The 68,559-nt window shown below is 33.2% G+C and overlaps 1 protein-coding gene across 4 annotated transcripts; it reads left to right on the top strand.

Annotated features, from left to right (window-relative positions):
• Positions 1 to 4,291: 4,291 nt before the first annotated feature.
• Positions 4,292 to 47,956, top strand: LOC124368534 (zinc finger protein 114-like). Of its 4 annotated transcripts, XR_006922962.1 has the most exons (11): positions 4,292 to 4,615; positions 9,621 to 9,794; positions 14,618 to 14,836; positions 15,329 to 15,499; positions 18,962 to 19,024; positions 19,505 to 19,677; positions 28,800 to 29,062; positions 29,703 to 30,008; positions 32,975 to 33,153; positions 39,930 to 40,133; positions 46,156 to 47,956. XR_006922962.1 is itself a non-coding variant. In XM_046825778.1 (10 exons), exons 1-10 carry the CDS (start codon positions 4,475 to 4,477, stop codon positions 40,071 to 40,073), a joined length of 1,833 nt encoding a protein of 610 aa, XP_046681734.1. In that variant the 5' UTR covers positions 4,292 to 4,474; the 3' UTR covers positions 40,074 to 40,175. The 4 variants fall into 4 exon arrangements, 3 of the variants coding, with proteins under 3 accessions (XP_046681734.1, XP_046681743.1, XP_046681749.1); XM_046825778.1 differs by lacking the exon at positions 46,156 to 47,956 and having other exon boundaries at positions 39,930 to 40,175; XM_046825787.1 differs by lacking the exon at positions 46,156 to 47,956 and having other exon boundaries at positions 9,621 to 9,782; positions 39,930 to 40,175.
• Positions 47,957 to 68,559: the final 20,603 nt, after the last annotated feature.

The following is a 68,559-nucleotide window of genomic DNA, read 5'->3' on the forward strand; positions in this document are numbered from 1 at the left end:
CGATTTGCAAAACTGGTTTTTCTTTTAAATTAGGAGGATGCTCCTACACATAAAGACAACCTGCACCATATTCTTGAAACAATATAAGTGAGCAAACTATTATCTCCTACTAATGTGAGGCAAATGACACTGATAGTCTACTTACAATCCCAGCTTCTCTAGAAGAAATAAGTAATGCAAGAAGCAATAAAAAGTTTTACATATGTCATAAAGTGTTAGAATCATCTCGTTTCTAAACTCAGAAACTGTAATACTTCTAGTCCCGATGCTACACACAGCCACAAACCACAAATGTGAAGCAACAATGTGTACGGATTAACGTGTGCTTAAAGCAACAGATTATTAACTTCAAAGTGCTATGCAACCTGACTCTTCACTGCTAATTCGAAGTTAAGAATGAGAGTCACGAAACTTTAAATTTACATTGAAGTACATCATTTATATAACGTGAGAATAGAAGAGTTCCAAGAACAGTCCCGTGGGACCCCCGAGTAACAGGTTTCCGTTCAGACATTTTAAATGGCATAAATTTTGAGATTCTGAGTGTATAGGCAAAAAATTAGATCATTCTTTGAATGTCCAAGGGTAGAAAGTTGTTCCCGATGTTGCGCATGGGGAGAGTAAGAGACAGTCGTGATACCTAGCCAAATGTTGGTTATTGCAGTATGGTGGGTAATTTGAAGTGGAAATAAAGTACGATTCCAAGATTGTAAAATTTTATTCAAGTGGGTAAGTTTGGTCTTAAGTAGCAGATCCAATCAAGTCCAAGTTCATGTCTCCCACTATAAAGGCATAGCTGTAATTAGCCACAAGATTGGTAAGTATATGCTAAAAGCATAGTAGCATTTGCCATCGCTGTATGGTGCAAAATAGTTCAATTACCAATATAACGATGACATTCTAAAATCCTACTACTATTTCAAATCATTCAACGTCAACAACACTCCGTAAACCAAGTATATGGTCAAATTCTACAAGGTACGCGATATTTTGGGGTGTATTGAAAAAGGACACCTTAGATTTACAGTTTGTGTAACTTTCTATGAAGTCTGTACAGACTGTAGACTTTGAACTTGCCGCAATTTTGCACGAATTTTAAAATTGCAAATTTTTCTTTTTTGAAAGTCCATAGTCTATTTTCTGGGGGTAAAACTCGTTTTATTACAATTAATACTTTATTCATTGGTTGAGAGTCGACCACCTATTGCGACTCGATATAAAGTGTATCGAAACTGTAGCTATACACGATTTAAAAGCCAAATGGGGGAGCGTTTGGGACATATTTAATTATTTTATAAATATGTCAGGCATTTAAAATTAAAGCAATATTCAATAACTGAATAAAAATGAGTAAGTAGTAAGTTACGGATTTTGAACCGACAATAATAATGAGTGGCAACAAGATCAACCTGAACGTACACTCAATGATTACTTTAATAGATTACACGTACGGTTTGGTGACTTACTTTAATTTTTGTATACCATCTCATCGTTTAAATCACCTTCTATCGATATAACTGCATGTTGAAATGAAAAGATTGGAAATAATCAACGTTCTGAGATTAAGATTTGCTCACGTCAATATAAATAAAACCTATTCACTATAGCACAATATTTCACTCCATTATGTCTGAGATATACTTTAGGTCATAGTGAGACTATTGAACATATCTTTTTACGTGCTCTGTATATGACCATGATTGAAGCCGAGGTTTTAAAATAATTAAGAATAAGTATGGGATGAATTTTCAATACTTAGCTAATATTTTCCAGTCAAATAATTTAGTGATTTTTAAACAATTACATTTTATTGTGTGAAAATAAAACAATTGATTTAATGCAAAGTTACATTCAGCATAAAATATAACCTGGTTAAGGTGTTTCATCCAAGGTCTTCCTTGTAGATTAGGAATGCCTGATGAACCCCTGGCGAGAAGTTATCCTTAACCCCTATCAGATTCCGAATAAAGATTCAAATAATACGTTGATGTGGCATGGGATTTCCCGAAACCTATTAGCCTACAGCTAACAATTAGAGAAGAAAAACTGTATGAAATTAAAAGTACGGCATAGTTAAAAATTAAATTGAAAACAGAAACAACAGTAACAATTATCTTAACTTGTAACTCGGCATTTTACTATTGAAGTATCTTGTAAACAAAACATATTTAATTTCAGTCGTGTAGATTTTTTACTTCTACACGAAGCTTGGTATGTTTATACATAAAAAAAGAATATCATTGCTATGAACATATCTTACTAATCCATTGATAGAAAAAGTCCATTTAATTGCTAGGTGAGTTTTATTGATCTTCGTAGGAGGTTCTTTACGTCTCCGTTGTTACCTTTAACTCATGGCAGTCTTATCATGTCATCACCTATGGGACTAGTTACTCAGTTTGATACGGGCTCTTCGAAGCAACTCACATAATTCAGTTGTGCTTGTCTTGACCTAAATTTGAATTCTTACTTCATAAGTATTATCTTGAAGATTTTTCCGTTCCTGTCCAGCAGTAAAGTACGGATGTAGTTTTCAATAATTGCTGAAACATTCATAATCAGATTCTCATTGAATTTTGATACGTTTCCTGACAGTACTATCTCGAGTAATGTTCTTTTCTTGTCTAGTTAATTATTGCTTATTGTAATTAATTATTGAAAGTGTAATGTTCTTCGTTTATTTGAATGTTAATTTCTCATATATGTAGATGATTAAAACAAAACAGTAAAAAGTGCGTTCTTGGGAAAAAACTGCCCTTAATTCCATAGTTCCGACGGTCAGCGTCCCTGGCCAACTCTTTTTATGTTCTACCTATTACGAACTTATTTTCATTTTATTCTAGATAGGTACGTGTCTGAATATTTCTGAGCAGATTATAGAGCTCTAGACTGATTCTTGGTTCCTTCTACTTTCAGAGTATTGTTCCAACCAATCTTTAACGTATCTGTGGTGGTGATAATCCAGTATGAACTCTCTTTAAAGTGTCCTAGAAAGATAGCATTTAAAATAGAAGTGGTACAGATAGTCCGTAAAATACATTTTTATCAAAAACGTAATACATTCTTTAAATCTGAACGGCATGCGATATTGACGGTTTTACGTGAACTCTTTTCCTTGGTTCATTTATTCTTCCTACGGAATTACACTAGTAGTACAATTACATAAGTTCAAAGAGTATTAAAGTGTATCGTCTAAACACTAATACTATTTACCTATATAGTTAAATAACAAACAGTGTTAAAAAATAAGTAATCAACATATCAATGAATAAGTAGGAAATGCAAATTACGGTACTTTGGGATTATACCGACCACACCAGTATGAAGAACACAAAAATATAAATTTATAGAAACAAACATGATAGAACGAAAAAACAACTCTTCAATTACAAAATTACAAACTTACAAGCATTTCCAGGTATTGTGATCGGTATTGTTGTCGCTGTTATCTTATCTTTCTCGAGAATCCTGATTACGGCAGGCCGCGCGGCATCACGTGATTTGCACGGTACATAATTGCCTTTCCATTTCAATTCAATTTATATTTCTGATTAGCCCCTCTAGAATTTGATATTTTACTGATAGGTACTATCTCGAGGGATGTTTTTCTTTCGTCGACATCAGCGCGGGGCAGCACCGAAGGTGCTGTCGAAGCCCGCGCTGATGGCCGGAGGCACTCGCATTTTGGGTGGCGGAATGTGATCAAGAATAAAAACAAGTTTTGAGTGTTTTTTTAATAAAGAGTTTAGTTTGGTAAATGTTTGTTTTTGTTAAATTTTTGTGTTTGGAGAAATGTAGAGGTAAAACACGAAAGTACAACAAAGCGATGCACCAGCTGAACGGGCGGCGAGGCTCTGCAATCACGTTATCTACTAGACGCTCGACTTTGACCTCTGTCTGAGGATGGGGAGGGGTTTGCGATAAGACAATTCCTGTTTTATACTGACGAAATAGTCTTCTACGCTAATCTAGTAATCAAGAAGCAAAATGTTAAATAACGATTCATGTCTGGGTGTGGTCGGTATAATCCCAAAGTACCCAAATTACTTTACAAACAGCAACATAGTAGATAATAGTCAAAGACTATAATAAATAATTAAATATTAAAATGAGTAACAATAAAACAATTTTGATGTGTAATAAGAAACAAATAGAAACAAAGTGATAATGTAACTAGCAAGATATGTAAGTAAATGTAACAACCATAAGAAAAAAATAGCCTCATTTGGTTGGATCGGAATCGTTTTATTCTCAACGCCTTTGTGGATTTGGATTTGATTTGGTGGAATTTGGAGTTTGGAAAAATGGAAGCGTTGGGATTGTCTTAAGTTGTGCTGTGGTGTTGTTTACTATTTTGTTGTAGGATGGTAAAAATGGACGTGTAAACACAATCATTGTGAATACACGTGAAATTATAACAATTTAGAAACATTATGTTGCTTGCGGAACTTTGAATAAATATAATTACTGTAATATGTCAGGATACAGGAGAGTTAATTACTATGAACTTTGCCGCCTATGTACAGCTAGTGAAGGTACAAAAATGCATATTTTTAGGGAAGAAGGAAGAAGGAGGCAACTTCCATCAAAAATCCAACTGTGCCTACCTCTTCAGGTTCGTTTTAGCTACCCTTGCTAACTTATCAATTTCTGCTACTCTTGCTAAGTTAAAACATAAATTTTACTTAATGCCTACTATTGGATACCCTACAGTTTGATAGGTAGAATTTAGCTACTTATCATGGAGTTACTTGGAATAGTTCCAAGTTGACAAACTATAGCTTGTATTTTTATACATAGACAACACAATTTACAACTAAACTGGATATGTTCATTTAAAATTTAGCTTAGTTGTTATTAGTTATGATTTACCTTTGTAGCCTAGGTCTTTAACACTGGTAGTGACAATGCTTAATTTGTGAATTTTTGATCTGTTTTTAATAAATTTTTATAACAAATATAAACTTTGCTTGTTGATTATTTGAATGACACACATGCTTTATGAGTGACAAGGAGTGTAGTTTACAATAATCGGTTTTATATCGAAGAATATAATCATCGATACCTAATTTCACATCTCGAATCCTAGACTATCAATTGATATAAAAGTAGCCTATCTATAGTCCTAAGGTTAAAGGCCAACTTGGCAAATCATGAATTTGACGTACTATCAACATATTCTGCTCATCCTCCTGATCAAAAAATATGGTTTTAGGGGATGCAAATGACAAATAACATGGTTTTAGGAGGTATATACATAAATAGTTCAGTTCTTAATGTTTTAATGTTCTGTTTAAGTGTGCTGTGTCTGGATATCTAAATATTATCTGCGGCTGGGACTGTTAGTGTAGGAATATCTGTTATCTGAATGCTCCAGGGCAGAAGTCAGTGCTTCACTAGATATCGTGTACTGTAGTTTGGATTGAGTGAGTGTGTGACGATCATGGATCAACCATCCACTAGTTCGACCCATCGTAATGAATTGGTGTGTTGGAGTGATTTGTCGGGCATGTTTAGAGTTTACGTTTCGATCGTAACGAGATTATTTACTTTTTAATAGAACATGGAATTATTATGAGTGTATTTGTTCGTCGTGCGGTTGCGTATTGTTTTTAAACCGGGAGACTTTGATGTTTCGTTGCGACAGACAAATTTGTAAAAATAGTCAAAAAAGTTCAAAATGTTGTAATTGTTTAAAATCAACTGAAGCCCACGTGCAACATCTGCACATTCATCGCCATTGTTGTCGTTTTCACTAGCCTTCTCCCACACAAACGAAATAACAACAACTGTTAATGTCGTATTCGATAGTATCGATATTAAAAAATGATAATCGTTTATATTGCTTATACCGATTGTTTATACCGATTATATTGTAGCCCAATATTTTTGACAACTTTCACTAAACATCATAATCAAAAATTTTGATGATAAAAATTAATGTTTTTAAACTCATTTTGCAGATGCTAACTTAATACTGATCAAATCGAATTATAACCTATAACGTTCAAAAGCCCATGAGTTCTTCTTTAGTTAGTGTTTTTCGATTTCCCGTACTCTGTACTAAACATTAATAAATTACATAATTTTCATCAGCTGTTGTTTCCAGCGAAAAATTGCATTGTTTGTTGTTACTCAGATACAAATGTGTGAATGTCGCTGTTTACAGTCTATTTTGTCCTTGTTTTCTTTTCAATTATGATATGTATATTATTATGTAGTTACTAATTGTTAGAAATGATATTATTGCATGCAAATATTGTTTATGTTTGGGTCATTCCATATAAGATCACACAATATTTTAATGAAATATCACCCACCATTTCCATGAAACTTTGTACATTTGCTTATACGTATGCTCTAAGAAGACATTTTTCCCAGGTTAAGTGTTTGAGAGGGCTTCTTAGCCCTAACTTCGCTTGGTAAAATAAGACATTCTTTACTTTTTACATTTTAAGTGTAATTGGGTACTTTGGGATTATACCGACCACACCAGTATGAAGAACACAAAAATATAAATTTATAGAAACAAACATGATAGAACGAAAAAACAACTCTTCAATTACAAAATTACAAACTTACAAGCATTTCCAGGTATTGTGATCGGTATTGTTGTCGCTGTTATCTTATCTTTCTCGAGAATCCTGATTACGGCAGGCCGCGCGGCATCACGTGATTTGCACGGTACATAATTACCTTTCCATTACAATTCAATTTATATTTCTGATTAGCCCCTCTAGAATTTGATATTTTACTGATAGGTACTATCTCGAGGGATGTTTTTCTTTCGTCGACATCAGCGCGGGGCAGCACCGAAGGTGCTGCCGAAGCCCGCGCTGATGGCCGGAGGCACTCGCATTTTGGGTGGCGGAATGTGATCAAGAATAAAAACAAGTTTTGAGTGTTTTTTTAAATAAAGAGTTTAGTTTGGTAAATGTTTGTTTTTGTTGAATTTTTGTGTTTGGAGAAATGTAGAGGTAAAACACGGAAGTACAACAAAGCGATGCACCAGCTGAACGGGCGGCGAGACTCTGCAATCACGTTATCTACTAGACGCTCGACTTTAACCTCTGTCTGAGGATGGGGAGGGGTTTGCGATAAGACAATTCCTGTTTTATATTGACGAAATATTGTTCTACGCTAATCTAGTAATCAGTAGAAACGAAATGTGAAATAACGATTCATGTCTGGGTGTGGTCGGTATAATCCCAAAGTACCTGTAATTGTTGTGTTGTCATTCCTTTTTTTAATAGAATTTTTTTTTCAATATATTACGGTATTTTGCTTCCAAAGAATTGCTTGGAGGAAATGAGTAATATATACAAAAGTTATCATATTTCAAGTATTAATAAAGAGTTTGGTTTGAAACTTTCCCCCCAGTTTAATGGAAGCATACAGTTTATAAAACTGCATTCATTTAAGTATCCAAGGATTAAAACGAATTATAAAAATCGTATTACATGACATTATTAGTAGATTTCGTCTATCCAAACCTAACCAGTTTTGATGAGAATAGTATATACTAACAATTTAGACACAATTTCGAACGTTCCTTAACTATAAAACTTGGGCCTAGATGATCTATACTGCTACCCGTCCTACTCTACACGATAGCCACACAACGACTCCAACACAACATCCGCCCTGGCAGCTTGTCTATTGTTGGCAGGAATATGCCTACCAGAACCTGTTCTGAAGTATTCCATATAGTAGGAGGCTCCCATTGTTAAAGTTATAACTAATTAGTCGGTCCAGCTAGCTATCTTGTTTATGGCTATTGATAAATTATGTGCCAAATTCAAATCTATGTCACTCATTGCAAATGTAAAATCTGTTTGGAATCAATGTATAATCTGCTTAAAGATTAAAAATAATGATTGTGCTACAATTAACTTTGTAGAATAAAGATTTTCATGAATTTACAACGGATTTATCATTTGATTTCATTTATTAAACTTTGTAGAAACATACAGCTTTGGACTAGAGATTTTCTGTTTTAATCTTTAGATTGATATATGGCACATTAGATACAATTTTGCACAAGAGATTTACTTTTCTTTTAGATTGATTTATTGTACATTAGACAGAAATACAAATGGAATAACTGTTAACCCCTAAAGTGCGCTAGAATCCCCATATTCATATCTACTTAAACATAGATTCATAAACATTCTTCGCTTTATTTTGATAAAGAATTTGTTATGTTTAACTCACAAGAATCAAGAAAAAATGTTTAAATGTACTTTTGCATTATATTGCAATTTTTTCCGTAGTATTTTATAGACATTTAACTGACTCAAGTTTTGAATTTAGTACAATAAAAGTAAATAACATTGATATTGTTTGTTTTAGCTTTTTCTCCCTTTTAATTTATACTCGTTGCTAAAATACAATAACACACTTTTTCCAATAATTTAATAAAAATCCTGTAAAATGGCTAAGACAGCATGCATAATCATTATTAAGAGCCTGGTTTATATGTGGAGGTAAGTAAGTAACATGATGACTATCCACAAGGCACTAGAAATGGTGCTGTAGTTGAAGCTGTATTGACCACAGAATGCTGGGCTCAGGGTGCTGATAACAGTACACATGTAACTTATAGGTCATTTAGTTTAATAGTATTATTTTGTTAGTGTGTTATCAATTTAGAACATATGTTAAATTATTCTATCCTTTAGAACCTACTCATCTCTGAAACATGAGTGAGGTGAAATAGCATCTCTGAAACGTTTTTCTGATAATATAGATTTTCTCTTATTTTTTTCTAAATATTATATTTTGTTTCTATTTTCTTGAGTGTAATTGAAGTTCATTTCCCGCACAAATTTTAAACAAGTGCAATTTTTATTCATATTACCTAGTAAGTCAGCAAGATAAAATAGACAAGCAACAACAAAGTAAGATCTCTCATTACATTATAGGTACATCGCTTACAAAAAGACACTGGGCGAGTTTAGTTCACACAGGGTGGGGTAAATACCCCTCCGCCGCTGTGACGCCGCACTCTCCAACTATTCCCACCACTGCTCGGCACTCGCCTGCTTGCTCTACCCCTGAACTGGCCACTGCTACAGGCTAACTTCGCACCAAAACGCAAGCTCTCTGGATACATCTATGGCTACATTAGTCTGTTCAATTAATATTTTACTCTTGAACACACAAAAATACAATATACTTATAGAATAGGTAAGTAGCTACATCGTAAACAAAATGGTTCAAGCGAGACACGACTCACACTGCTGATAAAACAGAGGAGATGCTTGTCCCTGCGTGTGGCTGCTCAGATTTTTGGTTCTACGCAGGTTTTTTTGCAAACGGTTGATCTGTAGGATCCCATTGGTTAGCACTAGATCCTGTGGTTCATTGCATGCACCTGATTTACTTGAATGTTTCAGAGGGTGCTTCACCAAGTGGAGCTTCTTAGTTATTATTTTATCTGTTAAAATAACATCACCGTTAATGTTTTAAGTTTAAGTTGTTTTTGAATTTCACTTTAGATTATTAATTACTTATTATATGTAGATTGAAATATTTCATGTGAATTATAGCTTTTTTCTGAAAAGACGAATGTATGAGTGGTAAATAACTTTTGAATTTTATGTATGTTGCATTTTTAGGTTTGTGAAGACGATTCACTTCCAAAAATAATTTGTAACCAGTGTGTTGATAAGCTGGAAAGTTTCTGTGACTTCCGTGCCTCATGTGTTAATGCAGAGGCAATGCTAGAAAGTTATTTTACGTCCTTACGATATTCCGAAGACTTCATCCGGGAGGGAAAGGTTCGTTCCTTTGTAAGTTAATAAAGTATACAATTTAATCATATTCATCCAATGTAGCATTGTATACATTGTGTTTTTAGAGTGTTCTAAAATTAGATGTATACTGATTGAAACAGATGAATAGTATTCAACTTGAGTTAAGTTAAATGTTGCTGGATTTCATGAGTTCATTATGTTAAAATATGTCATATCTCTGTAGTAGCCTTTTAAGCAATGCTAAACCCAGTCAGTTACTGTCAAGCCATTGTAGTAATTGGCATTGTGTAATACTATCTGTTTTGGTGATAAAAAGGACTCTCTATTAGTGATTTTCATACATCTTTGGAATATACATTACTGATACTATTTTTGTCTTTGAAACAGATAGAGTTAACTGTAGTTTTTTTTTTTAATAAAATAATAAAACATTTTTGAAAACATTTTACCTAATTTATTTACACTTCTAAAATAAATATACTTTCCCAATAACTACTTAATTTTTCTGAATCCTAATTTTTATCTTCTCACTATCAATATTCTATCTTTAGTATGGTATACAATATACATATCATTAGATAAAAAAATCATAAGTCTTGTACCTGTGTAACCAGAATTCCGAAAAATTAAAATGAGTTCTTTCAATAACTAAATAAAACTCTAAAACCCAAATCATTCAAAACGTTTAAACTAAAAATATGCCTTATTTCAAGTAAACAAAATTCAGTAATATCAAGTATAGCAGTAGTAACCAATCAATAAAACTGGTCCACATCAATGTCTCACTCTTATTGATAATAATAATAATAATAATAATAATAATAATTTTATTTGTCATGAAAATGTATTACATCATTGACAAAGTCATAGTATATTGCTTATTGTTAACCAAGTCAATACAATAGTCAATAAAGTCTTACAAGTAAATTAAATAAAATAAATAAAAAATCACAAAAAATGACAGTACAAATTGTCAGTAACAGTAACAAACACATTAAAAATCAATACTTTTGGTGTTGAAGAATTCATCTAGACTGTAAAACGGATTCTCCAACAACCAGGAATATAACTTATTCTTAAAGATATCAAAGGGATATGAGCAATATTTTTTCTCCAGAAAGTTATAAATTTTCAAAGATACTACAACATGACTGGTGAGGGTTTTGCTTAATCGAAAATGTCCAATTTCAGCATTGTTTCGATTACGCGTGTTGTGGTCATGAATTTTATGTTTAAAATTTAACAAATTTGGATTTTTATGGATGTAAACCACCGAGTCATATATATACAAATTTAGAACCGTCTGAAAACGAAAATTTATGAAATGGGGTTTGCAATGCTCTCTGGTATCACACTTTTTTAGAGCCCTAATTGCCTTTTTTTGTAATACTAGTATTTCGGAAATTCTGGTTGCAATTACCATATAGGACTAATCCATATCTAAAAAACAGATTGGAAAAAGGCAAAGTAATGCGGCTCTTATAGAATTTAGTGGTACAATATCATTCAGTCTACTCAGAAGATAAATGACTCGTGAGAGTCTTTTATTTAGATAATCAATATGTGTTGCCCATGTCAAATTTCTATCAAGGTTGATACCCAAGAATTTAACTGAGTCTGAATAGCTTTCGTCCAATGACCCAGCAATATGCCTAAGAGTAAACAAACATTTTTGTTGTTTTGTCTTTATTTAGCAAAAACCCATTAGCATGAAACCAGTTTGATGCATTTTTTTAATGTATCATTTGCCAACAGCTCCAGATCATGTACACTTTGACTGACATTAAAAAGTGTAGTTATCATCTGCATATAATATGGTTTTCGAGTTAAGAGATAATGGTAAATCATTTATATAGATTAAAAAGAGTGGGGGGGACCTAGGACGGAGCCCTGTGGAACTCCCCACTCCCACGAGGGCTTCTTTAGACCCACTTACCATTATTTAAAGACCAGTTTGCTTGCGATTGTTAATATATGATTCAAAAAAAATTTAGATTAGGCCCAGAAAATCCGTAATGTTTTAGTTTAGATATAAGAATTTTACTATCAACACAATCAAAGGCCCTGCTCAAGTCACAAAAAGTAGCCCGAGCAAAGCCCTTGCTCTCGAAAGCTGAGTGAATTTGTCTAAACTAATTGATCTAGAGCATTAAAAGTTGATTTTTTCCTTTCTAAAACCCAAATTGTGAAGGTTCCAGAAGGTTATTACTTTCCCAGAAAGTAGTAATTTGCTTACAAAACCAATGATTCAATTAGCTTACCCAATACAGGAATTACAGAAATTGGGCGGTAGCTTTGAGGTTGGTCCTTAGGACCCCTTTTAAAAATTGGATCATACTCGTGAAATCTTGAGTTGCTCAGGGAAAAATACCGTCATGAAGCAGATGATTAATAGACACTGCCAGAGGTTCAGCCACACTACCAATAATACTTTTTAACAAATTGTTAGGACATACTATATATGTCTTGACTATCAGAATTGCTCATTCCCCTGACAGCATCCCAAAACATCATTTGAAGTAACAATTTTCCATTTAAAATGTACTAAGCTATCATTAGAGATTGATTCCATAAGTTCAACAAATGTAAAAACTGGAATTAACAAACCTTATTTTTTAATTTCTTTTACAGATTCGAGAAAAAAATCATTAAACACATCAGGCTCAATATTACAAATATTTTGTTTGCTGTTTGCTGTATTATATTTAATTACATCCCAGGCAGCTTTACATTTATTTTTACTATTTTGAATGTACTCAACATTTTTAGCATGTTTTGCCTCATTTATAGAACACCTGTATTTACACTTCAACTCATAAAACCCCATATTTAGATGTATATTATCCCTGTTACATTTTCTTAATCTGTCCAAGAACAGTAGCCTTTCCTTCATGATAGCTAATTCAGTTGTATACCAATCCTGTTTGTATTTGTTTTTATGCTCTGTTCTTTTTCTATTTACCCTTTTAACAACTTTGTAATGATTAATACTATTCAGTATAACATCAAAAATTTTTAGTAAATAGTGTTGCAGAACTTTGCTTAGTATATTCACTTAACAAGGACGGCCAATCATAAGACTCCAGAAGTAAAGAGAGAGGTTTAATATTCTTTTTAGGTAGTACCATGCTTTGAATACTATTTATATGTTGAGAGGTACCCCTTGAGTCAACAAATCCGTCTTTTTGACATGCATTAAACAAGTATCCCATCATGATCTGAGTAAGGAACTTGAACTGAGTAAGGAACTGACAAATAGTAGAAACTTGTTAAGTTGGATTAAATGAGATTGTAGCTGATCTGTCATAAAAAATTCAGGATTTACATGACATTGTTAAAGAAACCGAAGAAAGAAAAAACTTAAAATGAATTTATTATCGAAAAATAGCATTTTCCACAATATTATCATCATAATTTTTGGCATCTTCTTTTGCCTTTTGTCATTGTCATAAACAAAACATAAAATGTTATATATAATTTTATTTAGAGTAAAATACAGTACAATATACAAGAAATAAAAATTGTGTTTACCTTTACGTTCATGGAGTGGTTCTCTGAAGTTGAAACTTTTATTTTTTCTAAACAGTTTTATGTTCTACAGATAGAAATCACTAAACCCTTCAATTTAAAAACTCAAAATATAAAAATATCTGGGTTTTGATGCTGATTAGGAAAATGTCTACCTACTTATAATGAACAATGAAAACAATGTAAAACTAAACAGAACAGAATGGAGCTGACTCAAATAGCAACAGTTTGTACAACACGATTGTATAGTAGCCAGTGACAACATTAAGAAACATTATATTTATAAAAGTGGGTACATAAAAAGAAAACGTGAAGTTTGCTGATTAAAGTGATATAACTTTTACTACCATATGAACAAAGATTACTTGAAAGATGACATAATTAGCAGATATTTAATGAATCACAAATTACAATTCTGCCAGTTCACAATGGTATAAAATGCATAACAAAGTTCTGCTTTATTTTAACCCCTTAAGAGCAGGGTTTTTAAGCACTTGTATTACCACCACGGCAGGGTGGTTTTGCTGTTCGGAGATATTTTAACATGTTATTTGAAAACTACTAACCAAACGTTAAATATTATTAATATATAACTTATTACTATACTGCCTATTAGAGTAGGAACGTAAGCATTTTTTGAGATATTTGTGAATTTGGAAAAATGGGTCTGCATCAAAGTCGCCAACCAGGTCATCAATAGAGCTGTCTTCTGTGAATAAAGTATTTTTATCACCTGATACTTACGTGGGCTTGTCTAAATACTGTCTTATTTTACTATTATCTGTGCCAGTTTTCGCCGTGAATAGTTACAACAAAACAAACAGATAAAACATGAAAAAGAAACAGCACAATGTGCAGTTCAAGTAACTAGCAACTGCTTATAAAAATGACACATGTAATGTTGTCATAGTTGTTTGAAAATCTGCTAGGTAGCAGCACACACTGGTCGTCTCCTCCATCATTATATTCACACAGTACGTACATTTCCACCTAGAGTGTGCTTGACAGACCAATATAGACAACAAAAAACAGATTGAGATAAAGAACATCTAAATACATGAGTACCTGGGAGTACTCTGCTGGATACGTGTTCACTCAATTACAACCGTTAAGGGGTTAAGACTTAGTAATAGTAGTATAATCCTAGTTTTCAATGTATGTAGGAAATCAAACATTGTAGTCTTGTAGTCAAACATCTAATTCTAAAAAATTACACCTCAGATTCTTTGTTTTATACTCTTAAACAGTTTCTAAGTAAATATAAGGTTTAGCAGAAAAATGTCACAAAAGTATGTTAAGTTATGTTTTTGAAAGTGTGATTTCGTTGTTAGGTCTATGTTAAAGATGACAGCCCACCAAAAAAGAAGACCTCTCCGGAACTAGAGAAACCAAGTATTAAAGTGCCACATGTCCAAGCAGTGCCAGTAGCTTCTATACCGGTTAGTGTAGATGGGCTTAACAACCTGGTACAGGCAACCTCAATCCAGATAGTGAGCCAACCTGAGCAAGAAGAGATCAGCAGGCTGCCTCATTATAGAGGACCTCTTGAGGTGGGTCTCTGAATCTAAACTTCTCTTACCATTAGGCAGTGAGTTGATTATGGAACTGAAAATGCATATTAGGGGAAGAAGTACCCCTTCAGTCTCTTTATTGCAAAAAAATACAAATTTAAAGGCAAAATTTTGTGTACAACACTATAAATAGCAATACTAAAGTTACTACGGTATTATATGTTATATTATATATTATTTATGAGATACCATTTTCAGGTTCCAACCTAAAAGGCAATTATAATAACATTAAAAGCATGAAGCTACAGAAACAGGAATAATCATAATATGACAGATGTGGTTTGAACCCCCTATTGCTTTATAAAATAGATAAATCTAGTTAATTTTACTTGAGCTATTAATACTTTACAACATATGCTTTTGAAAAAATATTGTACAGGAATTGAGGTGGCTGCAATACAAATTGTTTGTCAGTTTCATTTTGTAAATTGTTTGGAGATCATTATTATTAGTTAAAATGCAATGTTGTAGATGCAGCCAACAACCGTGGCTCAGGCTGTGGTGGATACTCCGGCTGTGAGATACTCCTACCAGACTTGCACCAGTATGGCAGCCACTAACACCACAACAAACATAACCCTCCTCAAGACTGAAGACAGCACTCAAACTGACTATCAGAAGGATTTACACAAACCCGAAGTTGTGAGTTGTTACCTGCAGTGATCAGAAGGCTGGAGTGTGTTAATAAATATAGTACAAAAATAGTTACATTTATAAATCTAAACTCTAGAATGTTTGTTATTTACTGAATCCTAGAAATAACTTTATTCAGAAAATAGGAAAAATGTGTTCTCAGTGGCTATAGGTTAATACAGACAATCTGTATTCCTGCACTAGTCTTACTGAAAAAGAAAGCAGGCTTACATAGTCTGCTTACTGTGTTAATGTTTCAATGACTCATATGTTATCAAAGGTCATAATGTTTTTTACCAGCTTATATTTTGCGATTTTTCTACAAAATATTTTATTTAGCAGTAAATGCAGTCGCTTATTGCGATACTTTGACTAAATTCGACGTGCAATACAGAATAAGTGCTGTGGCCTATTTTGACATCTGGAATTCTCTTATCACATGACAACACCAGATCTCACTCCTGTACTTGGCACTGAGCGACTTGCACTTGTTTTGCTATCCAAAGGAATTTCTCGGCAGTAAGCACTTGAACACTAATGACGACGTGAAAGTAGCAGTTAAAGATTGATTATCCCCAAAGGCGGCAGACTTCTATAACTTCAGCATTCAAAAGCTCATAGAAAGTTAAGACGAATGTTTAAACAAAAATAACACTATTTTGAAAATTAAAGAAAGATGTTAAAAATAAAATAAAACAAGGGACTTACTTTTCGTATGACCCCCATACATTTTTATATTAATAACCTAATGAAACAAGTGATTCATGATTTATTGATAATACAAAAATAAAATGATCAGCTTTAAAGTAAAAGTTGTTTCTAGATTCCAAGATGATCTCCAATATACAGGGTGTATATTATGTCTGGAAACACCCAAATATATCCTTTAATAATTTAAATATAAATTTGAAACCTCTTACAATCGTGATAGAGATTGGGCATCTACTTTTTGGAACAATGTTTTGTTATGTCACACCAACGGGGGACGTCCTGCCGAGGGTATCGTGAATATTCTTAATGGAAGCCTATACCTTGTGATACATAATTTTAAAGGTAATAGCTTACTGAATTGAATGCCACAAACCGCATCTCAAAGGAATTATTCTATCAGAAAATAGAGCATTTTTAGTATTGAAAATTTACTGATGTTCAACAATGTAATTTTAACATGGTTCTTGCCACAAAATGTGTTACACTAATTTTTTAGCATTTTTTTAAATGTTCAATTAAATAAAACAAAAATTTCATTTTAAGCTGGTTCTATTAGCACAAATTTGCCAGTTTTTATTACAGTACAATTATGGAAATACTTATGTTATTGATTTCTTATTACAAATAAAAAATAATGTATGCTGTTAGAAAAGTCTTACAACAAACGTTTTACCTGCATTTGGTGTCAAAGCAATTGTTCGAACTGTGTTCCTTCTACGGTTTGACAATGAGCCAATCTTGTGTAAAATGATTCGACAGAGTTGCCTAACATTTCTTCAGTTATCAAAGCAATCTCCTCTATAATCCTGTTTCTTAGGTCTTCCAAATTATGAGGCTTTCTTCTATAAACATTGGATTTTAAATGACCCCATAGGAAATAATCGATTGGTGACAAATCCGGAGATCTTGGAGGCCATTCGATTTCTCCTCTTCGGCCAATCCATTTATGAGGAAACCTTAAATCCAAATACTCTCTTACCTGTCTCCCATAATGGGGTGGAGCACCATCCTGCTGAAACCATACATTATCAAAGTATTCTCCTGATGCAATTTGAATAGCTGGGATTATTTCATTTTGGAGCATATTGTAGTAAAGTTCGGCATTTAAATTTCCATTGATGAAAAAGGGTCCAACAATTTTGTTACCTAAAATTCCACACCATACGTTCAGTTTTTGTGGTTGCTGTGAATGGGACTCAGTAATCCAATGTGGGTTTTCACTAGCCCAGTAACGGCAATTGTGCCTGTTAACATTGCCATTTAGGAAAAAAGTTGCCTCATCAGAAAATAGTATGTTGGTCAGAAAATCTCTATTGTCATCACATTTGCGCATCACAAGTTCACAAAACTCAACTCTTCTGTCGTAATCATCCTCACTTAACTGTTGGACTAAATGAACTTTAAATGGTTTGTATTTATTAATTTTCAAAATCTTACTCACAGACATAGGGTGCATATCATGTTGCTGTGTAGCTTTTCTGAGCGATGTATGTGGGTCTTCAATAAATGTTTGCAAAACATCTAGTGCATGTTCTTCATCTGTTGCAGATTGTATCCTACCCGACTTTGGCCGATTACGTACACTCCCTGTCATTTCAAAACGCTCAATAGTTTTTGATATTGTTGAAACACTTATGGGATTCCTTTCTGGGAAAGTGTCATTAAACAAATTACAAACTTCCCGATAAGATCTTTGACGATCGCCATATCCTCGCATCATCAACAGAGTAATTCGTTCTCTTTCAGACAATTCCATTAAAATGCCAAATAAAAACTGAACTACTGTAATTAGATAACTTGTTGACAGCAATGCTTCAGAGACACTGATTAACTCGACAGGAATGATATGACCTTTGTCCATTTGTAATTCCCAAGCTTAGACCTGTCTAGTGAAAGCTCCATGCTCAACAAACTGAAACCTGTAGACCAGATGATTAATAACACAATAATGTTTCTCATAGGCTAGTGACCTTTGTCTCTTTAAACCTTCCTGCTGACTGGAAAACACCAAGTACAGATTCATAAGTAATCAGAGAAAGTGACTCATAAGTTTTATTCATTGTAATAAAAACTGGTAAATTTGTACTAATGAAACCAGCTTAAAAATAAATTGTTTATTTTATTTTAATTGAACATTTAAAAAATGCTAAAAAATTAGTGTAACACATTTTGTGGCAAGAACCATGTTAAAATTACATTGTTGAACATCAGTAAATTTTCAATACTAAAAATGCTCTATTTTCTGATAGAATAATTCCTTTGAGATGCGGTTTGTGGCATTCAATTCAGTAAGCTATTACCTTTAAAATTATGTATCACAAGGTATAGGCTTCCATTAAGAATATTCACGATACCCTCGGCAGGACGTCCCCCGTTGGTGTGACATAACAAAACATTGTTCCAAAAAGTAGATGCCCAATCTCTATCACGATTGTAAGAGGTTTCAAATTTATATTTAAATTATTAAAGGATATATTTGGGTGTTTCCAGACATAATATACACCCTGTATATGTATAATTAAGTTACTTATATAGAGAGTATGGATGGTAGAGGGTATTCCTTTTGTTTTACAAAATTTTTATACACACTACAGAATGATGGTGCTGTAATTGTCTATAATATTATTTCTTATTAATGTAGGAAAATTTGAAATTCAAATTCTTATGCAAAGCTGATGTCTGGTTACTTTTTCCTTGTGTAAATTTGTATCTATTTAAAATCCTATTATATAATGCCTAATGCTATTCCTATTGTTTCAGAACCACCAAACAATGGACCAAGGAACAACAACTTACTATGTTCGAGTTCCGAATAATGTTGAGGTAAGAACTAATCTTTACAAAATATTATATAAGTTTTTGGTTGCAATAACCGTGAGGTATCATAAGGTATCTTGAAAATCTCAAAAAGAAAGTAATTAAACCTTTGTTTATATCCATTTTCTTACATTTTAGAAAGCAGATTTTATCAATCGTTTTATGTAAAAAGACAAATGTCAACCAAAAGATATCGCCAGCACAAAACAGAATCCTTATATGCTGTATGTCCTTGTATGTCAATTTAACATACAAGGTTATTTTTTTTGTTGTATTTTTTTAATATTCAATTTACAGTATACATAATTTCATGTATTATGTCTTACTTTTAATTTTGTTGTTGCAAGATTATTCTCAAAAGTTATTTTGCCTTAACCAGCTAATCTATATTATACTATCATAGACAAACTTTTTAATCACTAGAATCTCTTCCAGCTTGTTTATGAATTTCTGAGTTTGTAAAACATTCTGTTTGTTGTTGCACAGCATGAAAGTTCACCTGGACAGAATGAAGAAACAGAGGCTGTAGAAGGAGAAACACTGCATCAAGCCATTACATTTGCACCTAGTCATGGCCAAGATATGTTAGTTCATTTTGGTTTCAATAAGGACAACAAGGACCAAAACAATACAACTACGATACTAAGGACAGATGACCGGTAAGATAAATGATAATGTGCTGCATTCTCTTCCGTTTTCTTAGAATATGTAAAATTTAAACTTTTTAGACTTGAAAGTCCATGTGAATGATTAAACATACAGGTTTATATTTTTTTTAATGCTGTACGATTTGAGTAATTCAAAATAATAACTAATCATTTCTACGATGAATAGTAGTTTTAACATTATTATTTGATAACATAGTTTTATATAAGTTTGATATATTAATCTGTGTTTTTGGTGATTGTGTGTAAACAAAAAGATATTGAACAACATGAATTCGTCAATTTAAGGTTAACCCTTTCCACTCGGATTTTTTTTCACTAGTCTGCCCCCTCAGCTCGTATTTATTTTAGCATATTTTCAGTAAAAACCCATTTTTAGCAAACTGGAAGTCAATAAAGTATATACATTATTATATTGTATAATAATTTTTATTTTATTTCTAATTTATATTTTAGAGATATAAAATTTGATAATTACACTAATAAGTTTTATATTTTAGCATGGTATGGTATCGTTCAGAACACTCTGCAGGATGAAGACCAGGATTTTTTGAACAGGTTTTACAATAGTAAAGTGTTTCCTTTCTTCCTCCTGGCACCTTTCTATTGCTACAAACAGCACAGTCTTTAGTTTTTTTTGTTGGATGAGCTGCAAGAAAGTGAGGTTGTTTGTTTAGCCTTTCTTCTTTTTCTATTGATGAAGGACGACCCCGCTTCAAACTCATAGGGTTACGGACATGGCCTACAAGTTCAGTGATAAGGATTTCTCTGAAATTCCTGTGTTGAATTGTTTTTTCTCCATGGTTTTGTTTATTCGTGTTGAACAAGAGAAAGCTATTTACTATTCCTACTTCCAACATCCAGAAAAATAGCTTTCTCCACTACTTCAGAGATTTACGGGGAAATTTGTAGGAAGCAATATAGTGGTCTGCTTGGTCCAAGCCACCCATATATTTGTTATACTGACAGATAACTGTTGGCTTTTGTATGTTTATTTGATTATCCTTGCCTTAATTAAGTAATTCAGCAATAACTTATGAATCAGAAAGAAAAGAGGTACTTGGTAACGACATATTGAGTCACTAATGCGAACGCGTCTGAAAATTGGTTAGGAAACGTGACTACAATGACAAAGCAAAATAAATCAGCAGCCGACCAATCGTAGTTCAGCTGTCATTTATTAGTTCCTGAGAATTCCGTGCGATCGCAGCACCAATCGGAAACATCGTAGGCCGCCTAAAAATAAAGAAAAGCTGACGTCACTGCAATGTCGGATGGCGTCCGACATACGAGCGGAACGGCAAAATAGCAATGTCGGACAACGTCCGACATACGAGCGGAAAGGGTTAAACCAGTACTGTGGTCTTGTGTTGTATTAATTTAAAAAAATCTATTAAAAAAGGAAGAATCAACACTTACTATATCTAAATTTCTTTACTGCCGTTGAATAATACATTTACAGTAGACATTGTCACATAAGTAATCTACATAGAAATTCAGTCTCTAATAATTAAATTTTGAGATATAAAATAATACAATTTCAGTCTTAACGGGTTTAATATTCAATAAGAAAGATATTTATAGAATATGTTTTGGTACTATAATATAAATCGTGAATTATAATAAATAAATTACAATTAAAAATATCAAACAATTAAAAGCTATAAAACAGAATGAAAACTGAATTATTAGTTATTTGAAACAAATCAAATTTACATTACCTACCGAAATTGTTATAGATCGGCAATATTTTCAACATCAATAAGCATTGATATAACATAATTGTATTTTCATAAAGAATATTTTATTGTTTTTAAACACATATTGTTTTTAACAGTGTGCAGTTAAAATCTATCTATACAAAATCTTTAAGTTTCATGTCATATTTTAATTATAATTTGAAAACAGCCTATTAATTAATATTAATACCTAAATTTAAATGAGAGAAATAACAGGAACAATGCAAAACCATAAATAGGCCTATAATAATAAATAACAGTTCATTGAAATCATGATTAAAGTAATAATAATAATAGTTCTATAAAAATGACATGTTATTAAAGGTATAAGTAAGATAAATAAATGGATATAACTAATATAAATGATGTTAACATATAAGGGTAGTCTGAAAAGTATCCGACTCAACGTCAAAATGGCAATAAAAAGTAAATAAAAACTGCTAAATTTTGTTGTTCATATTTTGACAGTGTTACTCACCAAAATATCAGCCATTTTGGACGCTCAATTTTTATGTAACAGTATAAGTGAGTTAATGTGATTTTTTTGTGTGAAAATGAACAAAACTGTGTTTTGAGCTGTCATTAATATATTTGTTTTTGAAATGCAATACACCTTCACACATCAAAGATAAGTTGGATTCTGTGTATGGAGACTTTGCACCATTATTTACCACAGTGAAATTTTGGGCTGTTGAATGTAAACATGGCCGTAAGAGCTTGGGAGAAGACAAATTTTCAGGATGTTTAAAAACTATTGACGAAAACATCACCAAAGTTCACCAAATGGTGCTAAACGACCGTTAAATTAAATTGAGAGAGATAGCAGAGGTTATGAACATGTCAAAAGAACTTGTTTGTCACATATTTAATCAACGTTTAGACATGAGAAAGCTGCCTGTGCGTTTGACCAGAAACTGATGAACATTTACAACGCTCTTTTGGCGCAGTTGAGGTGAAATAAATCCAAGTTTTGGCACTAATTAATGACTGTAGATGAAAATTGGATACAATCCAAACAGTGGCCTGCAAAGGGGGAACCGGCTCAAAAAAAGTAAAAACTTTTTCTGACTGGGGAAGTGATTGCGATTTTTTTTGGGGGATAGTCATATAGTTATTTTCATAAGTTACCTTCAAAAAGGAAAAAACTATTACAGTAGCGTATTATGCATCTTTAATTGACTAGCTCTTCAGCTAGTCAAATGAAAAACGGACCAGCAGAACTTGTGGAAAAACGGCCACATTTACAGAAAAATAAGACACTGTCTCAGCGGTTGCCATGGTGAAAATCCAGGTTTGAACTGCTTGACCATCCACCTTAATTACCAGATCTAGCCCCAAGTGACTTTTTTTTGTCCCCTTATGTAAAAAGTGCACTCTGAAGACAAATATTTTTTTTACAAATGAAGAGGTGATCACCTGAGAAAAGTGCAGAGTAGTATTTGGATGGGTTCCAGGAGATGGGAGCATCACAGGGAGAAGTGTGTGGAGTTACAAAGAGACTATGTTGAACATTTTTTTAACTTTATTATTAAGTAACTAAAGAGTGAACACGCAACTTCAATTTCCCAAAGTTGTTTAATGTAGTACATCCTAATAATATTATAATAATACAAAAGTGCCTTTGTTTGTTTTCCTTTCACTCATAAACTATTCACCCGATTGTACTGACATTTCACTTGGACATTCTTAGGGTTCCTGGTATGAATATAGGACTATTCTTATTTCTAAAATCCCTCTGGTCTACGCCCCACTAGTCTGTAAAGTAGCAAAAAAACCATCTTAGTCTCTAAAGTTGTGGAATATTTATTGAAAGATCATGTGAGATGTAATCAAACCCCTCCCCCCCCATTAGGTTATCCTAGATCCGCCTATGATTGTAATCGCCTCTTGCTATGAATCGAGAATGTACAGTTGAAAATTGATTTTAAACCAAAGTTCTGAAATGTTAAATCTAGGAGGGCATAGAAGAAATAGCTCAGATAATATTTAGTTACAATTTTGGAAGCTTGTGATGTCTTATAGTCTTCTTAATAAGCACAGAAATTCTACTGTGAGAGATATTATTGTGATAATTAGTTCTATAAACAAAAAAAATTAGAAATTTAACTATTTTGTTAAACATTGTTTTATAACAGCACAATCATAATGTTTAACTACTATTTTAATGATAATATTTATGTTTCATAATCCAAATTTAACTCAGCTCAAGCATGTCAAAGAGACTGAAACACTTTTTAAATTTAATTTGTGTAATGTAAGTGCTGGATCAGTAGTGAATACAGATAACAAATGCAAATACCCTATACATTTTATTCCAGATTGAGTTAGTGGCGAAATAAAAACATCTAACGAATTGGAAGTACTTGATTTAAAGTTTGTTTTTGTAAATACTATCAAAATGCTGTTATAAGACCACCTTAATGAGGAAAACGGTGAATGTTAATGTGCAAGTGTGTCTAGATACTCAAGATTGGTTGGCTCCCTAAACTTTTTTATTTGGCATTTTTTACTCTAACATGCTTTAATAAACCATTCTTTCCCAGACCCGAAAAAGCAAGACTTCTACAAACCTATCATAAATTATTACTGAAATAATTTATAAACTTCCTAACGATTTTCCCCTTATAACAGGAGTAGATGTTTTTGGCCGAAGTAGGCATCACAGTCTTATGTGTTTACGTGTATTCTATTTATACAGACAACATGGCAAACTCTATTATGAGACTGGAAATATCTTAGACCAGAAGTCAACACTTTTTTAAAGGAGTAGGTCTTCTAGATGTACATACACTCACACACCTATATATATATATATACAACATCGTAAATACATTAGACTAGAAATGAATTTAAACGTCTGGAAGTAAACACTTTTTACCGAAGTAGGCTTCTATGTCCTAAGTACGTAAATATATTTCCTTTATTGGGACAATGAGGTAAACTCAACTATGACACTGGTAATATATTAGGCCAGAAGTATATCACAAGAGTTGAAAATAAGTGGTGTTTGTAACCAAAGTAGGCTTTTGATACCTATGTTTAGAGGTAAACTCAGCAGTGGCATCGGAAATATCATTAATTTGAAACAGAAATACTTATATAGTTTCACATGGCAATACTTGATATAAAGAGTCGCTAAAACTCAGATCATCTAACTGTGAACAATGAAATAATATGTACCTAATCATATGCCTGTTTACGTTTGGAAAATATCACAGGGGACTATCATATACATCGTAAGTGCTTTGACTAAGTAAGCTACAAACTTAGATTTAAAAAATTGCGTAGAAAACCGTTGGTTACAACTAATAACTTATAAAGACTGGTGCAGTGCTGCTGGAGTTTATAAGAGTATTATGTTATCTGATCAAGATCAGTGAACATCTTTATCCAATCTTGTTTTAGATGTAATCATAGTAGTTAACTGCCCTGACAAATATATTTTGGGATCTCTTTGATGCTTAAGACAGCGAAAAATATAGTTCAGTTATCATATTGGATTATTTACAGGCTTTCGACTCCATAAGTCACAAGATCTTATTGGCTAAGATGTACTTTTATGGTTGTAGTAAAAACTCTATTGAGTTGAAACCTAATGCAGATACCAGGTACCAGGTTATGAAGGTTGAGAATGAGACATCTGCCTCATTAGTTAGTAACAATCTGCCTCATTAGTTAGTGACAATCTGCCTCATTAATTAGTGGCAATCTGCCAATTAGAAGGTACCTCAGGGAAGTTGTTTTGTTCCAGTACTATTCAAATTGTACACTTCTGACTTCCCTATGTATATTAAACATTTGCACAGCACATCTGTATGCTGATGATTGCCAGTTACACTTGTCCTCCTATGATCCTAGCTCAGTTTGTGAGACCATCACCCATATTAATTCTGACCTTGAAAACATCAGTAAATGGTTTATAGGGTATGGTTTAAAGGTCAATCTAGGCAAGTGCACTGCCCTTCATGTCATCCCACACAATCTGGTACAGGCATTGATGGGCAGGGGTGTGGTGATCACTCTATATGATGAATTTTTGGCAATGTGTGATCAAGTCAAAGTGCTCGGCATCATGCTTAATCACCTTACATTCGGTGATTAAATCACTCATGCTATTCAACGTGTTCTTGGCAAACTGAGAGGTCTCTTCAGATTCAGAAGTTTGTTGCTGGAATTCGTTAACCTGAAGCTCGTGCAGTCGATCGTCTTTTGGTTATTTACTATAGCTATCCTGTGACGGTAATAGCATCTCACGGTGAAACTTCAAAACTCTTATTATACGTTTAATTTTCAATTGGAGGTGATTTTACCACATTCCCCTATCAAAAGGTAATCAAGTTGCTGCTGATGGAATCCGTTTGCAGGCTGCTTACGTCCTGTATAGTTCACAATGTACTAACACACAAGGAACTGCAGTACTTGAGTGAGCGATTGTTGTTTTGGGAGAACGTCTTGCAATGTAGCACCTCTCATAGCTAAATGCAAAATTTTCGTAATGTCAGACTTGAATTTGGGAGGAGGAGATTTTCATATTTTGGTCTTAAGTTGTACTATGACCTCCATGCAAGCCTCAAAGCAGGGTTTAAGCTGAGATGAAAATTTTCGTAACAAAAATGCTACAAGCTTTTTAGCAAAAACGTTTTGTCTTGTAGCACTTATTAATGATATTGGTATTCCACAAAAATTACAATAATACTTATCGAAAGCAGCTTTTAGTTCTATAATACTTGAGCCTCAAACAAATATTTACATTAATAAATATACTGTTGTTAAAATTTTTAAAACCTTAATAATTAAACAATATTTTGTTAAGAGGTTTTATTAAAGCCAGTATTGTTAGAAAATACAATTTTTAAGTTATTGTAAAACTATACAAGAACCAAGCCTTTTCTCAGTTTAAAACACAAAATAAAATTAACTGGTATGGTTATTTTTAATAAAACAAGTAACTTTTAACATCAATTTATCTTTAAAAAACTAATTAAGTCCTACCAACATCATCCAAACAGTAGCCTTCTTTCTTTTGTAAACACCAATGTTTAATCCTCATTGAAATAGACCTTTCTATTAGTGCCTTCAACAGACATCATTAACAAATTTTGCTTAGATTGTTTAAGCTTAACCTTTCATGAATGTCTTACAGTAATCCTATTAAGACCAAAGTTTTAAACAAGATATGAACAATAGTACTAACTTAGATATTGTAATTGAGAGTTTTTTTTAATTATATGGATAAAACATTTTATTGAACCAGTTGTTTGTAAACCTTTTTAACTCTTATTCCCAGTGGGGTTCGGTCAAAAAAATTGGCATTGAGCTTATAGTCATATTTTTGTTTTAAAGGCAATTTATTTTTGTAAACACAAATAGTACTACAAACTATATTTTTTAACACCACTTTATCTTAATTAAACTGTTTTTGTTCATTTGCCATGGCTGGCACCTGCTCGGAACACACAAATCGTCAGACTGTCGAGGGCGATGTTGCAACAGTTGTGTGTGGTCTACTCACATCCTTAAGGGCAAGAGGAAGCTGTAGAAAATTATATATTGTTTTAATATATTGGATCACTTACAATCAAGCTTAAGTTTAATGTAACTCCCATAATTTTAACTCTATTAGATAGTTTGTGGTTAATGTTCAAACTCAGGTATCTATTCTTTTTGATCCGAGAGTAGGGAGACATTTTCCAACCAGACAGTTTGTCGACCGGTGACAACAGTGCCTATTTAATATAATATATGTATGAAATTAAGTGTGATGAGTAAATATTATGATCATCTTAGTATCAGTGAAAAACAATATTTGTATCACTGTAAAATGATTTTTAAAATCCTATATACTTTTCGCAGTTAGTTTTCCTTTCTCGCTTTTGTCGCAATTTTGCAAGAGCTTTTCTCAACAGCGTCGCATTTTCTCTGCTTATTTCTTAAAATATGAAAATTTTGATCGCAGTTTAAACCCTGACTCAAAGAATACAGTTATAGCTCTTTGAAAGAAAAACTTAAGGAATTTTTAAATATTGACAACGAATATAGTTTAGCTGTTAAGATTTTATACAGTTTTTGGTATAAAAACTTTAAATGAGCAACTAGATTTTAATTTATGTATTTAAGCTATTGTTTAGTTAAGAATATTTAATCATATTTTAATTGTTATTTTGTATATAAAGGCAGTTTTATTTATTTATTTGCTTAGATATTGCTTTTAACATAAAAAATTGGCTGAAAGTCAAAATTAAAGTAATCTAGTTTGTAAGTTTGCATAACAATTTTTGCTATTGCATATTTTGCTTTGACTTGTCAGCTGAATAATTTAGGTTCGCTGTTAATCAAAAGCTCTGTTTTGGATCTGTAATCAATTTTAATCATTTATATTTACTTTTTCCGAGTGATAGGTTTGCACGAATAATTTGGATGGTGTTCAAAGTGTGATGTCTCTGTAAAGAGGTTTTAGTAAGGACCAATTAATGATTGTTTGCAAATTTACATTGACAGATCTTCGACAGATTGTTGTTACTGTTCTTTAACCCTTTAAGCATGCTAGTCCATACGGTGGTACTTTCTGACCAAGGTAGGTCAAACTCATTTTGAGTAGGCCTATGTAGTAAAAACTCATGTTCACTAACATTGTCATGGTCAATATCCATAAGTACAGGAACTTGATTACCTGTAGGCCTAGGTGAAAAGCAGCCAAGAATGTCATCTTCACCACTTTCTTCTCAATTTGGTGTTTTTTGCAACTGAGTATAATCAATATCAACACTAACACTAACACTCATCAGAATCATAGCCCACCCAGCGGTCAATTCAACTATCCGTGCCGTCATTTTTACAACTAATTACACTACTAAAATCACATATTACAATCACAAACACTTTTCTATCAAATAACTAAACCAGCCAACGTAAAACACAAGCAAAAACGTCCTGGTAAACGAGTCACGGCGCTTTGTTTACTCACAATGCCATTACTGCAGTCAGCTGACAACAACAGCCTGTTGAATATCGTAAATAATCAGACAAATAAATTAACAAGAAGAAAATGAACAGCAATACATGTTCTTTGTTCTATCCACAACGTTCTCACATTATTCCTTGATAGAAATAGTTCGGAATTTGACCGTAAGATGGAACCACATGATACACTGATCGCTTGCGTCATATGGACGTCAAATCACAGAGTGAGGTTGTGAAGCGCCGCGTCTATACAACGTCAAACCATGTCAAAGGGTTTAAAGAATGCTACAAATTGATTGGTCTTATTTTGGTAGTAGTCTGTATCGATATCAAGTACACCACAAGCCATTAGAACACATCAAAAACATACCTCCGTGGTGGAGTTATAGCTTTAGCAATGTTATTTTGTTATTTCAGAGCATCAATAGCACAGATAGGGGAGTTTCTTAGGATGAAAACCGTGGTAGTAGAAGAGGAACCGAACCCTACGAATGAGCAAGAACATCCGTGTTGTGATCAGTGTGGCAAGGAACTGAACACTCCTGACCTGCAAGCGAACCATGAGATGTTGTGTCCTGGCCCCTCTGATGATAAGAATGGTGGGACTTTTTCATGTGAAGTGTGTGGAAAACCTTTTAAAAGAAAAGAACATCTATTCCAACATCGTAAATTACACACAGGTATGTATAACTTACTTATCTACCTTACTTACATTAGTTAGTACTTGCAATAGTAAAAACAAGAAATTTCTTAAAAAGTTTGTGGTCTCTTTTGCTTTTCTACACTGTGTTTGTAACTCAAATACCATTATATTTAAATTATGTTAATATATAGTTTTTGAAATATAGCTATTAAAATTCTATGAACCTCAGCAAACCCCTTTACGATAGAGTGGTAGTTTTAAATTAATTTGTATATGTTTGCCTCCAAAGGTTTAGAAATGACAGCTATTTGATATGTGGTATTTTGTTTAAATCATACTTCGGTTAAAAAAGCTATTAGAATTTGACATTTGAAAAACGGGAATTGGTTTTTAAGATTTAGAATCAGATTTGACATTTATTGAGAAGTTGAATCCACTCAACTGGAGCAAACAATTTAGTACACTCTATCCAATACCATGTCTCTTCTATATTCAAAGCAAATTACATTCCTCATGATAATATACAGGGTATTATTTTAGCTATTTGTACATTTTGTTTTTTTATTTTATCATAAATGGTATTTGAACAATTGAAAACTCTTTATTACAATTTTGTTTTCAAGAAGTAAGGTAACGATAAGGCATGGATGACCAGAGTGTGTTGCTGTTTGTTTCAGGAGAGAGGCCGTATGCTTGTGGAACTTGTGGCAAAGCGTTTAGTCGCAAGGAACATCTAGTTAGGCATGCTGTCTCTCATACGGGGCAGAAGTCCCACACCTGTGATATGTGTAGTAAGTCATTCTCTCGCAAGGACAACCTACACAAGCACCGGAAAACCCATGGTATCGCAGGACCATATGTATGCGAGACCTGTGGCAAGTCTTTTGTAGTAAAGCATTACTATCTGATGCACAAGACCAGCCATAGTTCTCCTGATAGCCCTGATGATCCCTTGCCATACCGCTGTGATATTTGTTACAAAGGTTAGTTGAATTAGTTATTTTGTGCAGTTGTTATATAAAGCATTTTGTCAGTTCTGATATGGCAATATTAACCCTGGAAGTAACAAACAAAGCTGAAAGTAGCTGGTATTTCTTACTGCATTGGTGTTGCCCGAAGACAGGCATGTGAATATGAGTTTAAGAGCCAATGAAGTTGAGGCTTAAAAAGTACATTTATTAATAAACGTTGTTTATTTTCATTTTATGAGATTTTAGTTTCAACTATGTACAACTAATGTTTTATCACATACCATAACTTTATGCTTATATTACAATGCTTACAATAAAATAATTCTAAATATTATAACAACTTAGTGAAAAAAGTTGTCCATCTTAGGATTTGAACTAAAGGAGCTAATGCCTGACAAATGCATTATTTTAATTCATTCATTAGAACTTTAGTTAAAATCATTAGCTAGTTTAAATTAAATAGATAAAGCCTTTTAACCCTTTTAAGATCAGGCTAAAATTTTATGTGTGCAAATTTTTTTTATTTTGGTCCATGTTTCAAAAACTGTGTAAATGGAAAATGTGTGATTTTCTATGCTGTTGGAAAAATAATCATATCTATATAATTATGTATTCAAAAGCTCTGTTAAGGCGTTATTGTTTTACCTATAATATATTCTACTGAAATACATATATGTGCTTATAACCATTGTTTATAATTTAGTTTTATTATATATGTGAGAGAACTGAATCTGTATTGTATGTTTGTTATAATTTTAATTGGCCTATACTTAAAATAAAATAATTATAATGTTACTTCAACAAATTATAAATCAATATATATATATAATATACTTGCAATTATTTTTTATATTCAAATTGTTTTCCGTCTTCACTAATACATCTTTGAAGTCTTTCTGGAATACTGTTACATACTCTATGGCATAGTATGGGATCATTGTCCAAATCATAAAATGCATCATGTATGTAGTCTTTCAGTTCGTCAATAGTAGGAGGCTTTCGAGAATAAACAGAGTCCTTGACTACTCCCCATAGGAAAAAATCCATTGGTGTGATATCTGGTGAACGTGGGGGCATGTCAATATCTGCCCTTCGAGTCATAACTTTTCTTTGGAAACGTTTATTTAAATAATCGCGAACGGCAGTGGCGTAATGTGGTGGAGCACCATCGTGTTGAATGTAAAGTTCTTGAAAGTTTTCTGCAAACGTCATGAGTCCTGGTACCGCGTAATTCTGAAGCATATCCAAATATTTATCTCCTGTCACTGTTCCTTCAAGAACATTATTGTACTATTGTTCTGTTCCTTCACAAAAACTATTGTACTACGTCTTGCTGTTATTTTTTTTTCTTCTTTTAACCAACTGTCCAGTGACTTTTGCGCCATCCTGTATATAAATTTTAATGTCTAGAAATGTTATATTTTGTTTTTAAATATAATTTTGTATAAATGTGTCAAATTTAAAGGTATAGTATTTCAAATAAATAATCTATAAATACATAATTCAGTTAGGTATATTTTCTAAAACAAAGTTTTTATCATGATTAGAGGCTAAACCTTTTTAGCATACTTAGAAGACCAAACATACCTGCACAAATATGTATTATTACAAAAAATTCTAAAAGTCCGCCGGCAATATATCACTCCGTTGATCTTTTTCATTTAAGTTACAATCTAGATCACACATCTGCACACATCTGGTCCTTCTCATGTAAGTTCCAACTGGCAATAAATCACACGGTTGGGCCTAAAAGTGTTAAAGAGAGATTATTAAACATTACTAATTATATTACTCAAATTGTAATATTACAGATTTATATTTTTCCATCTTATCTGTATCTCTCAGTATTAGGTAGTAAATCTTTTATTTTGATATAGTTAACATTTTGACATCCCATCTTGAATCCTTTCATTTAGAAATAACCTCTTAAAAAAATAATGACTATAATGTTGAGAATGATTTTGAGCTACTTATTAATTCTGAAAACATTTAAATCATGGTTCCTTATTTGCTTTTTCTAAAATTATTAAAAATTAACTCTACTATGCATAACTTGTGGAATAAATTTTTCAAATTCAATTTTAGGAATAATTTATGAAATGATTATATTTTTATTTATAACTATGGCTTTTGTACCTATTTTTCCCACCCACTGAACATAATGAACGTTAACAGCCAATAACTTCATATCATTAATGAAGACAGTTTGAGTCATAATACATATCACAGTTTACTGTAGTTCATTTTAAATCAATAGCATTTTAAAACACTAAGATCTTTTGTACATATGTATGAAATATAATTTAATTAATGTAAATGATGAATTTGGTTTTTAATAAGTTGTTTTAATTCTTATGTTTAAAACTTTCAGTCCCAGGTGCCTACGTGACTCTGCAGTGTAAATACCATTATCATGAATCTTCATGTGGGGTTGAAATTGTTAACTAAATAAGACAAAACAAATGCAGTTTGTGACAATGTTTTCTGTATAACAAGATAGTTTTAAATCATTTATCACATTTATATTTGAAAAACTAAGTTGGTTCTAATGTTCTAATATGGTAGATCTATGATGGTGGCCAAAACAATTTCAACTTAAAGACAATAAAGTATTATTCTTCTATCAACTGTTAGAGTTAGATTTTTATCCATACAGAATACACAAAACTTACTTTGTACATCTTATGCAGCAGAAAATTTACAGCGCGAAGATTTCCCAACACACAATCATAGACCCTGTGCTACTGACACAAGGATAAAATCAAATATCACAAAATGGAAGGATAGAGTTCTCTATCACAAGAATAAATCCATGTTCATATGTAGGCTAAAATGAATGTTAATTTAACTTATTAAATAATATTTTGTTTGTAAACCCATATTTAGCACAATTTATTATAATTTTACAGTAACAAAAACTAGTATTTAATGGGAGTTTTTTTAACAATAGCTTTTATTACTTGGAATGGTGTTGACAGGTTTCTCGGTGAAGCAGTACCTGACGACACATAAACTGCGCCATAGGAGCAAGAATGTAATGCCAGTGGACAGCTCGAGTGGTGAACACCCAGATCAGGACATGGAGCAGGATCCTCTATCTACTGTGAACCCAGCTGCTATCCTGCCACACCACCCCAACAACCCCCCACTCTTCCAGGTGGCTACTGGCACCAACACTACCACTTACCTCACTACCGCCGCCACCAATCAGCTTATTGAAAACTATCGCAGACTCCATTCCTCGTGACCCCCACCGCACTAGACACCCGGCTAATACCAAAGGCTACACGCTTTATCATTTCCTTACACATCTAATGTGGAAGTTACTTGAACTCTACTAACTTACTAGCATGCACCAACTTAATATTTATATTACCATTTCAATGAGAATTTAGTTTTATTATGGAGTTTGCAAAACTTGTTCTTATTTATTTTTCTTTTAATTATTTTATAACCATTATTTATAATTTAGTTTTATTATATATGTGAAAGAACTGAATCTTTATTGTATGTTTGTTATGATTTTAATTGGCCTATACTTAAAATAAAATAATTATAATGTTACTTCAACAAATTATAAATCAATTTTTTGCACTTTGAGAATGAACGTTACTACCACCGTATATTCTAAAGATGCTTTATTCATAAATAGTGAAAGTTAAAATTTGAAACTATTTAATTGCAGTTAAATTAATACAATGTAAAGTATAACACATACAATGAAGCTAGGAAACTGATGAAATGTCAGCAGTAAGTTAGTTAAATCTGATGATGAACTTGGTGAGCAATCGTATGTTTTTGAATAGGACATTTCATTTGCTTTTCTGGAGTATAGCAAGTCTAAAATGCATTTGATTTTGAAGTAACATGAAAAATTAAAATTGTTTGTACTAGTATGTGATGGATATTGCTTCATAAAGTTCAAAACTCAAAAATTTTTACGTACCCGAATATTAGTATTCTAATAGCTTTAATCTTGTCAAATATAGAGTAAGTTCATGGCAACATTTTAAACCTTTTGCATTGCAGAATAAAATTCAAGCTACAGAACAGTCAACCAACGGACTATGAAACAAGTAGACGATGCAAATGTTATAACAGGACATTGGAGCAACATCTTAACCCTTCCCACGCGGAATTTATCTTTCAATTTTGACTCGTAACGCGTAATTAAATTAAAAAATTTTTTTTTAGTTAGTGGTGGCTATTAGGAATAAAAAATAATACAGTATCACAAAATAATCAGACCCCTATATTTTTTAACAAATTTTCCAATTTTACAAAAAATTGAGAAAACAACCTTTTTACTTGAATTTATAAAAATATTTTCAATAGGGTAAAATTAATATTTTTTACAAAAAACTAAAGAACTAAATTGAAACATGTTTACAAAATACCTGCTTGTACTTACTTTTAGAAGTTGGGGAGAGTGTGATATTGCTCGAAGACATGTCTGGATGGAGAGGAGGATGGGCGGCGCAGGTCTTAGAAAAGTAAATTGTCTCGCGCCGAAGTCCTCTCTTTGCGCAAACCATACACTTGCTTGAACCCTTTTCTCTTCTGTCCATGAAATGTTGTCGGCCATCAAGTCTGATCTGGTGGTCCTTGTGATGGTTGCCCACGTTTTCTAGACTTTGGGTGGCTGACTGCAACCTTTTCAGCTACAAGAGCCCTCGCCAGAGACAATCTATACTGTCTATGTGACATTGGTTTCTTGTTGTACCTTGTTTGTATCTCTTTGTATAAAATGTATGAGTTTACGATAGAAACCTCAAACAACCAAAAAAACATTTTGCGATACCACTTTTTGATTCTACGCATAAACTGGTTCGAGCTTATGAAGTGATCGCATATGTTTTATGTAATCTATAATTACATCAGGTATGTTTGTAGGTGGTCTATTTAGCCATCGACGTGCAACCTCAGTCATCTGTGTCTTGCTGCCTTTGCTAAACGTGCTCAGCATATGGACAGCACGTTTGTCTTTCCATGAAACTACCAATGTCGAACCTTTCCGTTTAGAAGTTATGTCACCTTTCTTTATTTTTTTTCCCAGTAGTTTTCATTCCAGGTGGTAAGCCAGTGCGGTTAGGCATAACAGTTCCAGTAATTAGACAATCAAGCTTCAAAAGCTTTTCAGCTAGCTCAGGGCTTGTGTAATACCTGTCTGTATATACATGTAACCCCTTAGCAGGTGCGAGAGGGTCCTAGAGTAGAATAGATTCTGACAGAACTTTTACAATCTGAGTTGTTTTTAGTAGCTTGGTGTTTGGTATCAAAGTTTCTTGTCCATAATAAGTTAAAAATTCATATAAGTTTCCGTTACTGCTGTCGGATACGACAAACACTTTGAGTCCAAATTTTGTAGGTTTGTTTGGATTGTAGCACCGGAAGGACACTTTTCCTTTAAAGGAAATTGTACTTTCATCAATCGAAACATGACTAGAAGTATTATAAAACAACCTACTCATATTTCTAGTGTGTTCCAATACCGGGGCGATAAGATAACCTCTGTGAACGGGTGCATTTTCATCTTGGACATGATTGAAAAATAAATTCCAGAATATATTCAAGAACTCGTCCCTGTTAAAAACATCCCTGAAGAATGGGATACGGCTTTCCCAAAATATGCTTCAATCGATGGTAGTGGAATGAGACCCATGTTTATGACAGTTCCGAAGAAAGCTTCCAAATCAATAGGAGTAATGTCTTTCCAGGCATTCAGTCTAGCACGTGGTGAATTGCGTAGAGCACTTCGCTTTCTAGCATATAAGTTTGTTTCATTATTGATGTGAGAAATTAAGTCACCGTTAAAAAACAATTCAAAATATTCAATTGGTTCACTGGAATCATCGAAAGAGGAAGGTAGCATCGGCCCACTACTCACATTGTAAACAGGTATGGCATGGCTTGGGCCTGGGTCATTGTTTGTAACGTTTACCCAGCCTTGGAGTACTGTATGGGGAGGAGGGTTGGTTGGTTGAGCCACAGTAGTTGCAGGGGGGAGGGGAGGTTGCTGACCTTGTTCAGCAGGTGGTGGTGCATGTGACGCCGTAGACGTAGTCGGTCTAGTAGTTGAATGGGAGCGGGGTGGTGGCTTGCCTTGTAGAGTGCGAGGTGGTGTGGTTGGTCTCGTTGACGGTCCAGGAGCTACATGTGCGTCGTCATCGGCATGGTCATCACTTTCACTATCACTCAAAACATTGTGTAATAGTTCATCCTCATGGTCACTCTCCATATCCACATCACTCAATGTTGTTGAAAACGAAGCATTTAATGCATCAAATACAAAACGGATCAAGATCATCATCGTCAGGATTCGCCATTGCACAGAACAATATAGGCCTATAACGACACAACAAATAAAATAATAACAACAAAATAAAAAGATAATATAATGCTAAATACAACAGGAACACGAACAGTAAATAAGGAAATGTGGCAAAACAGTGTTAAACACTAAAATATGCCGTGCCGGGATATATCCGTTTACCGCGTAATGGTTCGCCGCAGACTGAGGCTAAATCACGCCACAAGGGACAAAGCCACGCCCTTCCACCATTGTGACGTGCCAATGAGGTTCAAACTGTAACATCTGCTTTTCGGAACTAGTATTCAACTCTCCCTTGAACTCTAGCGGACTCCACGGCAACTACAATTTATTAAATAACACAAAATAGACTTTGAAGGATGTATCCGTTTACCGTGTTTCGGTCAAAATTAGGCCTAACGGATATATCCGTTTGCCGCGTGGGAAGGGTTAATAAAACTATAAATTAAAATATTATAACAATCCAACAAAATCAATATTTACTATAACCTTAGAAAATGTATGTTGCCTAAGATTTATGAATGTCTATAAAATATATAACAATCAAATTTAAATTAACATGATATAAACTATAAACATAACAATCTATGATGAACAAATTTTTTGTAGGTGTTTTTAGTATTATAGAATTTAACCTATGCAAAGTGGAATAACCAGTGTAGGTTTAAAGGAACTAAAAACCAACAAGCATGATGAATTAACTTTAATATTCGGTATATCATAATCTGATTATAATTTGTTTGTTAAGGTTTGCAAGTAATCGTTCAATATATACATTAAAATAGTAATAACATTTGCATATGTTAAATTACATTTGGCTTTATCATAACAAACGTCTACGTATTGAGGGTTCTTTGATTCATGGTTGTTGTCATAACCCTGTAATTACTGAATTTAGAATTTGTGTAACCTTTAATCTCTTAAAATTAAATTTCTCACTAGTTTTACCATATGCCAGACTGCTGAGGCAACACTGTCCTGGGTAGTCTGGCAGTTTGCGCGTTCCAACAAGCAGTTGCCGGCCGTGGTTAATTTACAAAATCTGCTAAATTAAATCTGTGTTAAAAATTAAATGGTTGAAATAGTAGTTTATAAAATTAAATATCCAAGATAACGATTTTAAGAGCTCCATAACAAGACCAATGCAAATCTTTTTAAAGTGGCCAGTCAAGAATAATTGTTAAAATGGTAATTTTATAATAATTTTTTAACATAATTTTAAAATGCCAAGCTCAGAAACAAAACCTTTCTATTGATCTTACATAAAAATTTGGTTTTAATCGGATCACAAGTCTCAAGAGTTATAAATTTTCAAAGTTGCAGTTCAGTTGAAAAGCTCAAAAAACCAGTACATTTTTCTTTGTTATCAATGTACAATGAAAAAACTCCTGTTATTGTAGTTCTACTAGTTAATATGTGGTTAACTCGGTTATTTAAATTTTTGAGCTGATATTAACTGACTAACAGCCTAGGTCTATACTGTAGTTTGATATTACCAATTTAAGTTGTGTTTTTACATGCTGGCCAATTCATAAAATTACATCAGTGAGAGTTTTACAGTGGCCCAATTATTGGATATTATGACAATGATTTGTTCTAAATCATAGAAATCTGTCTATTGCATTCGCCCTCATGACTGGATTTCTAGATTTTTTTTCTCTGATCATGACTCCCAGAATCCAAAAATACATATGGCGGTAATTCGTATTCGCCCAACATTTTTATCTCAAGTATTTCACAAGATCACAATCAAAATGTCACTTTTTATAAAATAGTGAAGTAGTTTCAATCAACATTTATTTACTCCTACTTATTTTTCTATAAGTTTTCAGACGGTGGGCATGTAACATTTTTTTTAAAGTATACATTTGTACTATTAAAAGTAAATATTTTTACAAACATAGTTTCAGATTAACTTAACTAATTCAAGCCCAAGTTTTTACAAAGATTTTTGTATGGTTGTAACAGTTTTCAGAATTATTCAGGGTTTCAAGATTAAGGAGTTTCTAATTGGTTAAAAGTGTTACAATCATATTTAATGCTGACATTAAGGGTTATTTTCCCATTAGTGTTTCACGAATCAAACATTTGAATTAGTAAGCAGCATCTTTAGTTTGATGTTTAGATGTTTGACATTTTGGCCTCAATAAAGAAGTATTTTCATTCATTTCAAGATGACAGTAAATCTTTCTTTCTTCTGACTGAGCCGGAAGGGATATTTAAAATTGAAAGTGTACAATACAAATTTAGTCTTGTTTCATCTCATTCTCAAAATAGCAGTAGGATAACTAATTAATCAAATATTACATTCCAATATGTTCGGTGCAGACAATTCACACAGGAAGTAAATATTCATATTACAACATATAGTGGTCCAGAAATTCATATTTAGTTTTATAATTTCTCATCCAAACATATAAAGAATATGCTTATGCCTACTGTAATGCCTACTGTAGTTTCATAAAGTACAAGTAGCCTTCAGCTTGTTGGACTCCCACTTTCTATTGCTTCTAAATTTCAGGATTAGCTCAATTTGGGGGTTAGTTCTATATATTTGCTATTGATACATGTTGCAAGATGTAGTGATGGGCAAATCCGTGAATTTTTAAAATCGTATTCTGAATCGATTCCTTGTTCCTTGAATTTAAAATCCCATTTTTTAGCATATGATTTAGACAAAATTATCACCATTCCAATTTCTGCCATTCTTAAACCTTTCCACCGAATATGAGTAGGTGCCAATTCTTTCTTGAGGGCGATGATAACCGCAGCGTTTTCCGCCCCTTAAAAAAAAAAAACTATTTCAATGAATTTTGCAGAGGTTAAAAGAACTAAGTCATACCCCACCTTCTACTTTAATTTGATAAAGTATTATATGGGCTTCCAAATTTTTTGTGCAAAATTGTGAAGCCTACATACTTTTCTCATTATACATAGACGTTTTAAAACAAAATAACTATGTTTTTTTGACATTATTATTGAAAAATTCCGGAAATAAGCCGTTGTGAACGTGTTAAAAACTTAAAATGTTAGAAAAATTTCAAACCATCCCTGGCCACCAATGATAAAAAAATATTAAGATATAAACATAATATATTTTATAGAGGATGTATTTATGCAACTAAAATAATTGTGAAGTAAACAAAAATTGGCTTGTATATTTCCTACTGAGCAAGTGATAAATACAATAATGTAAGTAAAATAGTATTTACAAAACTAGGATAATTTATTAATTAGGTTATTTATCTACGGGTTTTCATTCATAAAGTACAAGTAAATCATGTTTTTTCATCTGTAATTTACGTAATGCTGATCAGCTGTCATCCATGAATATATGCACCAGACTCGGTAACACACAAACATAAATATAGATAATACTAACTGCAGGCAAAATATGATTTTACAAATGTACGATAATTTAATATTAAGTTCATCTATTAACTTTTTTTTAAACAAAAAAAAAGTTTGGTCATTTGTGTACTGCTGATCAGCCAATAATTAATGATGCAGCGAGTCTCCAATCCCACTGATTAATTCTTGGATCTGAATTTTTAATATGTCTAATACTATGTTTCGAGGATTAAATCTACCCTCTGTCTCAGGTGTATAAAACTCCATACATGCCTGAAACATGCCACAATGGACTGCCACTTGATAAAAAAAAAAAGTTTGAAGTCCAGACTGGAGAAGCATTGTTACTGACAGAAGTCAGGAGTACAAACAACATATCACATCTGCACCTGTGAAAGTGGAACAGTGGATAAAATCAAGAATCAAGAAGCTTTATTGTCGTTAAATACACACAGGTACAATAGACATTGTCAGACAATATAAATATATATAATCTATTAAAGTTCTATGGTGGTTATAACACAGTAATAAGTAATGTTTTTCTGTAGTAAGTTTATACATAAGTGGTTTACTTTCTAAAACTATATAAAAAAAAATTGCATAATAAATATTCACCAGTGCTAAAATTTAAATACTTACAAATAGGAAACACAAATGAATAATTTATCACAAAATTTACATTGAAAAATGAATATAACAAATTAAAATAGTTTTACTAGAATGCTGAGCTTAAATTAAAAGATTTCAAACTGGTACAATTAAAACTAACATATAAACAGTACAAATTAAAACAACATTTATAGTTAAAATGCTGTATCAGACCATTTAAAACAGACTATCAGAAAATTATGGTACTTGTATCACAGACTAAGAATTCATCCACAGAGTAAAAAGGTGCAACCTTAAACCAATTCTTAAGAACTGTTTTAAATTTATTTAGACTCGTTGTCCATGCACTATCAGGTAATTTATTAAACAACTGCACCTCCATAAAGCAGTGACTTTTTTTTAAATTTTTCAAGTCTTACTGGTATTAAATTTAACATATATTTTAAAATTGATTAGTGTGGTCACAGTCTAGTCTGAAATAAGAAGTCTTGAAAATGGGTGAGACTATAACAAACTATAACACTATTTTGTAGCTAAACTATAAGAGATGTGACAATAAAGTACATGTTGTTTATGTTACCTGTTTATTTATAAATACGAGAGTAGGATGAAAAGTAATGCACACATGCTAGTAAAACAATTGAAATGAGGTATAGAAGCGGTGCCTGGTAGCATTCGTAAGTACCATTCCTCCTCTACACGCATGTGCAGTTTGAATCCATTGTATTGTTAGCAGCATAACCATGCAGACGGATTCAAATGCTATGTCAGTCAGATGTAACATGTGCTGTTATTGAATTTTTAACTGCTGACGAAATGAATCCTGCCGAAATCCATTATCGTTTAAAGAGTGTTTACGGTGACGATGCTGTTTATAGGTCAACTGTCAATCGATGGATCAATGATAAAATTTCATGGTTGTGAGCCTGGAAAAGCCATAATTGTTGATGGAACACACAGTGGATGTCTGATCACTGTCACAGATCACAAACTCGTCAATGATTTTATTCAAAGTAATCTGTGAATCACCCGATAGTATATCGTAAACCATGTTGGAATATGTAAGAAACTTTTTGGTTTCATTATACAATAATTAGGATACTGGAAAATCTGTGCACGATGATGCCACGCCATTTAACAGACGAGAATAAACAGCGTCGAATGATATGCGTGTCATGGGTGCTCATCTCATATATATAAATATATGTACTGATCATCTTATTATACCCAGAAGAGAAAAGACAAAGCACTGAATATTGACATTAGGGTTCTCCTGCGACAAAAAAGTTCAAAACAACCACCTGAAAAAAAATCATTTTCACTGTGTTTTGGGATGCTCATCGAGTTTATGTGACTGATTATCTGGAACAAGACACGACAGTAAATTCGTCTCAATAACGCCTCCGACATCGAGTTTGTTGTGTTAAAGACAGCCTCGAGCCAATAATCTTGCAACACGACAACACTCGTCCACACACTTCGCACGCAACTGAAGAGGCATTGAGAAAGCTGAGGCTTAAACCAATTCCACACCCTCCCTATTTATTTATTTATTTTTTTATTCCCCTGACCTAGACCTCAGTGATTATTATTTTTTCCCTCTACTCAAGAGAGACCTCAAGGGCACTCATTACACTTAACACGATGTGGTGAAAGCAGCTATTGCGTCCTGGATTCGAGAAAAATCTGAAGAACTTTTCTGTGACGGAATAAAAACATCATCTGTAGACTTTAAATGTTTCATGAAACCTCATTTCTACATGAGGTCAATGATGGTGCATGTCCAACCATGGAATTTTACTGAGAGTCATTTGAGCCTATCAATAGGCTAATACAATTTCTCTGTTGTCTATTGGTGTGGGGGGGGGGGGCGAGGGGTGTTGATTTAAACTTTTGCTTAAGACTGCGTCACCTTGCAAGGGATGGTAGACATCTGAGTAAGGAGGGTAATTTTCTACTGGGTTTCATAATGCATCAGATTTTTTCTAAGGTAAGTGCTCATAAGGACGAAACACAATCCTTTGAACCAGGTACACCTGAACCTGATACTCCTACTGCTCCTGAAACTAAACCTTATACACCTGAACCCGAACCAGATACTCCTGCTCTTACGTCGGGAAACGATTCAACACCTCATCCCAATCCCCCATCTTAGCACAACGTGACTTTTTCCCCGTTGCTTCTGCCTTGGACTTCAGTCCAGGTGATGTACGCAACGGCTTTCATAATACCTCCCTGAAGGTCCTTCATCAGAATATACGGGGTTTAAATTCTAATTATGAAACTCTCCAGCTTTTCATTCAGGAAGAAAATCCAATAGTGTTGTGTATTAGTGAGCATCACGTTAACCAATTCGGCATTTTGCAATTGGATGGTTATGTGATGGCAAGTTCGTTCTGTAGATCCGGAATGGAAAAGGGTGGAGTTGCTCTCTTCATTAAACCAGATGCTTCCTTTTCCCTTATTGATGTCTCTGACTACTGCGTTGAAGGTTTCTGTGAATTGGTGGCCATTTCTGTTGAGCTAGACAGTGGAAAACTTTATATTGTTGGGGTATATAGACCCCCCCTTAATTGCAAGGAGGTCTTCTTCTACAAAAATATTTATGATTGTCTTTCACAGGTTGTGAAAGGGAGTGCAAATACAATTGTCCTGGGCGATTTCAATATTGATTTAGCGGGTTCTTCCAACGACTCCAAAACTATACTAAACGATATGCTGTCCTTTGGTCTTCGCCAAACCATTTGTTCGTATACACGAGAGTTTAAGAAGTCTAGAACCCTGATTGATCATATATACACAGATATACCTGAACCCTGTTTTTCGAGCTCTGTTATAGTGTCATACTTAAGTGACCATCATGCACAGGCTGCAATTGTTGGCTCTCAATCATCTTCAAAGTCATCCCCAGCTCTTTTCCGCTACAACCGTGTTTTCTCAGAGGAAAACATTAGTCTCTTCAAATATTACTTGAATAAGGAAAACTGGGCTGATTTGTATTCATTGACTGACTTAAATGCAAAGTTTGAGCTGTTCTTGAGTCACATTGACTATTATTTCAACGTTTGTTTCCCCTTGGTCAGGAGAAAGGTCCCTTCAGAGAGTAGGGACAAGTGTAGGATTAAGCTAGATGGTGAGGCGATAAGGGTTAGGGAACAGTTAAGATCCTCTTACTTGGAATCGAAAGATTTGCCTTCTGTCCACCCCCTTAGGCAAAGATATCTTGGCCTCAAGAAGTTGTATCGTAAGCTTATTCTGAAACTCAAGTCTGATAGTGTGGCTAAGCGGCTCAGAACGTCATCTAATAAAACCAAAACACTTTGGGGGATCGTTAATCAGAGTCGAGGTTCACATGACTTTAAAAAGTACCAAAAACCAGAAATCAGGAATAATTTAGGAGAGGTTGTTAATGATCCCTCAGAAGTGTGTAATATTTTCAATGATTATTTTCTTAATGTGGGTGATAAGTCCAACAAGGTTCCGCCTAATATTAGCTCTTCTGCCTTGAGCACATGTCCTCTGAATTCGTTTTTCTTGTCGCCTACTAATCCTATGGAGATTGCTGAGTCAGTTTGCAGCCTAAAATCAAAGAATTCCGCTGGTTCAGATGGAATGTCATCTGCTTTGTTGAAAAACGTAGTCTTAGAGCTGGCAGAGCCATTTAGTGAATTGATTAACCATTCATTTTCAATGGGTATATTTCCTGACTGTTTGAAACTCGCTATGGTCACCCCCACCCCTTTGTACAAGAAAGGCTGCAATCTGGACTGTTCAAATTACAGGCCGATTTCTGTAGTTTCAACCTTCTCTAAAGTTATAGAGAAAATAGTATTAAAAAGGCTTTGGAGTTTCCTACAGCACAACAAGCTGATGTTTCAACATCAATATGGGTTCACCCAAGGGAAAAGTACTGTTGACGCAATGTTCTGTGTCGTGCAGAACATTTTTGATACTATTGACTCGGGTAACCGGTCTAGTGGCTTATTTTTTTATTTAACTAAAGCCTTTGATTTAGTTGATCATGTTCTTCTTCTAAATAAATTGTCTATCATGGGGATTAGAGGTGTCGCACTTCAGTGGTTTCAATCATGTCTGGTCAAAAGGGCACAGTTTGTTAAGGTTGGTTCTATTGATGCGTCAAATAACATCTGCAATAGTTTTTCCACGAAAGGAACTATCAGCAAGGGCGTGCTCCAAGGTTCAATTTTGGGCCCTCTCCTTTTTTTAATCTTGATCAACGATCTTTGTAAGGGCTTAACTGTGCCAAACTTGTGCCTATATGCAGATGACACGTCACTAACGTTTTCTAATTCCTCCAGAGATCACCTGGAACTCGACACATTCTTAGAAGAGAATGCACTTGTTAATTGGCTTGAGCAAAACAGTCTTCAAGTAAATGTCTCAAAAACTACACTCATTGAATTTTCAATTAACAGCCATTCAAGCAAAAGTTTGCTCAGTATTCATTTGGGTGATGAAGCTGTTTTCTCAGAATGCTCCGTAAAATTTCTTGGCCTTATTATTGACTGCAATTTGTCTTTCCATCTCCATATAGAGCATGTATGTAGGAAGCTGAGTCAGGGTATTTTTGTGCTCAGAAATCTGGCTCGTTTCACATCAACTGAAATTCTTACTGCTACTTATTATGGCATCATCTATCCATTCATATCTTACGGGGTTTCCATTTGGGGTTCTGAAAGCACCAAAACTAAGTCTGTGTTTAGGCTTCAAAAGAAAGCTTTAAGAATAATTAGTCATGTCCCATCCAGAACCTCATGTGCTAACCTTTTTTCCTCCAACAAACTTTTAACTTTTCCTTCCATTTATATTCTGGAAACCTTATCATTTCTTCATAAAAGCTTTCACCTTTTTAATAGATTTTTTCCGACTCACATGTATGGAACAAGAAGTAAACCCAAATGCATTATGAATATCCCGCCACACTCCACCTCATTTTTTGAAAATCATTTAAAATATTCAGCAGTAATTCTTTTTAACAGTCTTCCATTAAGCTTAAGATTAGTCCAAGATTACACAGTTTTTAGAAAAAAATTGAAATGGATGTTGATCGAGAAGGCTTACTATTCTGTTAAGGACTTTTTAGCTGATAAGATAGTGTAAACTTGAAAAAGTAAAATTATTTTATTGAGAGACATTATTATATTTTGTTATGATTTGTTGATTTGGCATATACATTGTTAACTCTGTCTACATGCTGAATAAAGAATTTGAATTTGAATTTAAGTCGAAATTGCTGTTCTGTATGATTGTTTGTCTCTCCCTGTGTAGGACATCTCGAGAATGAAAAGCAAAATGATAATCAATTGAGTTGAAATTTTGCAAGCAACCTCAGCAATGCCTGTTACGCTACACATGGTGTGACATGCCTCTATCTTGTTATGCATTATATCTGAAGGTGGATTGGCCATTACATGCAAAAAAAGTACATTACCATTTTGGTTTATGTAAGGTTAAAAATAAATTTGTATATTTCAAATTGTTTTATAATAACAATGCGTATACAAAATGTGTATTTGTAATTACATTTCCAGTGTATCATTTTGAAATTTTACCAATGTATTTCATGTAAAAGATTTTGTGTATTTTGAAATTCTAAAAACCTCTCTTTTAAAAACAAATGTATTACCTTGTTTCTGTGTTAATACTATTGCTTTAGGTTACAATTAGCACATACCCGCAATTTTTCAGTAACATTCAATGTATTTTTTTTAATAGCTCCTCACGATTTCAGTAACACTACTTGTTCATAGTTTGTGAAGTTAAGGAAAGCACTTGTGACATAATACAATAGGGCCCTGTGGTATTTTTAAAATGGAATTAATCATATGTTATGTATTTATTTTTCAGTGTTCATGATTAAGAGGACCAGATTTTGTGCAAAATTGTGAGTGATTCTTATTTCATGTTTAGTACTTTTGGAGATTGCTGTTTTGCCCAAAGGGATTTTCGAAATAAGAATAAGCTATGTTCATCCTAGGGAGCTAAGAATGTTGATGTAAAATTTCTGTCCAATTGGTTTAGTAGTTTAAGCGTGAAAGCAAAACAAACAATTAAAGGATCTCTCACATTTATAATATTACTAGCAGTTACTAGCTTTGTATGCAATTTTGTAGGTGTTGCACCTGTATTAGTACTTCTGGTTTGAGTGAATTGTATTTCTGATGCCATTGTTGAGTTTGCCTTTTTGCCACAGTAAAAAAAAAATATATTTAAAACTTTAAATATATTATGGACTCTGTAATTGAATCTGGTCTTAATATTTTTTCTATATATGATTTTTACTTTTTCCGATCAAGAAAATGGCTGAGAAAATAAACATGTGACGAGAAATTCTTGTATATATATAATCTGAATCTCGGAATGGCTCCAACGATTTTCATGAAATTTAGTATGCAGGGGTTTCTGGGGCAATAAATTGATCTAGCTTGGTTTCATTTTTAGAAAATATTGTTTTATCTGTGTTTTCAAGCAATGTAAACAATTGCTACAAAGTCAATATTTATTTCTTTGTTTACATTCTGTGTAAGAATTCGAGGTCGGGACATTCACTACTTCGATACAAGGTATAGTGAAAATCTCAGACCTGCTCAGCATAGATTGAGATGATATGAGCAACTTCCTTCTCAAGCCGGCATAAAGTTTCTAAATGGGCTCATTGAGGAAATAAAATCAATAAATGATGTAAATAGGTTCAAAAGTGCATTGTGATACTTTTTAGTGTCCCATTAATTTTATAAAGTTGGTGAATTCATAGACCATCTCACTAGCTTCAATGTGCGATAGTACAGGGATGTTGACATCCAAAGTTAATTTTTGTTATATATTAATTTTACTGCTTGACAACTTTTATTGTTAATTAACTACGATATGTTAAAAATTGAATCGTTAGCATAAAACATTGTATTATTTTAATGAATATAAAATTATTATGTGGCACATGCTGTGCAATGTTAAAATTGTTTATGGCAATAAAGGTATATTGTATTGTATAGCTACTGAAAATGATGAGCAACAAGAGTGACATATGCAAGGTTTGTGCATCCATTGCATTTCCCTGAGGAACGGGTTTCTAATCGCATAAATAGAAATTCTTTTGGTGACTGTTGTTTGCATGAACGAATTTTAATGGAGCAAACAAAATTTTCAAATGAATTAGTACACGTCTTTTTTAAACCGTTATCTATATTCGAAAGAGTTTCATAAACAAATAAGAAACATAAATACATCTGTTGCTCTAGCATCCTTTAATGCAGAAGATGACAGAACAATAAATAGCCATGGCATTTATAGTTAAATCGTTTGTGGACAACTATATCATAAAATGAATCACAAAACACAATTTACCAGAAAAAAGATCTGATATTAAGTTTTTAAATGTATAGTAAAAGTTAGACTACTTTGTTTTTTATATCTGCACTGCTAGCAGTTACTCGCTGATTTACATGATATTTAGTAGTCATAGCACGCATATGACCACTGCTGGTTCTGAGTGAATTATATTCCCATCATCAATTTTGAGTTTGCCTTTTGGCACAATATAGAAAATACACCAAAAAGTGTATATTTATGGCCATTGTAATTTACTTAGTATAGCTCTTAGTATTTTTTCCATAGTTGATTTTGCCTTGTTTCCCCATCAAGAAATATATATATATATATATATATATATATAATTTCAATAAACATTGAATCGCAAAAAGTACTTGCCCCGCCGGGACATATATATATATACAGGCTCTGAAAACTCTACTTCTGTCAAAAGACAACTGAGATGGGTTTTATAACAGTCTTTAAATGTATAGTATAAGGTAGATAGTAGCTTTGTCTTTTATATCTAATGCTTAATATTGGCTTCAAATTTACAATTAAAAGTACATTAACAATGACACTATTTCCATGTTTGTTTGTTTTTGAATTGAAAAATATTTTTAAACAGTTAGCTGAAAGGTGTACATTAATACAAAAGTACAGTCCAGTGAACTTTCATCTAGCATAGTTCTTGCTGATTCTTTGTAAGGGAGTCTCCAAAGTCAAATTTTGACCATGTTATGTTTTAGGACTTTTTTAAGGTAGATGGGTACTTCTAATTGCTGAAATCTAAAAATAGCATAAAAAGTAAGGTTATTCCTTTAACCCTTTGAACCCCAGACCAAAATATTGATGGTGGAAAAAAACGTACCAAAATCATTTGACCTAAGAACTACCGAGAATCCCTGGAGCAGAAACAGCTGTTTTGCATACTGTTTGTAAAAAAATTAATACTTTTGCTATTTTTTATGCTATTGTCTTGTATTACACACCAAAATGTCCAGAATGAAATTATATACACAGAAAAAGATTAGTCTGAAGTATAAAAAAATGTTTAACAGCATTAAAATAATTTTAAAATATATGTATATAGATTTTTAGGCAAAAAAATTGATTTTAAGATTTTTTAATTAAAAAATAAGAAATATTTTTACCATGGGCACCCACATTTTATTTTTCTAAATTTAGTTTTGTGTATGTACAAAAAAAATTATATTGATATCTCTAAAAATAAACTTTTTTTGAATTTTTATATAAAAGTATGTGACTTGTAAAAACCTCTAGGCGTACAACACAAAAAATCACTGATATTACCTAAATAAATAAATAGTCAAAATTGTTGGTACTTACGATTTTGTATTTTAATAAAATACATATAAATATGTATTAATACTCATAAAATAAGTATTTTACGATTTCAAATAAATATGTATTAAACGCATATCCATGGCGACGATATTACGTCGCCCGGGGATTCTCGCAACTTCATTGGCGACGATACATCGTCGCCGCGGGGATCTTCGCATATCTTCTCGGCGACGATATTTCGTCGCCTGGGGTTCAAAGGGTTAAGAAATTACATACTATAAATGTAAACAAACTGAAATAAGTGATTAAATTAATTAAACATATGGTGGTGGTCATAAAACAATAAATACACAGAACATTTGATTACATTATTGACAGGCTCTTTCAATTAATACTTCACAACTTTAGATGCCAAGACGGGATTTTTGCTAGTTTAAAGACCAGTGGGGCGTAGCCTGGACGGAATTTTGAAATAAGAATAGGCTTATATTCACCCCAGTGACCGTAAGAATGTCCATGTTAAATTTCAGTACAGTTGGTTGAAAAGTTAACGAGTGAAAGCAAAACAAACAAAGACACTTTCACATTTATAATATTTTTTAGGATTTACAAATAGTTAATTCTTTAGAACTTATATGTAATCAATAGTAGATATATGTAGATAAATTTATTTGTTATTATCAAGGCAATTGCAGTAAACAGTCAAATTCTAATGGTTGACTGTAAACTTGTTTATATATTTGCAGTGTGGTTTTAGTTAATATTCTTCAACTGAAAATTATTGAAATTTACTTTATTATAGATTCATATAGGCAAAACTATATATAAATAAAAATGAAATGATGTTTGTTGGTTACCACATCACTTGGACATTTGGAGCAATTTGGCTATATTACTTTGAACATATTTGTAAATAATCGAAATTAGGTTTTTATCAACAGAAAAATTGAAAATACATCAATATAGATCAGTAGTTCCCAGAATTGGGGAATTCTAGGCGTTCGAAAGGTACTACTGAATTGCAAACAGCAGTGACAACATTATTATCTAATTTGTTCTATGACAGTCATTCGTTTGTTCGGAAAAAAAAACTTCACCAAAAAATTTAGAAACAAGACTGGATAATATAACATGTCTTGAAATTCTATATATCAAAATATGTTTGTTAATTATATTTTGGTCAATTGTGTAACACGTTTTGTGCATGTATAAAATTATATTAATATTTAAAACTAAAATGTTTCACAAGCTAATAAATAATATTTGTTCTTGGCAGTTCAAAAATAAAACTTTACTTTTTAAATAAATTATATAACTTTTTATAATATCCGTAAAATGTGAAGCTCAGATCTTTTAAAAATGTTTTTGGCATCTGTAAAGGTTTGCTTTTCATATTATTTGTTTAAATTATCGAAACAATTCAATTTATTTTACTATTTGTAAAGTTAAAATATGGGGATTATACATTATAAGTGTTGAACAAATAAAAATCTCCATTTTTATTTATCTGAAAAGTGAAATTAAATTTTTAGTTTTACTAAACACAAGAGATCATTTGGTCCCTAAAGTGTTAAAAAGGATATAGTGATTTTAAGCAATGAAATGGCTCATTTTTGAGATAAAATGTAAATTTTTAATACTCTGTGTTGTAGGATTTTAAGCATAACACCTTTATAGGATCACTTCCTGTTTGCTTGTTAGCAACACCTCTACCTTCCATATGGTTAGTCTGAAGAGCTCAACTTGGCATGGTAGAGTACTGTATTTGCCCTTAGGAAAGGTGTGTTGATCAATCATAAATTTATCTTATATCCGTTTGTAATGAGATGAATACTCAGAATTGTGAGCTATTAAACAGAGTAGAGCCGATGCTAATTAGCGAAGTAAAGCCATTTATATTTTTAAAATGTTGTATTAACGAAAAGTATAGTTTTCATCTGCCTGCCATCCCCTCCTTCCTCTCTAAAGTTAAACTCTTCTAGACGCATAGAGTCTCAGTCAAAAATTAACAATGAGCTTGTTACTGTATGGTAGTTTTTCTCGGTTTTGTTGACAAGTTCAATGCCTACATTGCGTTTTATATATGTTGATGTTAGGGTCAAATATTTTTGTACTGTAAGTTAAGATTCTTGTTAAGTATACAGATGTATAGTGTCCGTTTTTGCTTGTTTGTAAAGTAAAACATTACCCAAAGGAGTAAAATATTCAGTCACTCAATTTGTTCATTTACATTAAAAACGTAGATTATGCAGAATAAACAGTTTACAAAATTTATATTTCAGTACTTTTTCTTGGGGTGAAATAATGAAGAATACATAGAGCAACATCAAAGGTTGGGCAGTTGACATACACACTTTTATAGCGAACTAATCAGCAGTAATAGATTTGTTGTGAAACAAGAAGTGGGTATAGCAAGAAGGCAAACAGATGTGCCCACAAGGTGATCAAGACTCAGTGGCTATTGGAATAAATTGTGATATCAAACATACAAGTGTCAATGTTCTCTTGAAAATGCAAAACTCATTAATTAAATGTTGTATGACTTTAATACTATTTTGGGCTACTTGTAAAACAGATTTCATATGACATCCATACTTACTATGCATATTGTGTATGCACTCCTCAATCTCATTTATTCATTTTGCCCTTATATTACTAATAAATAAATACTACAGTGTACGAAGAGGGAGGAAGAAACAGCTGTGCCAGACAGGATCTAAAGTAAATCCGGATTTACCAGATCGGTTTGAAATGAATTTCTTTACCCATTTGAAATATTTGATAGTTCCTGATCAGAAAATCAGTACCAAATATATAAATATCTACAATAGAATAACTTGAAGATACTCGTATTTATTGAAACAAAACTGGCAAAATCTTTGTAGAATTAAAGGACAAAATTAATGTCTCAGTTAATGACTTAATTTGTTGGTTATGACAATTCCTGTGTTAAGGTAAGATAGCTCATTTAATTCTACATTTGTATTGTTAAAAAAAGTGGTAGAAAAATGTAATTAAAAAATCATTTTATTCTTTTTGGTCTGGAGTAATTTAAATGTAGTGAGTAATGTGAAATTGTATGATTATAGTTCTACAGTATTGTTGAATGTTTAAATGACTATAATGGATAAGAGGTCGATTTAACTTAAAGTTGGTCAATTAATTCATGTGTACACCTTTTTGTGCATAACGATTTTATATGCATCATACATATAATAGAAATCCAGCACTGATAAAAAATAAAAGCATAATTTAGTCCTATTATTTTCTTATATTGCAGTAAATCTAGTCTTCCCTTAAATTAACAACTCTGTAAAGGTTAAAACCATATTGTCATCACAAACATAATATTTTATATAATACTAATTAGTGTGTGGTAGTAAGTAAAATGCGATTTATTGTACCTACTTGACCTGTAATTGTGTAACTTTGTTTTAAAAGTTCCAAAATTTGTTTGATCGCCTTCATACCAGTGAACTGTAGAATAGTTGATAAGTTAACTTATTTGTATGTGTATAGTAAGAGCCGTAAAGGTGTTTATATTTTTTCATTTAGATAATTTTGTAGACTAAAAGTCTAATTTTGTAGTGTACAAATATAGAAGTAAATATATTTTATGTAACCTGATATTGTAATCATGGATTATTATGTACAAATTGTATAATTTAAGCATAAATCAGTATCAAAGAGAGTTTGATTTCTAATTGAGTTCTTATTTTAAACTCCTGACTGACAATACAGAATTTCAAAACTTATGAATAAGTATTGGATGTGATTGTGCAACCAGTTATTACAATTGTTCATCCGAAGCAAGAGTTTGCTTTTAAATTGGCTTGTACCAAAAGTATGAACAATTTAGTAAAAAGTAATACTCACATAAGTCAACATTATGTTTACACTAGTAAACCTGTGAAAAGAAATATATGATCAAAGTGAAATAAAATTATTACATAATGGTTTAAAACAGAGGTTCTCAAAGTGTGGGGCGCGACCCCCAAAGGGGGCGCAATAAAGGTTCAGGGGGCCAATGCTTGCTTAAAAAATTAATTTAATTTACTTACAAAATAATAAAGCAAGTTGATGAAGCTACCGATCTTCATAGAGTTGCTTATTTAATACGTTTTGTAAGATTTATCGATGGTGATGCGATGCTGGAAGAGTTGCTTTTTTGTGAGACGTTTTCATTTGTCGATGAAGCTACCGATCTTCATAGAGTTGTTTACTTAATATGTTAATTAAGATTCGTCGATGGTGATGCGATGCGGGAAGAGTTGCTTTTTGTGAGTTTTTTTAAGTAAGCTTTCTTAAACACTTAGAAATCCTCAAATCTCGTAAAAAGGAATTTTTTTATAAGGACTTGATGGTTTGGCATGGATTCAAAACACGTTCAAACCATCCGTCGATGAGTGCTCCCTCAACATAATAGGAAAAGAAAATCTCTTTGACCTCCAGTGTGACACTGAGCTTGAAATTAAATTTAAAGAATTTTCTTTCTGGATTGGTGTACAAAAGGAACACCCAATATTGAGTGAAAAGGCATTGAAAATACTCACTCTATTCGCCACCACTTATTCTTGTGAAACTGGGTTTGGCTCTAGCTGCCATGAAGGGTAATATCGCTCACACTGAATTTAACCAAGCAACTCAGAGTAGCGTTATCATAACTGGCACCGCGTTTCGACAAACTATGCGCAAAGAGAAAACACGCACACCCTTCACATTGAAGCTCTTTTTATTATTGTTACTTTGAGTTATAAATAATACATATGTACTGTAGTAGCTGAAATAAATAATAAATTGTAATTGTTTTTATAGACTTTGTTGTTTGGTTACGATTAAACCTATTGCCCCGTTTAGCTCTAATGTAGTATGCATAAAATGTGGAAAACTAAGCAATTAAAGTTGGCTGTACAATTTCAAAAGCCACTCACTTATGTAGTACACTTACTTGTAGGGGGGCCCGGCTACCACCTAGATTATGCAGGGGGGCTCGAAGTAAAAAGTTTGAGAACCGCTGGTTTAGAACAATGACTATTGTAATAGTGATTAATGTCTTCAAAAAAGTTAACAGTTTTCTGGGTTCTCTTCTATATGTTTGCTCAATTATCTGCCAACCCCTCAGTCCTAGATACATCAATGTTGTGAAGGGAACTCGAAACACCACGGTTGTGTCATGTCTCTGTTTATACAGCTGAATTTTCCAATATATAAGATATTGTTCTCATTGCTGTAAATCATGTTTATTTATACTTCTAAAAATACCAAACCTACATTGATGTCTATAAATTAGTCCTGGAAGTATTGTACCTTTTCATTGTTCCTGATGTATCCTGCTATAAATCAGCTAATTTGATTTCTGCATCTACAATGTTTCACTCTAAGGAGTGAATAATTGCTAAGTTAGTGCATTTATTTATCCTGATCAAAGTAATTCCAGATTTACCAGATCGGTTTTAATGAATGTATTCACTAATTTGAAATAGTTCATGGTTCCTGTTTTAAGGAAACTTTATCAAATATATACAAATATCTACAATAAAATAACTTGAAGTTTAACAAAATGTGAAAAATCTGTGTAGTATTTTTGTCTCAATTAAATCATTGAGACATAAAGAGTTAACTCCCTAAATAATGGAATGAATTATATTTGTACTGACAGTGGTAACATCAAGGCTATTTATTGCAAAATAAATTTATTTTAAAAATAGAATTATATAACAATTTACTTAAATAATAATACATGCTATATTATTTTGTATTTCTAGGTAGTACAACCTTGTATATCCGGATTAATTAGGACCAGAAGTGATCTAGATAAACAAAAATCTGGAAATACTGTAAAAACACAATTCAATTCAAAATATCTACATTCCATCTTGATATACAAAATACTACACGTACATGTGAATACAGTCAAACAAATAGATAAAATCCTTACAATTAACTTGCATAAAATGTAGTTTATAAAAGTAATTACAATTATACCATCCCTCTTGGGTTAGCATTGTGATTTAAGAAACTTATTTGAGTAACAAGAAGGCTTCATTAAATGTATTCACAAATGTTTTTCTGCTGTCCAATATAAGAAGTTTTTTTTAGTATAAAATTCAAAAATCTGTAATCAACTTTAAATTAAAATTGGGTATTGTAATTACAGCTACTGTTGTTGAAGGTTCAGTAAGTTGCTTAGCATATTTTATGCATTAAAATATGTACAAATTATAAGCAGACAATTAAAATTGCCATTATTGAGGAAACATCTTTTATTTAATCTGTCCATTTTAAATTGTTCATAATTTGTATTGCTCTTTTTTGCTGCATAAATATCTTGTTCAAATTCGTATTTGTACTAGCAACCATATATTTATTTTCCTTATTATGTGAATGAATTAAGGAAAATAAATTATTTTAAGACTTTCAATACTACAAAATTTTGGTATTTGCCTTAGAGCACACAAACTAGTGGAAAAGTTTTAGTCCACATGGTAATCCCATTTAAATTCTCATCTATTATAGTCATAATGGTTTTTTACACTCCTTTTGGTTTTTTTCTGTTTCAATTTATAAAAATATTTGGTTGTAATTTTGTTCTTGATTAGTTTGTACTAACAGAAATAAAATTTTACTCATCCGATTTTAACAGATTTTGACTGTCTAAAAATTCTGTAATTTTGGAAAAACCACAGTATGAATATACTTCCATTTAGTCTTGTGATTTATCTGAGACTAAAATATTAACATCATCAGCGAACATACTCATCACACCACAATCCACCAGCGCAACACCTGGTAAACCTTTTACATAGCAAAGGAAAAGATTGGGACCCAGGATTGATCCCTGTGGACCACCATATGGCACAGTCTGCAGCTGAAAACTACATCTTTTAATGTATCAACTGCTCTGTTACATACTCTAATTGAACAAAGTATCTTCTATTTTCCAAGTAAGAGGTAGACCATCTCAGCTCCTTGACTTGCACTCCAATATTTGTTAAGCTGTATAAATAATAATATAAAAAAGATCATAGTCTTTCTTGGCATTTTTGCTGTAAACTATGTGAAACTGTCAAATCCTTTGGTGAGATCCAGAAAAATACCTACCACTGTTTGTTCTTTATCAATAGTATCAATTACAGACTGGACAAAATTAATGTCAGCTGGTATAGTTGGTTTTCCTATCTGAAAACCATGCTCTTATTTATCTAGATGTAGTTAATTGAATAAAAACTACCCGTTCAAAAATGTTTGAAAAAGTAGTTTGTAAAGAAACTGGTCTGTGCCTTATAGGGTTAGACCCTTTTTTAAAAAGATCAATTTCTTTTGCTACCTTTAAATTATCTGGACAATTACTGAATATAGAAAAAGAATTTATTAGATGAGTGAGTACTTTTAAAATGTAGGTAAATAATGCTTAATTGAAATATCATCATAGCCTGATGATATCTTTTTCAAATTGTGTAACAATTTACTTTATTCTGTTATTTGCTCAAATCTAGACTGGTCTAAAATGTAAATTTAACCCTTTGAGTGCCAAGTATTTATTGATTGGGTGTTCTGAAAAGCCCATCCGAAGGTATCTTCGCCTTGATGTGGCGGGTGGGTTTGCATGCTCCAACAACCTCAAGAGCTATACCGGCGGTAGCGTAGCTACTGGTAGGGCCTCCCTTGCCGGACAGGTCTTCGTGAGGTAGGAGCCAGACTAAGAGAGATACTCTGGTCCTCCAGGTTGAGGGTTGAGCGTTGGGCTGACGACCCGCCTCATAAAAAATTGTTGTTACGAATCACCAACAAAGAGTAGAAACGGGACAGAATAAACGGATAAAGACCCGGCTTTGCTTTAAACAATTACGATTTGGTACATGGAATGTAAGAACACTGGCAGCACCAGGTGCGAGTGACATACTAGCAGAAGAATTGCACAAGTATAACATGGATGTTGTGGCACTTCAGGAGACCCGGTGGCCCCTGGCCAGAATTAACACCAAAGATTACTTCATTTATTATAGTGGCTGTGAAGATGACATATACCACGGTGGTGTGGGTGTTGCTGTAAACAAGAGAATTTCGGAGGCTGTGATACATTATGAAGCAATTAATAATAGATTGTGCAATATTAGGTTAAGGGGAAAATTTGGTAACATATCTCTAGTCAGCTTTTATGCGCCAACCGAAGAAGCAGAAGAGGAAGAAAAAGATAACTTCTATGGTCTTCTGGACGAACTGGTGGGTAGGTTACCAAGTTTTGATATGAAGATTATTTTAGGGGACGCAAATGCCAAAGTAGGAAGAGAAGAAGTCTGGAGACCTGCTATTGGAAAAGAGAGCCTGCACCAAGAATCAAACGACAATGGAACCAGACTGGCAAGTTTTGCAATTGCAAATGAATATAAAATAGTAAGCACGATGTTCCCAAGAAAAGATATACACAAATATACATGGACATCACCTGGTGGAACAACAAAAAACCAAATTGACCACGTGATCACAGACCAAAGGCACAAAAGCAGTATAACTGATGTTCGAAGCATTAGGGGAGCGGAATGTGGAACTGATCACTCATTAGTTTTAGTCAAAGTGTGTCAGCGAATAGCAATCCAGAGAAGAAAGGAAGTAAAGCAAGAAAGAAGAATAGAAGTGGGTAGACTTGAGCTTAAGCATATTGCTGATGAATTCAAACTGAAACTGGAGAATAGATTTAAGGCCCTGGAAGACATGGAGAACAATGAAACTGTAGATGCCAAATGGTCTAATTTTAAGGAAGTAGTTCTGAACACAGCAGAAGAGGTATGTGGTAGTAGGAAGAAGAGAAACAAAAAACCATGGTTTGATCAGGAATGCGAGCAAGCTCTGAAAGACCGAGTTAAAAGGAAAATAACGTGGATGAATAGTAACAGGGTAGAGGATAGAGAAAGCTATAATGAAGCAAATAGGGAGGCAAATAAGTTGCTGAGGCGGAAAAAAAGACTGTATCTGCATAGATTGCTTGACAAGGCTGAGGAAGATAATACAGCAAGTAACGCAAAGGACTTCTACAAGAAAATAAGATTCTTCAAAAGAGGTTTTACCCCATACCCATATGGGGTAAAAAACAGAAATGGAGAGTTGGTGACAGAAAGTACAAAAGTTATAGAAAGATGGAGAGAATTAGTGATGGGAGAATCGAATACAGAATCGAATAGTATTCGAATACAACCAGAGTATTCACATATTCGAGTACATCAAAATGAATTCGAATACTTTGGAAATGAATACCATTTCTCTGGAAGAATTGAATTCAAACCTGGAGTATTCGTTTATTCTGACGAATAGTATTCAAATAAAATATCCAAGAGCTGTATTCGTATTCATATGAGGTTTAAAATGAATACATATATGGAGACTTTGAAAAGAATAATTTAGGGGAGATTCATAATTTGAAAAAATAATTACAAATTTTAATACTTGAAAAAATGTATAATTAATTGTATAATTATTAAATTTTAAAATACATATTATTTAAGAGTTACAGTTCTAAGCAATAAAGTCAAATATGAATATTTATTTTATATTGTTGTGTAAAAACAAAATATTATTGTATTAAAAAAAATATTATATAAAATATAATATAATATAACATATTTATATTTATATATATATATATATATATATATATATATATATAAATAATATAATATAAAATATTATTGGCTTCAGTCCATTTCTACGGTAATTAGTGAAAAGACCTGCTGTGGAAAATAGTCTTTCAGACGGAACTGAAGTACCAGGTAAACAAAAATATTTCTTCTTAAGTTCGTATATCATGGGTATGACTTGTTTATACGAGGCACCAAAAGCCAAAGTATTCGAATACAGTGGTGAATTCGTGACAAACAAGTGAAATAACCCAGGAACAATAGATTGCGGAAAAGAAGTAAGACAGGTCTAGACCTGTCTGTTAGAAACGCTCAGCTGAGCAAAAGTATTCGAATACAGGGGTGAATTCGAATTCACTGTATTCGATTCTTTAAAGTATTCGATTCTCCCATCACTAGAGAGAATACTTTTGCGAGCTACTAAATGTAGTGGACCAAACTAGGGACGAAGAGCAAGTTGGTGAATACTATCATGTTCAACCAAATATAGAGCCGCCAACCATAGAAGAAGTAAAGGATGCAGTCAAAGCGCTAAAGACCAACAAAGCTCCTGGGAAGGATGAAATAACAGAAGAATTCTTGAAGAAAGGAGGAGAAATAATAGTGGAAAATCTATGGAAACTAATACTTTGTATTTGGGAGAAAGAAGAAATGCCAGCTGAATGGCAAGAAGCAATAATAATACCTATACACAAGAAGGGTGAAAAAGAAGAGTGTGGTAACTACAGAGGCATCTCACTACTCAGCATCCCATATAAAGTTTTATCCAAAATTTTTTTAAACCGACTTGAACATTATACAAATGAAATAATCAGGGAAGAACAGGCAGGGTTCGTAAAGGGCAGATCAACCACAAATCAGATTTTCATTTTCAAAGAAATATTAGCTAAATACTGGGAATATAATAAAGAATTTTTTGCCATATTTATTGACTTTCAAAAAGCATACGATAGCATAATCAGAAAGGAGTTGTGGACACAACTAGATAAATTTGGCATCCCGAGAAAATTAATAAACTTAGTTAAGATGAGTGTCACAGAGTCAAGAGGCTCAGTAAGAATTAATGGTCGGGACTGTGTACCTTTTGGGATAAACTCAGGAGTCAGGCAAGGAGATGGTCTTTCTCCAATCTTATTTAATATTGCCATAGAAGAAGCACTTCAGAGTGTAGCACAGAGGGATTTAGGGGTGGAAGTGGGAGCTAAACTAAACATCCTAGCTTTTGCAGATGATGTTGTCATATTTGCAGAAAATGTAGATGATTTGAGGTCACTAACTAGACTATTTATGAGTGAGGCAGAGAAAGTGGGGTTGAAGACGAATGATGCAAAAACTAAATATATGCACTTTAGAAGGAATCAAAATCAAAGAGGAGGACCCCTACAAATTGATGGGCATGTTTTCGAACAAGTGGAGAACTTTAAGTACCTTGGGGTCACAATATCAAATAAAAACACAGATGAACCAGAGATACAAAATAGGATCAACTCAGCAAATAGATGTGTATATGCATGCAATAGGATACTTTCAACCAAATCTCTCTCTCACAAAACTAAAACTAGAATATACAAAACAATTATATGTCCAGTGCTTTTGTACGGATCCGAAACGTGGAGGCTAAATAAGAAGGATGATAAAAAGCTTCTAGTTTTCGAGAATAGAATTTTACGTAAAATTTATGGGCCATCATATGAACAAGGGGTATGGAGAAGAAAACATAATAGAGAAATCAGGGAGCTCTACAATAGTACGGATGTAATAGGAGAAATAAAGTGCAGAAGACTCCGTTGGGCAGGCCATGTTTTGAGAAGAGAAGAGGAATGCAAACTGAGGAGGGTAATGTACGGTAACCCAGAAGGAAGACGGCCCCGTGGGAGACCGAAAGTGAGATGGTGGAACCAGGTGAAGGCTGATATGGAGAAGATGGGTGCTTCAGAGGAAGATGCAGAGGACCGTTCAAGATGGAGGAGCTTTGTTGGTGCGGCTAAATATCACCTCCGATATAAATGGCCCTGGGAGTAAGAGTAAGAGTAAGTAAGTAAGTAAGTGTTCTGAAAAGTGCCAGGTATTTTTCTAGTGGGTGTACCTAAAAGTGTACCAGCCCTTTTGAAGGTATTTTGTAAGGTTTCAGTAAAAAATCACAGTTTAATTATTAAATAAGCTATCAACATAATTTTTTAATTTTTCTCTTAAAACTCTGCCTAATTAACATAAAATAACAAAGTATCATAAAATTAAATTTAGGAATACCATAAATGGACTTACCTAAAAAATTCTACAATTTATTTAAATTTAATTTTTTAACCAAATTATCATTACAAAAAAATCATAGACAGTAGAAAACTCTTTATTTACAAATCAAGAAATGCAATGGCTTCAAGTATTACATGTTAGTTTTTATTGAGAGAATTGCTCTTCTCTTTTCCAGTTCAGGAACTCATCCATGGTGTAGAATGGACAGCTTGAGAGACATTTGGTCAGTGCTGTCTTCTGTCTCTGTCCTTGTAGCACAGGAAGATGGTTGAAGATTTTTCTGTCCATGTAGGATGGTTTCCATTCAAATAGTGAAATGTGATGTAATGGCAGGTGAAAATTTGAAGCATGGCGGGTTTTGTAGGTATGGAAGTCATGGCCTCGTTCCAATTGCTCTTTGTCAACATGGATTATGACTTCTCTGATGTATAGGCCAATAATCATTGATTCCCTGGTAAGGGAAGGCATCTCTACAGCTTTCCCTTGGGCCCAGGCCAGATATGATAATGACTGCTCTTTTCTGTTGTAGCAGTATTCTATTTAAGTTTCCTGCATTTGTGCCTCCCCAAACTGCAAGGCTGTATCTTAAGTGTGACTCGAATAATGAATAATAAGCAATTTTTGTAGTTGGTTTACCACTGGCATGCTTTACTCTTTTTAAAACATATAGGCATGAATTCAGCTTTTTGGAGAGTATGTCAATGTGATTGTTCCATGATAAATTGCTGTCAATAATCATTCAGAGGAACTTTGTCTTACTTTCCATTGATACGTCAGGCAGTCCTGGAACTTCTTCTTGTCTCCTTCCAAAGCTAATTGTTTGGTTTTTCAGTGTCGACTACTAAATCATTTTTATGACAGTATTGATAGCCCATGTTTATTTAATGCAATGTAGGAATTAATGACTAAGTTATTTGGTAAGGATTTGGACACTAGAAGTGTTGTGTCATCGACATACATCACAGGAGCACAGTACATGCCTAAGTATTGCAGCATTTCATTTGTCCCAACACTGAGCCCTGAGGTACGCCTCTTAACAGGCAGAGGCTTTGATGTTATTGTTTGTGAGAACCTTTTTTGTGTATATTGAATATCAACTGTCAGGCTTCTTCCCTCTAAATAACTCTTAAACCATTCTTTGGCATGTTCTTTAACTCCAAGTTTTTCAAGTTTGTGGAGGATCAGGTCATGCCCTAGGCAGTCAAAAACTTTGCTGAAATTGAGCATAATACTGGTGACCATGTTTTTTCCTTCCAAGTTATCAATAATGAATTCTGAAAGTTTGATAATGGTCGATGTTGTAGACCTTCCTTTAATAAAACCGTGTTGATTATCTGTTAGAAGGTTTTGTAGTTCACATTGATCCATTAGTCTTTTCAAAACTACTTTCTCAATGACTTTGGAGCAGGTTGGGATCAGAGATACGGGCCTATAGTTAGTAGCCTCTTTGTGACTTCCACTTTTAAGCTTTCGATATACCTTACTACGTTTGAGGACTGATGGAAAGTGTCCTTGAGTAAGAGATAAATTTGTTATTTTGACTTGAGGCAGAGTCAATGCTTTACTGCAGTGTTTCAGCATTTTTGCTGAGATTTCATCAAACCCTGCTGATATTTTATGTTTAAGACTTTTAATTATGGCCTCAATGTCATGTTCAGTAGTGGGAGGCAACTGGGTTAAATCATGGTTTATGATTTGTGGTTGAAATGCAGTCTGCTTTTTTGTTCTTGGCTGGCTATTAGAATTCATTGAGGTGAATAGCTATTGGAAGGGGGTTTGGTGGTGATCTCTCATTTTATGTTAAGTTGTGGCTGAGGAGCATTGGAACGTTTTTTACCTCTCTGGCTGTTTATAACTTGCCATAATGCTTTTGATTTGTTTTCAGCATTTGCTATGTGATCTGCAGCTGCTTGCCGCTTGATTGTTTTTAGCCTCATGTCATAGTCTTTCTTGGCCTCGCACATTTTATTTTTATCTGCTTGTGCACCTGTAAGCTCATGTCTTTGAAGACATGTCAGATATATTGCTTTGAGACGTTTAGCCTCTTTATCCGTGTTTCTCTTCCTGTGTCGCACGGTTTTTCTAGGACAAACAGTGTTCATAATGGCAACAATAGTTGATAAAAAGTTGTAAGCTGTTTCTGCTGAGTCCGCGTTTTGTACATTTTACATTTTCTTGCTCAAACTGAGCCATGAGAAGATTTAAATTAGATTAAACTTGGTTTAATACTCTAAGTATTGTATTCCTTTGGAACGATGATGTTGTTATGTACACAACATGTCATTGCAAGCCGCGAATTACAGGTCCAATCATCCAGCTTGTAGCACTGCAGAACCCATTAATGGAGAATTAAATTCAACCAACAATGCCATAGAATCACTAGTTCAAATGCGCCTCAAGATGCAACTGTCTATGAAAGTGGAACAGTTAATGAAGAAATTTGTATGAAACCAACAGAAAAGAAACCAAAGTTGAGCAATTTGGTCAGAAATTCCAGCATTAATTACAGTTGAGATTAATTGTTCTTTGTTAGGTTAGTACAAATAAAATATATTTATGAGATGGATGTGGGGGTGACTCGCGTTGGGGGTAGTGGTAGTCTTGAGATACTGTGGCTGCTCAAGGTGTTGTTTAACATTTAATTGTTCCTATCTGATTTAAAGCCATCAACATTAATGTCTCCCATAACTATAAGTGAGTAGTTTTCTGCTTTTGTGTCCTTGATTGTTGCAGAAAGTAGACTTCCTCAAGTTGCAGGAGTTCTGTAGACACCAAGAATGTGCAACTACCTTTTCCCCTAGGTTAATTTTATCATTCCCATCTCACATATTAGTTCTTGGTTGTTTTCTGGTGTAATTGTCGGTTTAACAGGATATTCATTAGCATTGTGATGGGAAATTGTCAGTGTTTTTTTCTTTAATTGGTTTTGGTGCTAAGGCTCTTTTTGGTGTTCTTGGTTTGTTTTCTCCTTGAACTTCTTTAAATGGCTGGCTTCTAAAAAATGTTTAACACAGCCATTTTGATACTGCTCATTAAGTACTCAATAGACATCTATGTGATTATTGAAGAAATCTTTAAGGTTCTCCTCCTCAGAGCGGATTATTGCTGTAATTGGTGGTTTCTTTTCAGTTGGTTTCATATTTGTTGGTTGAATTTAATTCTCCATTAATGGGTTCTGCAGTGCTACAAGCTGGATGATTGGACCTGTACTTCGCAGCTTGCAATGACATGCTGTATACATTCCGCTTAGCTACTATCCTTAGTTTGAAGTTTATTTTTGACGATGGAAGGATTGTGAAGAAGACAGGACTTTTCCGGACATTTGCCATTGTTCAGTGAAACAAAAAGTGAGTAACACTACGTTTCGAGATCTGCAATCTGATCTCCGCCGACTGTAGGATACGATCTGATCTGTGATCTGCCTACTGTAGGTCAGTCGTAGGTGGTTGGTAGACGGATGCGGACGTATTGTGACCTGTATTTTGTAGTTCAGTTTTAATGATTAGAGTTGTGTATAGTTTTTTATTACGTATGATTCAAATTTAAACTCATTACTTATGCAGCAAAAGCACTTTGTCAGATTAATAACCCACAGTCATATATTTGAACACTCACGACCATTATTTAATCAGCTTAGGATTTTCCCTATCAAGATGTTATTTATATATAAAGTATTAAAACAATACTATGATTTGATAAATACTACCAACTTAGAAGCAAATGAATACAGCTTAAAACTAAGAAATTCAGGAAATATAAGAGTTCCAAAACCAAACAATACTTTTTTTACTAAATCATTCATTTTTATGTCACCGTGGATTTTTAATAAATTACCTAACAATATAAAAAACTCAAATAACAAATTAGTATTTTTAAAAAAATTGGGAAGGTGGTTGTTTGAACTAGAGGATATAAATTCAATTTTATATATTCAGACATAGTAACTGGTTTTTTTACCTCACGGCCCATATTTATATATATTTTCAAATAATTTGAAAAATCTAATCTAACTCAAACAAGCAGGTTGATTATAACTATTATTATATTATGTTTTGATTAGATAATATATTAATTTATATCCTCAAGAGAGATCTAAATTGTTAAATTAAGTTGTTTGCTGATGTTTTTTTTATGTGTTAAAATATAATAAGGAACCTCCAAACAGGCTTAGCCTTGGAGGCCCTATATTTTCTCATTTATTGTATAGTATAGGCCTAAGCGCATTTAGATGTAGGTTATATTTTAACTATAAATTTAGTTTATAGGTATTTTGAAGAAGTAATTTTTTATTTCCAGTCTTTTGTAATGGTGCAGTCAGACCTGGCAAGATTTAGGAAATTATAACCCCATTATATTAATTTACCGTTACGTACTGATGTATGTATGTAGCCTGTAAGAAAATGAGAAAATAAATCATTCTTTATTCTTTATTCTTTACGTGCATTTTTTAGAGTTAGTGAAGTTGACACACAACATGGTGGTTGTGATTCCTGACTTAGGCGTGCTACAACACTTTGGCATGATTTGTTTATTTTAACCTAATTTGTACTTATGTATTAGGTTAGTTATTTACCTGAAGAAGAGTTCAGATTGCAGATCTCGAAACGTGTTACTGATTTTTTGTTTCACTGAACGATGGCAAATGTCTGGAAAAATTCTGTCTCCTAACTACTATCCTTGTAGTTTTATTGTTTAATGTTTTCTTTGGTGTTGAGGAGATGGAATTTGCTCGTCCAGAAACATTTTTTGAAACTTGAGTGCCTAGTTGTGCCTGCAGTGTTTTGAAAGTGTTTTCCATCAGGTCCTGTCTGAGATTTATCTGAGCCAATTCGTGTTGAGTTGAATCTGACATTTCCAGCTCGTGTTAACTGTCTGAGTTTCCATTGTCTTCAATAATTTTGGATGCTGATTTTGAGTTTGTTTCTCAGAAGAATTTATAGGATCTATTATTACGCTTTGCTGGGCTCTAATTTGTGCAGTTTCCAAAAACAAGAGATGAGGAGGTGGATATTGTAAATTGTCCATTGAAGTCTGAGTAGCAGTACTTATAGTAAACCTAGAATCTGTTTGATTTGCGTCTTTTAGTTTGGTATCGAGACCTAATATAGTTTGCTTTAGATGAATTATTTTACTAGAGTAGTCTTGAATCAGTGACTCTTGTTTTTGATCGTGTTCCTCAAAGATATGTTGAATGTTTAATTTTTCTTGTGTTACTTTATTAACTTGTGCTTGATCTCTTCTAACTTAACCAGTAGATCTTCTATTTTTTTCAGGTGATTACCCGTTTTCCTTCAGCTCTCCCATTATTGCCTCACTGCTGGCCACCCTGTTCTCTAGTATGGCAATCTGACCCCTCAATAATTGGTTTTCTTCTAAAAGTACCATACCTATGGTGGCACCCATTTTTAGTCTGTCTTCCTCATTTGTGAGGTCATTTTCTCTTAGACTATTTTCTAAGTACCTTGAGGATATATTGTTTTCTGTGCAAGGAGAATTAGGATTAGTTGGTGCAACAACTGCGTCTGTAACTGTATTCAGCATTGAGTCACCTGGATCAGGCTCAAAATTCTCTTCTGCGCTTATATTTGTCTTGCAGAATTTCTTAGATATGTTACATTCACTGCAGATCCATGTCTCGATTTCAGAGGAAACCATATTTTTAAGTATTTTATCACTTAAATTTACACATTTGGCATGGAACCACTCAATACATAGTCCCGTACATCTGATGGCTGAGTATTTTACACCAATAGCGCAGACTCCACAAGGATATAGTGCAGCCTTTTGGGTAGTATTTTTAAACATGATAGGATGTACAAATTGATAGCTATATTTTAGTGAGTTTTCTTGAGTAAGTGTAGTAATAGTAGATTGTCAAAATAGAGTTATTGTAATAAGAATGCTGTTTTTATAACTTGGTTTGGCAGACTCCAAGTTGTCAGAATTATATAAGGGGTTTGAATAAGTGACAGTTGTTGACATTATTGGAACTTCATTGTTGCCATATGTTCACTTATGTATTACTTATAACTTATTTCTTTACAACACTTGAAAAGCATTCATGTTATATACCAATAAGTTTTAGGAGAAAAAGAATCTTTGCATAAGTTAGTCAAGTCTTGTTAATTTTTATTATAATCTTAATTGTTAGCCTCAGATCTAGAATGAGGTCAGTTTCTTGAGTATTTTATAATGAGTGTTATATTCTTGTAGTGATATTATTAATATTAGTGTTGCATTATAAATAGACGTACAGTAACCACGTAAGCTTCCGCACAAGTGAGTAATTATATGTTGGGGAAATATACACTTAAATGCACTTATACTGGGAGCCACTTCACATAGACTGTAGTCAGTCATCCATTTTACAATCCAGTTTTTGTCCTTTTCTTTGTCCATATCACTGGAAAGGGTATTCAATTGTCTATAAATCTTGAAAAATATTCACTTCACTTCAATAATGAGTGAGTTTTACAACTTTTATGAAACTAATGTCACATTGTTTCCAGGAGCCATGTCAACCACGTCACATTTTAAAGTTTGTAAAATAAATGCAAACACTCTACAAACACACTTAAGCGCGATGAAAACTCCTTTTAAAGTACATATATACACCAAAAATCCAAATGAAATATTTACAAATCGGCCTAACCAGTGTTTTTAGCAATGGTATTTAGGGAGGCATTTTGAATGTAAGCCTTTCTTACACTTTACAAACATGAATGATGATTGTCTTTGCTTGCACCTGCCTGTGTGCTCTCTCTGCTATAACTTAGATGCAGCATTTTTTTCTGTTATCAGGAATTTTTTACAATGAAACCATCAATAATACTTGTATCTCCACCAACACCAACCCTGCTTTCCAACCCTGGAAAGCATTTGGTCATTCCCATCTATGCCTCCCATAAAAGCATTATAATCTCCCCATTTTAGGTTTATTAGTTATGTGTTGTTTTTTGCTCTTGCGTTCATTTTCTGCTTTGGCTTTGGTGGATAACAGTAGATTTTGTTTTTTTTTCCCTAAAACATGTTCATTTTTCCCTAACTACATCAATATGTAGTCTTTTCTCAAATATTTTGTATCTCAAACTTTAAATTTAGTGGTCATTGAATGTGAAATACCCTTTCTACTATGTCTTAGTGTTCCAGTAAAGAAACGTTAATTTAGAATAGAGGTTTTTGCCAATGCAACTCATGTGAAAAAGTTGTTGATAAAAATATGGTGGCCTTTGTTCAACAGATTTGTCTTTTTCAGAAGCTTAACAACAACATAGTATCCCAATCCTGTCTTTTTTATTTCATTTACATCATCGTTAGTAGCACTTTTGTAAACAAAGAATGACAGAAAATAATGTGACACAGTCGCATATTGACTATAATTTGACGCCAAAACAATGCCTTTTCTTTGGTAAATTGATGGTTGTTTTGAATCAATTGGTCATACTTTTATCAATTGAAAGGTTTTTCCCTGGTATAAAATTTAATTTAGAGATCCTGTTAGCATGATCCACTAATGGTTAAAACCTAGAACATGGGTCGTCATGAGCGGGGTAGGTTTGAGGTATCTACCAAAAGAAAAAATGCCAGAATTGTCTGTATTTCTCTATTAACCCTATGCACTCAAAGGCAGTATTTATAATTTGTTCTTGGATCTTATATAGCCAGCTCTACTGGCCGCCGCCATTTTGTCGGAAGCGTGGATTAATTTTTGCCGTAATGTTATCTCAGCTTGTATGTCTCACTGTACTGG

Source organism: Homalodisca vitripennis, chromosome 1, assembly GCF_021130785.1.
Source record: "Homalodisca vitripennis isolate AUS2020 chromosome 1, UT_GWSS_2.1, whole genome shotgun sequence".
NCBI classification, from domain to species: Eukaryota; Metazoa; Arthropoda; class Insecta; order Hemiptera; family Cicadellidae; genus Homalodisca; species Homalodisca vitripennis.

Coding starts and splice junctions, on each gene's coding strand:
- LOC124368534 (XM_046825778.1), top strand. CDS start 4,475: ATGTCAGGATACAGGAGAGTTAATTACTATGAACTTTGCCGCCTATGT. Junction 29,063..29,702: donor ACATCGTAAATTACACACAG/GTATGTATAACT, acceptor TGTTTGTTTCAG/GAGAGAGGCCGTATGCTTGT. Junction 33,154..39,929: donor ACAACCCCCCACTCTTCCAG/GTGGCTACTGGC, acceptor CCTCTGTCTCAG/GTGTATAAAACTCCATACAT.